Below are 72,089 nucleotides of genomic sequence, written 5' to 3' on the forward strand. Positions count from 1 at the left end.
CCATTATCCCTTCTTGGTTGACCACGTGACCCAAGAATTGGACTTCACGAATCCAAAAATCACATTTGGAGAACTTAGCATACAGCTTCTCCTTCTTCAGAACTTCCAACACTTCTCGCAAGTGTCTGCCATGCTTCTCCTGGCTTTTCGAGTAAATCAGAATGTCGTCTATAAACACTATCACGGATTTATCAAGGAACGGGTTACAAACCCTATTCATCAAATCCATGAACGCTGCTGGAGCATTGGTTAGTCCAAACGACATAACCAAGAACTCGTAGTGTCCATATCTAGTTCTGAATGCAGTCTTCTCGATATCTTGCTCTCTTACTTTTAGCTGATGATATCCTGACCTAAGATCGATCTTCGAGAAATAACTCGAACCTTGCAATTGATCAAACAGGTCATCAATCCTCGGCAACGGATATCTATTCTTTATTGTTGCCTTGTTCAGCTCTCTGTAATCGATGCACATTCTCATACTTCCATCTTTCTTCTTTACAAATAACACCGGAGCTCCCCAGGGCGATGAACTAGGTCTAATGAAACCGTTGTCCAATAACTCCTGAAGTTGCATCATTAGCTCCTTCATCTCCGTCGGTGCTAATCGATAAGGTGCTTTTGCAATTGGTGTCGTTCCTGGCAACAAGTCAATACGGAATTCCACTTGTCGATCAGGCGGTAATCCAGGAAGATCTTCGGGAAATACTTCCGGATAATCACACACCACTGGAATATTCTGCATCACCTTCTTTTCCTTCTTAGCATCAATCACGAATGCTAAAAACGATGTACACCCCTTGGTCAAACATTTTCTGGCTTTCATCAATGAAATGATTCCAGAATTCACTCTGCGTTTATCTCCATACACCATAAACGAATCTTTCCCAGGCGGGTTTACTTTGACTATTTTCTTCTTGCATAAAATTTCGGCGTCGTTGGCGCTAAGCCAATCCATTCCCAATACGATGTCGAAACCATTAAGTTCGATAGGCAATAATTCCTCGTGGAACTTATTCCCATTTAGATCAATTAAGATGTTTTTCATGCGATAGCTAACAGGTACAAACTTGCCACTAGCAACTTCGACTAATAAAGCATTATCTAGTCTAACAACAGGCAAAGCTAGCTTTCTACCAAATTCATGCGATATAAAGGAGTAGTTGGCTCCAGAATCAAATAAAATTTGGGCAGGCAATTCGTTAACGAGAAAGGTACCTGAAGCGACATCAGCTTCATCTTTAGCAGCTTCCAGTGTCATCTGGAATGCTCTCGCCTTTGGCTTTGGCGGAATGCTGGGTCTAGCTGCCTCCTTCTTCTTCGGGCAGTCTCTCGACATATGACCCTCCTCACCACAACCATAGCAAACTTTCTTTGTGAGGTTACACTCATTGGCATAGTGCCCTGGCTTTCCACACTTGTAGCATGAGTTCGCCACCTCACATCTTCCATGATGCTTCTTCTTACATTTGTCGCACCATTTCGCTTCACCTCCACCTCCCCTCGAACCAGACTTCGAGAACTTGTTTTTCTTGTTGGACCCTGAAGTTCCATCGAACTTCCTCTTTTCTCCAACATCCATTCTTTCCAGACCCTTTTCCTTCTGCTGGGCCTCCACATTCTTAGCTGCACGAACAACCGTTTTTAGAGTGGTTGCCATTTTGACTGTCGGACCAAAGTCAGCAGGCAGTCCGTTAGCAAACCTCTCAATCTTGGAGAGTTCCGTCGGCACTAGGTACGGAAACAACTTCATCTTCTCAGTAAATGCAGTAGCATAGTCATCTATGCTCATCTTCCCCTTCTTTAAGTTTTGAAACTCATTGTTCAGATCAATCAGATCTATCTCCGAACAATACTGCACCCTTAACTGTTCCAAGAACTCCTCCCATGACATTTTCAGGGCTTCTCCTCGTGGCATAGTATCTGCCAACAACTTCCACCAACTCAAGACCCCAGTCTTCAGTTGTCTAACCGCAAAGACGGTCTTCTGTTTGTTGCTACAGTCGCAACTTTCAAATACCATCTCCATTTCGGAGATCCAATCCATTATCTCAACAGGCTTTGGGCTCCCAGAAAGACTTGGCGGTTTGGCGCCCAAGAAATTCTTGTACATACGCCCATCCTTGTTGTTTCTCCTTTCCGGATCGTTCCTTCGTTCCTCTTGAGTCCCAACTTGACTCACCATGCGACTATTGTTCCCTTCCTCCGATTGCTCGGGAATCAATTCAGGTTCCTCAATAGGTATGACAGGTTCATCCCTATTATTATGCAACATTTGTCGCATCTCCTCCCTTTGTTCGGCTAGCATAGCCCGAATCATGGCTTGCACCGCAGCCATTGTTATTGGTTCTGGTGCTGCTGCTACAACAGGTATTTGCTCAATCACTGGCGGTTGATTCCTGTTTTCATCTGCGTTTCCAACGCCACTCCTTGTTCTCACCATTTTGATCTACACACCGAATACGGTGAAATTAGATCCTCATTCATGATAGATATTCAAATCATCCTTATCACTCCGAAACGTTTACATGCTAGTTCTAATAACGTAGGCATACGCTCAGAATCCTACACACATAAGGTTCCCAGATCCGGTCGGCAACAGACCGTATATCCGAACAAATAATATCATATATGGCAACATATAACATTTAGCACATAAAACATTTTAGGCAACTTTCCTAAAATAACTAGTGCTCGTGTCTAAAATCCCATAGACACACATCTCTTCATTCCATTTAGCATTCTAAGTTTAAGTCTAGAAATCCTACAAATTCCTAGTTCGCTTAAACTAATGCTCTGATACCAACTGTGACATCCCCAAAATCTCGGCCAGAAAAGACCGATTTTCATTTATGCTTTTAAATATTTTCAGAGTAAATCCTTTTGATTTGAAAGAGTTGCGGAATTTGTTCCCAAAACAAAACATGATAAAATAATATTTATCAAAGCATTTCATCAAGAGATGCATTTCATTATATAATCAAAACTCGGGATGTCATGTTCCGATACAGACCATAAAGCATAAACGATAAACATTACAAGTCATTCAACAAATATATACATATACAGACTTGTAAACAAAACAACAAGATGATCCATCCATCTTACGCCCTTGTGCCACTTCCTGTAATACAAATAAAACTGAGTGGGTCAGGCTTGGGAGCCTGGTGAGCATATAGGGTTTTCAACCCACAATAAATAAGTTATATTTAATTTCACCAACCAAACACTATCCCGATTACCCATTCCCGTTATCCTCACTTTACGTCCCTAAAACAACTATCTCAAGGGACCTAATCTAGGATTTTCATCGGGACGGACATCACTGCGAAGGGGTTTCCTCAACAATAGATATCCTAAAGGCAACCATGAGGGGGATAGAGTACACCGGTGAACACATCGTTCACAACACCTACAGGTTATGAACCTGCTAGCGTTCCACTGGACTGTCTAGAAAGAGTCCGTGGTCGTTATCCATACTCCGCTGAATAACTAGATCAACAACAACAACAACATCGAGGCCTCTCATCTGTTTATTACACACCAACTATCTACCCATGTTCTACCCAACATATTAGTAGATAAAAATATACATTTGTATACATAGTTTAAAGAAAACCTGTATAGCATGCTTGAATCAACACATATATCACATAACAGATGAGGCACACACACACATAACACATATCTCATAAAGAAATAAGCAGATCTGTAAGATAGAAGAGAGTGAATACTCATTCACACATAACACAACCAAATATATACACATAGCACATATTTTTATATAAAATACTTCGTATTATTGTATTAGAAGAAATAACTACACACTCACTTGATCAGAAGACGATCCGACAGCACTACGGCTTATAGAAGTAGTATTCCTCAGCAGATCTGGAAGATCTCCTCGAAAATCGAACTTCTCGCGGGTAGAGCTTCGACTCGGGAACCGCGCTTCTCGGGATCTTCGGGGTTTCGGGACTTGCCTCGGGGCTAGAGTATGATACCGGGGCTTCGGGGTAGCTTCGGCACGAAAAACGATGCAAAAGACTAGAGAGAAGAGAAGAAAATGAACAACAAATGAGGCTGCCTTCGGATCCTTTATATAGAGGCTGGAGCCTCGGAGTACGCGGGGCGTACAGGCGTACGCAGCGCGTACGCATCCGAAATCGTCATTGCATGCGTCATCCGAAGTGTCGACACTATCGGAGTTACGCGATAGCGTAACCTCGTACGCGGGGCGTACTCCGGATTACACCGGTGACACGGCTTCGGATAATGCCTCCGATTTTGAATTAAATAAAAATACAAAATGATTAATAAACTTCGGAAATTCATAACTTCTTCATACGAACTCCGTTTTCGACGTTCTTTATATCCACGCGAAGGTGAGACCATGCTCTACGACTTTCGTTTAGACTCCGTCGGCTAATTTTGACTTTATTTTTATTAATTATTTTTAATAGGCCGCGACAGAAACTTTCGTTATAAGTTCATAACTTCTTCGTTTGACGTCCGTTCTCGCCTAACTTTTTATCGCTTCGATACCAACAACGAGATCTTCGATTCTCATTTAGATTGCTTCGGCTAACAACCGCTCGATCTCAATTCGAGTATTTCAGGCTGTATACCGCTAAGCCGGAACTTCGATAAATCATAACTTCCTCATACGAAGTCAGATTTGGGCGTTCTATATATATATTCGGAAACCTTGTTTCGACTACTACAACATTATTCAAAGATATTAAGTTTATTTTACACTTAAATTTTGACGCTTATTTTTATTCTTAATTAATCAGACCACATAATTAAGCAATTAAGCACAAAACACATAATACTCAAATAATACATTCTTATTATTTCAAAACGGGTTACAAAGGTTAACCTAGACTATTATATTGCTAAAAACGGCAAGCCCGGAAACACAGGCGTTACAATTCTCTCCACCTTAGAATGATTCCGTCCCCGGAATCACACATCAACAAACAAATGCGGATAGCGACCCATCATGTCACTCTCCGTCTCCCAGGTGAGATTCGGCCCATTCGTGTGTTTCCATCGGACAAGCACTAACCCAACCATCTTGCGTCGCAATTTCTTAGTCTTTCGGTCAACAATTGCCTCTGGTTCTTCAATCAACCTTTTGTTCTCATCAATTCTCAATTCAGAAATTGGAATTATGTCGGGAACTTCTCCCGTGAACTTCCTCAAATAACACACATGAAAAGTGTTATGAATTCCATTCAGTTCTTCTGGTAGTTCGAGCTTGTAAGCTTGGTTCCCAATCCTCTGAAGAACTTTAAACGGTCCAATAAACCTTGGACTTAACTTTCCCCTTTTACCAAATCTTATAAGTCCCTTCCACGGCGAGACTTTAAGCAAAACCAAATCTCCAACTTCAAAAGTCATCGGTCTTCGCTTTTTGTCAGCATAGCTCTTTTGACGATCCTGAGCCGCTAACATTCTTTCCTTAATTATTTTCAACTTTTCAGCAGTTTGATGAACCAACTCCGGTCCCATAAACTGCTTTTCCCCAGCCTCAAGCCAACAAGACGGCGTACGACACTTCTGTCCATACAAAGCTTGGTAAGGTGCCATCTTAATGCTCGAGTGGAAACTATTATTATAGGAAAATTCTACCAACGGTAAATGTTCATCCCAATTACCTAGGAATTCCAGAGTACATGCTCTCAGCATATCTTCAAGTGTTTGTATCGTTCGTTCGCTCTGACCATCAGTCTGCGGATGGTAAGCTGTACTTAAACACAACTTGGTACCCAATTCCTCTTGTAGACTTTTCCAAAACCTCGATGTGAAACGGCTATCACGATCCGACACAATCGTTAACGGAACACCGTGAAGCCTCACAATTTCCTTCACGTAAGAATTCGCAAGCTTATCCATAGACCATTTCTCCCTGGCCGCTATGAAATGCGCACTCTTAGTGAATCGATCAACGACCACCCAAATCATGTCGTGACCATTCTTTGTTCTGGGCAGTTTAGTGACAAAATCCATAGCAATGTCTTCCCACTTACCCATAGGCACAGGCAAAGGTTCTAAACTCCCGTACGGTTTCTGATGTTGTGTCTTGACTCTCGCACAAGTCACACACTCGGCCACATACTTTGCAACATCAAGCTTCATCGTCGGCCACCAGTAGTAGGGTTTCAGGTCCCTATACATTTTAGTGCTACCCGGATGAATCGAGTACATGGTCTTGTGAGCTTCTTCCATCAGAAGATCTCTGACTCCTCCTGTCTTAGGTATCCAAATCCGATCTTGGAACACCTTCAGTCCATGACTGTTTACACCGAACACCAACGTTTTGCCCAAACGTTCCTCCTTTCTGTCATTCTTCTCAGAAGCTTCGCTCTGAGCTTTCTTTATACTTTCCAAAATAGTTGAGACAACTTCAATTCTCAACGCTCTTGGCCTTTTCCTTTCGGGATTGACTTTCCGACTGAGAGCATCAGCAACAACATTAGCTTTACCGGGGTGGTAAAGTATCTCGCAGTCATAGTCTTTAAGTAATTCTAGCCAGCGTCGTTGCCTCATATTCAATTCTTTCTGATTAAAGAGGTATTGGAGACTCTTATGATCAGTGAAAAGTTTGCACTTTGTGCCATAGAGGTAATGCCTCCATATTTTCAGAGCGAAAACTACCGCTGCCAACTCCAAATCATGAGTCGGGTAGTTCTTTTCATGCTCTTTCAGCTGTCGAGACGCATATGCTATCACCTTTTCTCTTTGGGTCAAAACACAACCCAATCCAACCCCAGACGCATCGCTATAGACAGCGAAGTCTTCAACTCCATCGGGTAGAGAAAGTATCGGTGCCTCGCATAGCTTCTCCTTTAGCTTCTCAAATGCTTCCTTATGCTTCTCACCCCAAGCATAAGTAGCTCCTTTGTGGGTCAAAGCTGACAATGGACTAGCGATCGAAGAAAAGCCTTGGATAAACCTTCGGTAATATCCGGCTAATCCTAAAAAGCTTCGAATCTCCGTGGGACTTTTCGGTTGTTCCCACTTCGTCACAGCTTCGATCTTTGCTGGATCAACCATTATCCCTTCTTGGTTGACCACGTGACCCAAGAATTGGACTTCACGAATCCAAAAATCACATTTGGAGAACTTAGCATACAGCTTCTCCTTCTTCAGAACTTCCAACACTTCTCGCAAGTGTCTGCCATGCTTCTCCTGGCTTTTCGAGTAAATCAGAATGTCGTCTATAAACACTATCACGGATTTATCAAGGAACGGGTTACAAACCCTATTCATCAAATCCATGAACGCTGCTGGAGCATTGGTTAGTCCAAACGACATAACCAAGAACTCGTAGTGTCCATATCTAGTTCTGAATGCAGTCTTCTCGATATCTTGCTCTCTTACTTTTAGCTGATGATATCCTGACCTAAGATCGATCTTCGAGAAATAACTCGAACCTTGCAATTGATCAAACAGGTCATCAATCCTCGGCAACGGATATCTATTCTTTATTGTTGCCTTGTTCAGCTCTCTGTAATCGATGCACATTCTCATACTTCCATCTTTCTTCTTTACAAATAACACCGGAGCTCCCCAGGGCGATGAACTAGGTCTAATGAAACCGTTGTCCAATAACTCCTGAAGTTGCATCATTAGCTCCTTCATCTCCGTCGGTGCTAATCGATAAGGTGCTTTTGCAATTGGTGTCGTTCCTGGCAACAAGTCAATACGGAATTCCACTTGTCGATCAGGCGGTAATCCAGGAAGATCTTCGGGAAATACTTCCGGATAATCACACACCACTGGAATATTCTGCATCACCTTCTTTTCCTTCTTAGCATCAATCACGAATGCTAAAAACGATGTACACCCCTTGGTCAAACATTTTCTGGCTTTCATCAATGAAATGATTCCAGAATTCACTCTGCGTTTATCTCCATACACCATAAACGAATCTTTCCCAGGCGGGTTTACTTTGACTATTTTCTTCTTGCATAAAATTTCGGCGTCGTTGGCGCTAAGCCAATCCATTCCCAATACGATGTCGAAACCATTAAGTTCGATAGGCAATAATTCCTCGTGGAACTTATTCCCATTTAGATCAATTAAGATGTTTTTCATGCGATAGCTAACAGGTACAAACTTGCCACTAGCAACTTCGACTAATAAAGCATTATCTAGTCTAACAACAGGCAAAGCTAGCTTTCTACCAAATTCATGCGATATAAAGGAGTAGTTGGCTCCAGAATCAAATAAAATTTGGGCAGGCAATTCGTTAACGAGAAAGGTACCTGAAGCGACATCAGCTTCATCTTTAGCAGCTTCCAGTGTCATCTGGAATGCTCTCGCCTTTGGCTTTGGCGGAATGCTGGGTCTAGCTGCCTCCTTCTTCTTCGGGCAGTCTCTCGACATATGACCCTCCTCACCACAACCATAGCAAACTTTCTTTGTGAGGTTACACTCATTGGCATAGTGCCCTGGCTTTCCACACTTGTAGCATGAGTTCGCCACCTCACATCTTCCATGATGCTTCTTCTTACATTTGTCGCACCATTTCGCTTCACCTCCACCTCCCCTCGAACCAGACTTCGAGAACTTGTTTTTCTTGTTGGACCCTGAAGTTCCATCGAACTTCCTCTTTTCTCCAACATCCATTCTTTCCAGACCCTTTTCCTTCTGCTGGGCCTCCACATTCTTAGCTGCACGAACAACCGTTTTTAGAGTGGTTGCCATTTTGACTGTCGGACCAAAGTCAGCAGGCAGTCCGTTAGCAAACCTCTCAATCTTGGAGAGTTCCGTCGGCACTAGGTACGGAAACAACTTCATCTTCTCAGTAAATGCAGTAGCATAGTCATCTATGCTCATCTTCCCCTTCTTTAAGTTTTGAAACTCATTGTTCAGATCAATCAGATCTATCTCCGAACAATACTGCACCCTTAACTGTTCCAAGAACTCCTCCCATGACATTTTCAGGGCTTCTCCTCGTGGCATAGTATCTGCCAACAACTTCCACCAACTCAAGACCCCAGTCTTCAGTTGTCTAACCGCAAAGACGGTCTTCTGTTTGTTGCTACAGTCGCAACTTTCAAATACCATCTCCATTTCGGAGATCCAATCCATTATCTCAACAGGCTTTGGGCTCCCAGAAAGACTTGGCGGTTTGGCGCCCAAGAAATTCTTGTACATACGCCCATCCTTGTTGTTTCTCCTTTCCGGATCGTTCCTTCGTTCCTCTTGAGTCCCAACTTGACTCACCATGCGACTATTGTTCCCTTCCTCCGATTGCTCGGGAATCAATTCAGGTTCCTCAATAGGTATGACAGGTTCATCCCTATTATTATGCAACATTTGTCGCATCTCCTCCCTTTGTTCGGCTAGCATAGCCCGAATCATGGCTTGCACCGCAGCCATTGTTATTGGTTCTGGTGCTGCTGCTACAACAGGTATTTGCTCAATCACTGGCGGTTGATTCCTGTTTTCATCTGCGTTTCCAACGCCACTCCTTGTTCTCACCATTTTGATCTACACACCGAATACGGTGAAATTAGATCCTCATTCATGATAGATATTCAAATCATCCTTATCACTCCGAAACGTTTACATGCTAGTTCTAATAACGTAGGCATACGCTCAGAATCCTACACACATAAGGTTCCCAGATCCGGTCGGCAACAGACCGTATATCCGAACAAATAATATCATATATGGCAACATATAACATTTAGCACATAAAACATTTTAGGCAACTTTCCTAAAATAACTAGTGCTCGTGTCTAAAATCCCACAGACACACATCTCTTCATTCCATTTAGCATTCTAAGTTTAAGTCTAGAAATCCTACAAATTCCTAGTTCGCTTAAACTAATGCTCTGATACCAACTGTGACATCCCCAAAATCTCGGCCAGAAAAGACCGATTTTCATTTATGCTTTTAAATATTTTCAGAGTAAATCCTTTTGATTTGAAAGAGTTGCGGAATTTGTTCCCAAAACAAAACATGATAAAATAATATTTATCAAAGCATTTCATCAAGAGATGCATTTCATTATATAATCAAAACTCGGGATGTCATGTTCCGATACAGACCATAAAGCATAAACGATAAACATTACAAGTCATTCAACAAATATATACATATACAGACTTGTAAACAAAACAACAAGATGATCCATCCATCTTACGCCCTTGTGCCACTTCCTGTAATACAAATAAAACTGAGTGGGTCAGGCTTGGGAGCCTGGTGAGCATATAGGGTTTTCAACCCACAATAAATAAGTTATATTTAATTTCACCAACCAAACACTATCCCGATTACCCATTCCCGTTATCCTCACTTTACGTCCCTAAAACAACTATCTCAAGGGACCTAATCTAGGATTTTCATCGGGACGGACATCACTGCGAAGGGGTTTCCTCAACAATAGATATCCTAAAGGCAACCATGAGGGGGATAGAGTACACCGGTGAACACATCGTTCACAACACCTACAGGTTATGAACCTGCTAGCGTTCCACTGGACTGTCTAGAAAGAGTCCGTGGTCGTTATCCATACTCCGCTGAATAACTAGATCAACAACAACAACAACATCGAGGCCTCTCATCTGTTTATTACACACCAACTATCTACCCATGTTCTACCCAACATATTAGTAGATAAAAATATACATTTGTATACATAGTTTAAAGAAAACCTGTATAGCATGCTTGAATCAACACATATATCACATAACAGATGAGGCACACACACACATAACACATATCTCATAAAGAAATAAGCAGATCTGTAAGATAGAAGAGAGTGAATACTCATTCACACATAACACAACCAAATATATACACATAGCACATATTTTTATATAAAATACTTCGTATTATTGTATTAGAAGAAATAACTACACACTCACTTGATCAGAAGACGATCCGACAGCACTACGGCTTATAGAAGTAGTATTCCTCAGCAGATCTGGAAGATCTCCTCGAAAATCGAACTTCTCGCGGGTAGAGCTTCGACTCGGGAACCGCGCTTCTCGGGATCTTCGGGGTTTCGGGACTTGCCTCGGGGCTAGAGTATGATACCGGGGCTTCGGGGTAGCTTCGGCACGAAAAACGATGCAAAAGACTAGAGAGAAGAGAAGAAAATGAACAACAAATGAGGCTGCCTTCGGATCCTTTATATAGAGGCTGGAGCCTCGGAGTACGCGGGGCGTACAGGCGTACGCAGCGCGTACGCATCCGAAATCGTCATTGCATGCGTCATCCGAAGTGTCGACACTATCGGAGTTACGCGATAGCGTAACCTCGTACGCGGGGCGTACTCCGGATTACACCGGTGACACGGCTTCGGATAATGCCTCCGATTTTGAATTAAATAAAAATACAAAATGATTAATAAACTTCGGAAATTCATAACTTCTTCATACGAACTCCGTTTTCGACGTTCTTTATATCCACGCGAAGGTGAGACCATGCTCTACGACTTTCGTTTAGACTCCGTCGGCTAATTTTGACTTTATTTTTATTAATTATTTTTAATAGGCCGCGACAGAAACTTTCGTTATAAGTTCATAACTTCTTCGTTTGACGTCCGTTCTCGCCTAACTTTTTATCGCTTCGATACCAACAACGAGATCTTCGATTCTCATTTAGATTGCTTCGGCTAACAACCGCTCGATCTCAATTCGAGTATTTCAGGCTGTATACCGCTAAGCCGGAACTTCGATAAATCATAACTTCCTCATACGAAGTCAGATTTGGGCGTTCTATATATATTCGGAAACCTTGTTTCGACTACTACAACATTAACCAAAGATATTAAGTTTATTTTACACTTAAATTTTGACGCTTATTTTTATTCTTAATTAATCAGACCACATAATTAAGCAATTAAGCACAAAACACATAATACTCAAATAATACATTCTTATTATTTCAAAACGGGTTACAAAGGTTAACCTAGACTATTATATTGCTAAAAACGGCAAGCCCGGAAACACAGGCGTTACATGTTGATACTTGATATAACTATGGGTAGGTGTGGAAGGTAGTATGGGCCCGTACTACCGAAAGCACAGGACCCATACGCGTACCAAGGAAGTCACAACCCATAGGGTTTGGTCAGGAGTTGGTTCCCGGGTTAGTGGGAAGTACCTGAGGTTTTTCGGTGTTTTCAGTATGGCGGTTACGCGGCATGCCGGGAGTGGATTCGGGTCAGGATCGGGAGCAGGAAAGGGCGGTCAGGGTGGGTCGGTGCCACCCATGGTCATCGGTCAGATGTGTACGGATGAGTTGGATGCTAGGATTCGCGAGATCCTGCATGATGAGGTTGCTGCTATGTTCTGGGCCGAGTTGCCGGAACTGTTTGGGTCGATCAAGACCGCCATGGTCGAGTATTTTGATGAGCGTTATGCGGCTCGAGCAGAGACAGCGGCCGCGGCAGCCGCAGCGGCTGTATCAGCGGCATGGGGAGGAGCCAGTCGGGGCTTCCAGTATCAGGACTTTGATAACACAAAGCCCCCTACTTTTGATGGAGTTCAGGATCCGATCAGTGCTATGAGATGGTTGTCGGATGTGGAGGATTGTTTCTTCACATGTTCATGCCCTGCAGATTAGAGGGTGCAGTGTGCTCTGAACCTATTAAGACTCGGGGCGAAGGATTGGTGGAGGTTGACCACGGGAGCTTATTCAGAGGCACAGCGGGCTGCAGTTTCTTGGGAGCAGTTTCGGGAGATGTTCTATGCCCGTTATGTTCCACGAGTGGAGAAGGAGAGGTTGGCTCGGGAGTTCTTGGAACTGGAGTAGAATTCGGAGTTGGTGACAGAGTCACTAGAATGTTCACTGAAAGGGCGATGTTTTGCCCTGAATTTGCATCGGAGCGGGCTCAGATGCTTCAATACGTGAGTATGCTCAAGGAGGATATCAGACAGCTTGTGGCTACGCAGAGGTGTGAGACCTTGCTAGAGTTGCAGGAGGCCGATCGGCGGCGTGAGTTGGAGGTTGAGTTGCAGTTGCGAGAGCAGAGGCAGAGCCCGGTGCAGTCGCAGCCGGTGCCGAAACGGTCCAAGACCGTTGATTCCAGGTTGGGAGGTCAGAGTAGCCGCACTTATGAGAAGTGTGGGAAGGTTCATACCGGAGGTTGTAGGTCCGGTGGTGCGTGCCGCAAGTGCGGAAAAGAGGGGCATTATGTGACAACCCGAAATTTCCATTCTGTACAAACTATATCACTTCAATAGAAGTTATAGTAGTACAGTTATTTTTCAGACTTTTTCGTGTAAGTTTGAGTAATACAGGGTTTACACTTCAGGAAATATCAGGAGAGTGGGTGCACTAGGGTTTTGTGCAACACTGTTATTCCAACACTCTATTATATTAGAGATCATTTCAGGAATAAAAATATTTTCTGCCAAAAATATCTCAGGACTATAAATAGAATTCTGAACCAAATTCATTCATTATTCGCATTTCCAACTAGAGAAAAGCCATTGTCTCTCTCACGGATCTTCGGGTTTTTATCCCAAATCGTGAGTACCTCTTTCTAGTAGTGTTAGAAAGCTTAATATGTGTTTATAACATGATTTAGAAGGCTAAATCACTAGATTTAGGAGTTTACTCCCCAAGGTGTTCTTGGGCGGTAAACTCCCGAAACAAAGCCTAGACCGACCCTTGTGTTATGCTACTGCCTTGGACTTGTATAGGAGTGTATTAGGGACATGAAATCAAGCAAGAATCACCCAAGTTTGGGAGTTTACGGCCCAAGAGTATCTTAGGCCGTGAACTCCAAATTCAAGCTCAAAATGGTGCTTTTAAGGCACCTAAAGCCTTGGACTTTTACCTAGACTTGTTCCCAATAAATCAAGGGCCTTAAACACATAAGAATGACCTTGAAAAGTGAGTTTATGGCCATGACATGGTTCATGGGCCGTAAACTCATTAAAGGGGCACCAAAGTGTGTCAGGAGTCTTCATATGCTTGGAATAAAAGCCTAGAACCTATACCACTTGTGCTTGAGGCTTGAAAACAACAAAAACCACATTTCAAGGGAGTTTACAACCGTAAACTCCAAAAGGAAATGTCCTTAGGGCCGTAAACTCCTAAATGGAGTGTTTCTATGCCTTAAACCCTTCCAAGAATATAACCACCAAGTTGGAATAATTCTAGGAATCATTTGGAACTTCAAAACACACAATACACCCATGGTTGGGAGTTTACGGCCGTAAACTCAAAAGTTTACAACCGTAAACTCCATGTGTGATGGTATGTGGGGAGTAAACTCATATATGGGGTCCTTTGGAACCCTAAACACAAGTGCCTTGTCCCACAATAGCTTAGATGCAATCCTTAGGGCTTAAAAACACTTATATAAAGTGTTTATTATGTCTAGGATGTCTTAACATTATCAATTAGTAATTTGAGACTAATTGAGTGCATATATGTGTGATTATATGTTCATTAGGATCGTAGTGTGTGTACAAGTCCTCACTTGACACCTAGCAATCCTATACCGTCCAGTTCATCCTAATCACCATCTACAGGTGAGTTCATACCCCTAATCAATGTTTTAAATGATTTTAATGCTTTAAAAGGGGGAATACAAGTAGAAACAAACACGTTATTAAATCATTGATATGTATTTTATCACTGTGTTTGTCATTTAACAGATTTCACATACTACAAAATGTGATGCATGAAATGGTTTTAAATCTTAAAAATACATTGTTATCAAATGTTTTACTTTTGAAATGTTTATTAAAATGACATCAAGTCATTGTTAATTATTGTTCAAAACCCATAAGATGTCTTACAAAACCATTTTACATTCTTGAACTAAACTATGCATATACACTTATATTCTTATATATATGTATTGATGTTATAGTTTACACCGTTCATTCAGTTTCCCACATCCTTGAGTAGTAAGAGTGTATAAACCTACTTGATCAATCAATTACATTTCGGTAAATTATCATAGGGATAATTTGAAGATATCAAACATTATTCCTATTACAAGGAAACACACCAGAGTCAGTTCATGCATGAGTCTATACTAGTACATTACCTGATACATGATTACACATACATATGCTTACCTGATACATGAATATGTTTACATATACTTACCTGTTTCATGAACACACTTACATGAATACCATACAGGAACACTTTTACATAGGTGCACTATCTTGTATTCACTTACCTGGATACTTGTACTTAGAACTACGAGGATGATTTATTAGTACTTTCTGTGTAAATTATCTTTCTTATCCCGGTTCAATGGGATATCTCGGCGGGACTTACCATTCCGAACCCCACTGATTAGCACCAGTGGTCGATGACCATCTACGGAGGTCTAAGGTTACTACTTATACTAGGTAGATTGATAACCGGGGCTAACCCCTCCACCCACCTGCTGCTGCTACAGAGGACAAGTGGACAATCTACGATTATTCATAAGGTTATACCTTTCGCTTATTGCGATGTTGTGTTACTCCTAGTACCCAACGATGACACTTACATTAATACTTTTTCTGGACAATCTTCGGATGTTCATTAGGTTACATATTTCGCTTAATGCGATGCTGTGTTAGTCCTAGTACCCAGTGACAACACTTATAGTAGTATATTTTCCTGTTTACTTTATTTTGTGATACTTTCACATAAACGATGAGTTAGACTAAGTACTTTAGTACTAAACAATTAAAGGAAAAACTATCACTTTACTTACAAAACATTCGGGTCTTGGTAGAAGACCACATTGTCATAAACAAAACATTCAGGTCTTGGTAGAAGACTACATTGTCATAACAAAACATTCGGGTCTTGGTAGAAGACTACATCTCAAACTGATAGAAAATAAGGGATTTTCTAGGGCTTTTCATACTTATATCATCATTTTCATTTAAAGGTTTGCATGACTTTTAAAACAGCTTTTCAAAGCAAGACAATGACACTTAAATACTTATGAATTCACCAGCTTTAAAGCTGATACTGTCTTTCAAAATAACTTGTATTCTCAGGTCATCAGTAGACAGGTACGGTGACCAGGTTTTGAGAAGACGGAGCAGACAAGTCTCGTCTTTTATTTTGGATTGTATATTTTTGGTGTCTTATTACAATGAAAGAACACACATGTATTAAAACTTTACTTATAATGCAATGGATGATGTTGTTGCTTGTTTACTATTTTACACTGTTGTGATACTGTACATGACGTCCTCCACCCCTGAACGTTTCCGCCGTTCGTGGTTTTGGGGTGTGACACATTACGCGAGGGATTGTAGGTAGTTAGCCCTGGTTCAGGATATGAGGATTTGTTATCATTGCCATCAGGATGGTCACTTGAGGGCCAGTTTTCCTCATCTTGTTGCCAGACCGGTGAGGGTTCCAGCACCGGCCACCTTGAGGATTATTGGCGGGGGTCAGCGTGCACCGGCCACCATTGGTCCTTTTGTATTTGCTTTTTTTTTTTTTCTAAAATCAGAAGGGTATGATTGGTCATCTTTTATTTTCATTTTTGTTTTAATTTTTTTCTCAAAATCCAAGTGTATATATTTTTTTATGACAAAAGATTAGGTGGAAGAAAAAACATGATATGACATGTCTTAGCATCTCTTTAGCATGCATCACCACTCCCCATAGCCTAATAGATTAACTAATGGACTTTGAAAATCAGATTTTGTATATGTAAAATTGGGTATTTTAGAAAACAAGTTAATATTTGATGCAAACCATATCTCTTTTCCCTAAAAATATTGTTGGATTTGCATTTACCAGACCGATCAATCATCAACAAAAAAAATCTTACACGTGCAACGCACGAGTCTCTTTACCAGTTTAATTAAAAGCAAAGTATTAATCATTTTCTCTTTTTTTTTTAAATTATTTTTTTTAATTATTAGTATTTAATATTGGTCTATTTTGATCAAATCGACCGGATCTTTGATGGTATAATTTACGGTATAATTTATATGATAGTTTTATATGTAATTTCTTATAAAGTTGAGTACAAATGCTTAAATGATTAGGTATAATTTAAATACCTTTGTCTCTGCTTGTGGTTTCAACTTTCAAGACCTTTTCTCCCCATTTTCTCCCCGTAAGGATATATAGAGTGGTATAGCTTGTTATGGGCAACGTGACTTGGCAAGGCCAAGTCATGCGTGAGTTGCATATGTACACCAACCCTAAGCTTCGTAAGTGTGAGGTCTCGTGCGTGTAGGTACAAAAGGTTACAAGGGAAAGAGAAGTTCCAATGGTCAAATGACCATTTTTTCTAGCCATTTGGAACAAAAAATACACTTTTTTAAACCATCTAAATTCAACCTATAAATACCAGTAAATCTCTACACTACAATACACAATTCTTTCAATTCTTTCTCTCTCTATACTACAACCATAAAATGAATCAAACACCTCTAACAATCCAAACACCCTACACATACCGCCACTTCATCCACCGACACATTCACACTCAACATAACACCTTGTCAATACCTAAATTTCGAATCACCACCAGGAGGGTTTATGAATATGCTCGTTACAACAAAGGGTTAATATCATTATAACTCATCAAACTATGTGCATTTATTACAATAGGTCCTTAATCACTTTTTATGTATTTAAGTTCCCTAAACTTGTCGTAACATGTTACTTGGACCATTTTACTTGGTTTTGAAGGTTAACAATAAAACTTGTCATCTTATAGGCAGATTTTTCGTTAAATTAATGCCACATGGTGTTGATATAATGCCCACGTGGATATCATATTTTATTAAACTTGTAAGTTAGGTTTTATATATTTAATATATCGCCAAACTCTCTTAGTTAATCCAATACACAACCACTCGTAGTTGTCGATACCAACAAATAAATACCCTAAATATTGCACACTAAAATAACATATAATGATAAATGGATTGAATCCATGAGGATTAGTTCAATTTGTAACCTAGTGAAAATCTCTTCGTTCAAATGATTGTGAATTGATAATAAAAGTAAAAATTGGGTTTTTAGTCGTTTGGTTACTTTAATGAAATTAAAGCTATACTAAGACCTGGAATTTGCAAGTAAACAAGTAAAAAGTTTGATTCAAATCAATGAGAGAAAGATGGTTGACAGTGAAATTTCATCACTTGAACATTTGGTTAAATAAATCATTAGAATCTCAAGGTTTAGTACTTGTGTTCAAAATTTAATTTGTGACTGAAGTTTCTTATGTATACCTACTTCATCTATATCAAAAATGCATTGCTTCACCACCCAAAATGCGAGATGCTCTAACTTAACAGGGAAATGACACAACTTTTTGAATACTAATCAAAATAGAGACATGCCTATCGGGGACTTGTAAGTGGTTCGGTAAGTCCACAATGCATCATAAAACCTCAAACTCCAATTCTTTCTTATTAGGTTAACTGTTTTCTCTAGAATGGACTTGGCTTCCAAATTCGAAATTTCTACTTGATCGTTCGTTTGAGTTGGTAGGCGGTACAGACACGGTGGGTCACATTATACTTATTCTAAAAAGCCTTCATCATTTTGTTACAAAAATGCATTCCTCGTCACTAGTAAGAGCCTTAGGCACACCATATCTCACAAAAAACGTTAGATTTCAAAAAGTCGATAACCGTTTTGGCGTCGTCCGATCTTGTGGCTTTGGTTTTAACCCACTTAGAAACATAGTCAACGACGAGTAAGATGTAGACGTTGCCAAATGAGATAGGAAATGGTCCTATAAAATCAATCCCCCATATGTAAAAAAAACATCACAAACGAGGACCGGATTTTATGGCATTTGGTTTTTTTGAGAAATATTCTCCATCCTTTGCCAGTTTTCACAACTTTTACAAAACAAATAACAATCGCGGGACATGATTGGCCAAAATAAGCCACATTCAAGAACTTCTCTCAAAGTTCAGTTATGACTGAGTGTCCCGTACAAGCAAGTTCATGAACAAATTATAAAATGGATTGATGCTCTTGTTGGGGTATACATTTCCTAATGATTTGATAAGGATAATGTTTCCTCAAATAAGGCTCATCCCACACATAGTAGTTTGAATAACTTTTTAATTTGTCTTTCTGAGCACGTGTGAATGTGTCGGGACACCTTATGACCAGAAATTTAACGATGTCGACATACAAAGGAATAGATTGAGTTAGGGAAAAGAGATACTCATCTGGAAACTTGTTCTGCAATTGTAGAGTTTCATTTGATATGATCCAGTTGGAAAATTAATTTTATTAATTTCCAAAAATGGATTTTCTCCATTTTTAGCACAATTTTTGGACTCTAAATATAATCAAAACGAGTTATTGATTATATATTCGTGTTTTCCTCCATGATATCTTCGTTTTGATATATCACACGTCCAAAACGGATTAAAAATGAATGAGAAATTACTTGTCAAAGTAGGGCAATTGGAAGAGAAAATAAAGGAGTTAAGTCGGTCTTAAAACCCATCCCACATTGGTGGGAGAATGAAAAGGAAATTGGTTTATAACTACAAAGACTAGCTACATTTGTAAGACTTATTAGAACCAATGCTCTCTCTTGCGTGCGCATGCAGGGGGTGCAAGTGCGAGCCAAATTGGCTTCGCGCCACTAAAGTTGTGTGTGAGCTCGTGTCATGCGGGCACGAATGCACCACCGGTCGACCAGAAAAGTTCAAGAACATTTTTTTTCCTTTTTGTTAAGTTACAAAAAAGAATTAAGAGCAATTAATCATAGATTTCGGTTTTGATTTCTTGATTAATTTTCTTATTTAAATGTGACAGTTACGTTTTCATTTTAATTACATCGGTTGCATTAGGTAGTATATATACAACGCCTATGTGACTGATTCAATACACCAGATGAAGCGAAATCACTCTCTTCATCTCTTACGCTTCTGCTTCATCTTTTCTCTCTTGCTGCAACCAAGGTATAATTTTGGCCAAGTGAGGGTTCGGGAAATCTAGAAGAATTTCTTTCTACTGTTGTATCTTGGGAAACAAACACCCATATATGGCGAATTTTTTTTTAAGGAAACTGTGTTAAACACATGTCTCAGCCAAGAATTTTAGGTTTTGTTCTTTCGTACAGTTTTTGGGTTATATTTTCCTAACATTCTTAAAACAAATTGTTGGTGCGAAATGAACTTGGAAAAAAAAATTGTTTCTGTTTCATCTTATAGTGCTTATAAAAAGGATTTTTTTTCTCCCTCACACTTGCAGAATCTGTTTTCAGAAATCGTTTTCTAAGACATTTTCTGTTTTTTCTGCTTTTCTGTTTACATGTATGTAACTATTTAAGTTTATTGCATCCATAATCTATTATTGTTTTCAGAAACTGTTTTCTAAAACAGTTTTAAGATTCTTTCTTTTATTTCATAGCTTTTCAGAACCTATTTTCTGGAAATAGACAATACTTAACAGTTTAGTTGTTATTGAATTTTAATCTTGAACAGTTTTACATTTGCTTCCTTTTGTTGCATGACTACTAGTGAAGGTTCCCAACCACCAAAGCCTAATGGTACTCCTAATGCTCAAGGAGCTCCAATGATGAGCATGCCAGTCAATCACGCTAAGAAACCTAAGAAGTTCTTTGGACTGAACTTTATAAGGTGGTAGCAAAGGATGTTTTTCTATCTTACCACATTGAATCTTGCTAGATTCTTAACTGAAGAGGCTCCTCGAATGCCTGAAGGAGAAGGAAATGTGCAAGCTTTAACTACTATTGATGCTTGGAAACATTCTGATTTCTTGTGTAGGGATTATGTTCTTAATGGCCTTTTTGATTCACTTTATAATGTTTATTGTGTAACAAAGACAACCAAAGAACTATGGGAATCATTGGACAAAAAGTATAAAACTGAAGACGTCGGGACAAAGAAATTTGTGGTTGCCCGATTTCTTGACTATAAAATGGTGGATGACAAAACTGTTATGTCCCAAGTCCAAGAACTACAAGTCCTCTTACATGACATGCATATCGAGGTATGGGGTTTAATGAGCCTTTTTCTATTGCTTCCATGATTGAGAAGCTACCCCGTAGTTGGGTTGATTTCAAGAACTACTTGATTCATAAGAGAAAGGAGATGTCCATTGAGGACCTTTTTGTTCGCCTTTGAATTGAAGAGGAGCATAAGATAGCTCAAAAGAGTAGTTATACCCCTATTTCTGAGAAAGCTAGTGTGGTGGAGCATGGTAAAACTTATGGGAAGAACAAATATGGAAAGGGAAAACTCCAAAAGAAAGGCAAGCGTTCAAACTTAGGAGCAAAAGGTGGAACTTTTAAGAAAAAGTTTCAAGGAAACTGCCATAACTGTGACCAAAGGGGTCATCGGGCTGCAAATTGCAAGCTTCCAAAGAAGGCTAAGGAGGCAAATGTTCTGGAGAAGATAACCAAAGATGTGTCTAACATCAATCTTGCAGCGGTCATTTATGAAGTTAATCTTGTGGAGTCCAATCCAAGGGAGTGGTGTATTGATACGGGAGCTACCTGTCATGTTTGCTAGAATAGAGAATGGTTCAGAAACTTCAAGGTTGTGGATAACGCTGACAAGCTGTTCATGGGAAACTCGGCCACTTCTGATATCCAAAGTGTTGGAAAGATTGTGTTGAAGATGACTTTGGTAAGAGAGCTAACTTTGAATGATGTGTTGTATGTACCCGAAATTCGTAAGAATCTTGTGTCGGGTTAGTTGTTAAACAAGCATGGTTTTCACTTGGTGTTTGAGTCAGATAATTTTGTGTTAACCAAAAATGGTGTGTATGTGGGTAAGGGTTATGCTGATAGGGGTATGTTTAAACTTTATGTAATGGCTCTTAAGCCAAGTGACAATGATAATGAAATGAATAACTCTTCTACTTACTTGCTTGAGTCTTCAAATATATGGCATGCTAAATTAGGACATGCTAATTTTGATACTGTTCGTCTTTTAATTAAAATCAATCGCATACCACACTTTCACATTGACTCAAAATACAAATGCAACACTTATGTTGAATCAAAATTAACACGACAATCTTTCAAGTCCATTCAAAGGACAACCGAACCACTTGGATTAATTCACACCGATGTGTGTGACATGAAATCAATTCCATCTAAAGGTGGAAATAAGTACTTTATCACTTTTATTGATGATCACACTAAATTATGCTATGTCTATTTATTTAAAAGTAAAAATGAGGCTATAGAGAAGTTTGAAGTGTATAAAAGTGAAGTGTAGAATCAACTTAATAAGAAAATTAAAGTACTAAGAAGTGACTGTGGAGGTGAATATGTATCACCGTTTGAGGAATTTTTTGCAACTCATGGTATCATACATGAGCTTATTGCACCTTATTCACCACAACAAAATGGCATGGCAGAAAGGAAAAATTAGACCTTAAAGGAAATGATGAATGCCATGTTGTTAAGTTCTGGGTTGCCACCCTCAATGTGGAGGGAAGCTATACTTTTAGCTAACTACCTTTTAAATAAGGTCCCACGAAAGAAATCAGATAAAACACCATACGAGTTATGGTCAGGTATAAAACCATCCTACAAATACCTTCGAGTGTAGGGGTGCCTTGCAAAGTTCGTGGTACATGCACCTAAGGTGGTTAATATAGGACCCAAGACTGTTGAGTGCATATTTGTTGGATATACACAAAACAATAGTGTGTATCCATTTCTTGTGCATGACTAAAAAATTCCAGAAATCCACAGAGGCACAATAATGGAGTCAAGAAATGCATCGTTCTTTGAGAATGTGTTTCCATGTCTTCATAAGTTTGAGACAAATGCTTCAAAGTTAATTGAGCACAATGATTCCTCTTATGAAGAAGAAATAGAGGAAGAAACAGAGCCTCATAGAAGTAAAAGGGCACGAGTGGAGAAGTCATTTGGAGATGATTTCTACACTTACATGGTTGAAAAAGAGCCTCAAACTTTCAAAGAGGCAGTCACCTCTTCTGAAGGACCTCAATGGAAAGACCCAATGTAAAGCCCGAAAACGGATCTACCAATGATCAAAGACGAATAACATAAGCAAAAGATGAAACAATACGCAAATAACAAACGAACCAAGCTTGCATACGCCTTAAAGCAATAAAACGTCAGATACAACTTGGAGAAAACACGAAGGCATCAACAACATTTAAAGTCTGACACAACGCCCTATTTATAGACGTGACTTACAACCGCATGGAGTTTACGGCCGTAAACACATAACAACCGTAAACTTAGACAAAATCGGTTCTTCCTACACAATCACTACCACTGACTAGTATGCCTAGACCAAACCATTATACAAGGTCTTTGAATCTCCCCCTTGGTTTGGACTAGCTCGAACCCATTTCTTTGTTGACAATCATCACGTCCATCTGGCCCATCGCTCCATTCCACATTCTCTTTCTTAAAATCTCCGCGTTGAGAGTTGTGAATCGCTGCAGTTGAGCCTCGAGAGTCTCTCCAGGCCCATAGATAAACATGTTGAAACGTTGCCTCAACATATCTTGGCGACTCTCTCGCATGTCTTCATTTCCCTCATATACTTCAATAAGGGCTCCCCATAGTGCTTTAGCAGAAGTATACTCTCTGAATCCTTGAGCAATGTCTGGAGATAAGGCCATAGTCAAAATGGCCAATGCCTTTTCTTGTTCTTCTACACTCTCAAAATCTTCATCAGTGTAGTTTTCAATTTTCTTGTCAACCACCTGCCCCCCAACTGTAGTGGTGATTCTGACTGGATCCTTTATAACACATTTCCAAATCTTGAAGTACTTCATCTTTATATATTTCTCAATTCTATATTTCCACTCGGGGAAACCATCAACGGACATGAGTCTTGGAATGCGAGTGGTTGTTCCCATCACAGCATCGAGTTCTTGATATTGATTAGGATTTTGTGATTCCGTTTTTAAATTAAAGTTAATTAATTATTAAGTAAACTTAATTTTCAATTAAAAAAAATTAATTAATTTACTGCTTACTGTGAATTCCGAAAATTACTTAACTAAGATTCAAGACAAGTTTACTGCCGAGAAATGTTTACGGCCGTAAACTCCTAGTTTACGGCCCGTGAACCTTTTGAATTATGAAATAGAAAAATTTAAGATGCAATTTATCTAAAATCGATTATCAGGTAATCGATTTACGGCCAATGATTTTCTATTAAAAACTCTAGTTTACGGCCAAAGATTTTCTGTTAAAAACTCGAGTTTACGGCCAATGATTTTCTGTTAAAAAGTTTAAGTTTATTTTTTTTTGAGAATTTAAATGCAATGAAATATGATTATTAAAGCCTTAAATCAGGAACTCGATTTTCTGGAGAAGAAAATTGTTTGCGGTGTTTGAGCCTTGAATAGCTTGCGGCCGTGAACTTGGTGTTTACGGCTGTAAGCTCGGACCGTGAACTTCTGAACACACAAAATTCGACTGGAATAAACCCTTCTTTCGCTGTGAATATCGTTTTGAGCAAAATCGTAACTGTAGGATGTCTTTGACACTGGTCTTACTCTGATACCAATTGTAAAGCCCAAAAACAGATCTACCAATGATCAAAGATGAATAACAGAAGCAAAAGATGAAACAATAAGCAAATAACAAACGAACCAAGCTTGCATACGCCTTAAAGCAATAAAACGTCAGATACAACTTGGAGAAAACACGAAGGCATCAACAACCTTTAAAGTCTGACACAACGCCCTATTTATAGACCTGACTTACAACCGCATGGAGTTTACGGCCGTAAGGAGTTTACAGACGTAAACACATAACAACTGTAAACTTAGACAAAATCGGTTCTTCCTACACAATCACTACCACTGACTAGTATGCCTAGACCAAACCATTATACAGGGTCTTTCACCCAATTAAAAGCAAACTGGATTCCATCTTTCAATACCATACACTGAAGCTAGTGTATTTACCTCAAGGTTGCAAACCACTAGGCTATAAATGGATTTTCAAGAAGAAAATGAAAGCGGATGGAACCATTAACAAGTACAAGGAAAGACTAGTAATAAAAGTCTATAGATAGAAAAGTGGCCTTGATTACTTTGATATGTACTCTCCTGTCACACGTATTACATCCATTAGATTGGTACTTGCAATCTCTTCTATAAGAAATCTTGAAGTACATCAAATGGATGTTAAAACAGCTTTTCTAAACGAGGATTTAGAAGAAGAAATCTACATGGAACAACCAAAAGGGTATGTTACCTCAGGACAAGAATCAAAGGTTTGTAAACTAGTGAAGTCCTTATATGGGTTGAAACAAGCCCCAAAATAATGGCATCGAAAGTTTGACCATGTGATGTTGGAAAATGGATACAAGATTAATGAATGTGACAAGTGTGTTTATGCTAAAAACACAAGTAAGGGTTATGTTATCTTGTGCCTTTATGGTGATGATGTGCTTATTGTTGGTAGCAACGATAAAATGGTTCAATCAACAAAGGACATGCTAAAGGCAAGATTCGACATGAAAGATATGGGTTTGGAAAACGCCATTCTTAGTGTGAATATCACAAGGACATCAAATGGACTTACTTTAAATCAAACCCATTATGTGGATAAAATTCTTGGGATTTTCAACTCCGGTGATACTACTGTAGCTAGGACACTAATTGATACAAGTCATCGTCTAAGTAACAATAGAGGTGAAGGAGTTGCATAATTCGAATATGTAAGAATTATTGGTATTCTAATGTACCTTATGAGTTGCACCAAACCTAACTTAGCCTTTGCACTAAGCAGACTAAGTAGATATACCAGTAATCCGAGTGATGAACATTGGAAGAGTATTAAAAGATTATTACAATACTTAAGGTGCACTCATAATTATGGGTTGCACTATACAAGATATCCCGAGGTGATAGAAGGGTATAGTGATGCAAATTGGATATCTGACATTAAAGACTCCAATTCAACCAACGGGTTTTTGTTCACACTTGGAGGTGGAGCTATATCATGTAAATCTTCAAAACAAACAATTATAGCTAGATCCACCATGGAATCTGAATTTATAGCACTTGATAAAAATGGAGAAGAAGCTGAATGGCTACGACAATTTTTAAAAGATATACCAGGATGGACTAAACCAGTTTCTGCAATCTCAATCCATTGCGATAGTTAATCGGCAATTAGATGGGCACAAAGTGCTATGTATAATGGTAAGTCTTGACACATCCGTCGAAGACATAACACCATTCGACAACTACTCTCAACTGCAGTTATCTCAATTGAATAAATAAGGTCCAAGGATAACATTGCAGATCCGCTAACCAGAGGGTTAAACAGGGAGTTAGTTGCAAAATTGTCAAAAGGAATGGGATTAAAACCCATGAACGGATAAGTTATTGCGAAGGAAAACCCAACCTAGTTGACTGGAGATCCAAGCTCTAGGTTCAATGGGACAACCTACTTGCATATAACATATGTGGATCACTGTAGGGGTCAACCCCAACCCATTCCTATAAATAAAAGTGATGTAGGTTAAGCTTATAGTAGTTGGTGATAATATGGAAATCATTAAGCTTTCGCTTTTAATGATTATGATATAATCACCTATGTGAGACAGAAGTGGGGTCGCTTCAAAGGGAATTGAATGGGCAAGTTCCTAATAGATCTTACATAACCCGACAAGTATCCATGACCAAAACAGACACATCAATGAGAACCTAACTAGGTCAGGGAGAATCATGTGAGACATGTGTTGATTACTTACACAAATGGCAGAACAGTTCAAGGACATCGAGTCTACTGGTCTTCATTTAAAATATATATGTATCTTAAGGGAAGGTTCAAAGGGTCAAACCTACCTATCATGTGCATGTTTCAACTGCTGGATTTTACCAAAAGCAGCTTGGAATTACGGATGCTGGAGCAATTTTCATTCTTGTGGGGGATTGTTGGAAAATTAATTTTATTAATTTCCAAAAATGGATTTTCTCCATTTTTATCACAAATTTTGGACTCTAAATATAATCAAAACGAGTTATTGATTATATATTCATGTTCTCCTCCATGATATCTTCGTTTTGAGATATCACACGTCCAAAGCGGATTAAAAATAAATGAGAAATTAATTTTCAAAGTAGGACAATTGGAAGAGAAAATAAAGGAGTTAAGTGGGTTTTAAAAATCATCCCACATATTAGAACCAATGCTCTCTCTTGCACACGCATGCAGGGGGTCCAAGTGCGAGCCAAATTGGCTTCGACCAACTAAACTTGTGTGAGAACATGCGTCCCGCGGGCACGAATGCACCACCGGTCGACCAGAAAATTTCAAGGACCTTTTTTGCCTTTTGGTTAGTAGTTACAAAAACGAATTAAGAGCAATTAATCATATATTTTGGTTTTGATTTCTTGATTAATTTTCTTATTTAATTGTGACAGTTACATTTTCATTTTAATTACATCAGTTACATTAGGTAGTATATATACAATGTCTATGTGACTGATTCAATACGCCGGATGAAACGAAATCACTCTCTTCCTCTCTTACGCTTTTGCTTCATCTTTTCTCTCTTGCTGCAACCAAGATATAATCCAGACCAAGTAAGGGTTCAATAAATCTAGAAGAATTGCTTTCTACTGTTGTATCCTGGGAAAAAAAACACCCATATAGGGCGAATTTGTTTTAAGGAAACTGTGTTAAACACAGGCCTCAGTTAAGAATTTTAGGGTTTTGTTCTTTCGTACACTTTTTGGGTTATATTTTCCTAACAGGTCGGACTTAGATGGTATGTAACAAGATTTTCACATCCACTCTTATCCCGAATCTCCAAATCAAATTCTTGTAGTAAGAGGATCCACCAGACGAGTCTTGGTTTCACATCTTTCTTCGCCATCAAGTACTTTGAGAGCCATATGATCCGAATACACAATGACTTGAGTACCAAGGAGGTATTGTCTAAAATTATTGTTATAACATTGTCATGGGCGTCTTAAATAACTAAAATATCACTACTCAAATGCACCAAAAGAATATCACATGGAAGTAGGGTCGAATCCACAGGGACACAACCTAAAAGGCAGTGCCTCTTTGTGTAAAGGGGTATTTTTGTTTATTAATTAAAACTATAATAGCAGTGAAATAAATTAAAAAAAAAAATCAGTAATAAAAAGCGAATTTTCCTATCATGCAATCAATGATAACCTGGTTATTTAAGATGCGTTCTTTCTTAGCTGGTAATGAAAACTACTAAAAAGCTTTATTAAGTTCTCTTTTACCTATATAATTAACCAAAACAAGCTCTTCAGTAAATCCTAAATTTTTACTAATTTAATTAAACAAACTCTTAATCAAATCAGAAAAGCAACATTATGATTCGGGTAAATTCCTAGCAATATTCAATATTTCTCACAAGCTCGGAAACAGAAAAATATGAAATTTCAGTTTATATCATAATTAAATCCCAACACGGAACCAATCTTATACTTGTTACTTATTTCCAGTTTATCAAAACAATTACGTATTTCAACAACTAATAAACTTGAATGATTTAATCCTAAAGCAGGTGATCAGGCTAAAAAGAACTAAAATCAAACATTCATTAAGATCAAAACTGAAATTACTAGATAGAATCACAAATCAAAAACCAGATCTAATGATTGATTACATGAAAAGTACTAATCTCTGTAGAACGGAAAATCTATGGTTTAGCCAGACATGGCTAAAATCCGATCAAAACTAATGAAAAGAAAGATTAAACTACTAAATCTTTCTAAACTAAATTATTGAGATGATCCACAACCTTCAGATCTTCAGAAAGCAATGAAAGAGTGTAGAAAATCGCCTTCAAAATCCGTTTTCGTCGTCTGTAAACGTCTAGGGTTTTAACTGATTAGATAGGGAACCTTTATATACGAGCCAACAACAAAATACATGATTTTTCAAAAAATGTGATCGTGCTTTTGAAAAAATGTGATGGCATTTTTCCTTCGAAGTCCCGAAAATTTCGGTTTTTCACGTTTAATGAAGTACAATGCTACTTTGGACACTTTTCTCAAAAACACGATCATGGTTTGCAAAAACACGATCTTATTTTGTCTTCAAGGTCCCACAACTCGATTTTTTGGCCTGGAAAATTTGCGAAGGTAAAGCACGATCATATAAGGAAAAAGCACGATCGCATTTTTCCTAAGACACACGTTTCGACATGAATTCTTCCATTTTAGTAAATCCAATCCAGGTTCTAGCTTCCTCAGGTGTTTTGGCTCCATTAAGCTCCAAATATCCATCCAAGCTGCTTCCAAGGTACCGCTCCACTTGAAATATCTTAAAATGACACAAAACATAAGCATTATAGGAATTTTGACGAAATACATGAGTTGGACATTATTTAAACTAATACACACACAAATGCATAAAATATGATGCAAAATGCTACCATAAAATATGCTTAAAATGGCAACTATCAAATCTCCTCAAGCTTAAACCTTACTTGCCCTCAAGTAATAAAAAGATTAAACATTATAAACAAAATGGAAAAAACATAGATGACCTAAAAAGAACTTAGAATAAAAACTAAAATAAAATAAAATTAAAGAAAATAAAAATTTAAACTTTAAAAACTAAAATTAATTCACACTTTTTGTCATATGATCAGACTTCACATCGACAAAGCTCCAATAGAATCACTTACTAGACGACAATAACAATACCTTCCATCTTTCACAAACTACAAGAAAAGACCCTTTTACGATGCGCAAACCACGACACTCATTGATTTATGTTACACAAAAGAGAGTGACATTAAAAAAGTGTCGTCTCTTCAAAAAATTTAAGAATTTATGTCATGCATTATTGCATGCCCTTAGATTAGTGTCTCATGTAAAAAAAACACGGAGGGCACTTTATCTAAAATGTGCAACCTCTGTGAATGCCGCTTTATGTTTTACTCAAAATGCGCGTTCTTGAAATGGGGAAATGAAATTCATTTTAAATTCTTAAATTTTTTAATACCCCACTTCAAGATCCCTTTCATTATCTTCTTCTTTCTCTCTGCAAACCCTAATCATGATACCATCTCTGCTATACACCTCCAACAACTCATAACCGTATTCAACATATGCAACCTATGCCTAATCAAGAATGAAGATCTCACCTCGCCCCCCCTTACCGATAACATCAGGTCCGATGACCTTAGAACTTTCTAGAGATCCTCTCAACCATATGCCACTTGTCGTTCTTCTGCTCATGTTCTCTGATCCTCTCTTTGCTTATCTGCAATAACCTTTCTTCTTCAACCTCAACTTTCACCTCCTTTTTCTTCAACCCAAGCAAGTCCGCCTTGAAAACCTATGCCTTTGACGTCTCATTCTAGTCGATTCTGGCGTTGGCGATTGCTACTGTTTCATGTGATGGTTCGGGAAGGTTGTTGAGAGTACTGGAAAGGCCCTGGAAAGGGTCCCAGATGTCGAGGGAGAAGGGATCGAATACATTGCTCCTCCTCTTGCTAAATCTTTTTTCTTCCAGGCTTAATTTTTCTCCATTTGATTTATGATCGAAGGAACAAACTTCCGATTCTTGTTAAATCCATTTTCTTAATTTCTTAAATAAAATTTGTTTGGTTCAGGAGATTGGCTATTCAGTTGCTTCATGGCACCCTCACATCTTGCTTTGGATGTATTGTATCTTTATCAGTTGGAGTCTCAGACATCCACCAACTATTAGCGGTGCACCAGGTGCACATAGTTCTCCCCCTTCATTTATTTCAGTATTGTTGCTGCTCTTTTTAGTTTTTTCAATCAAATAAGGATGTAAATTATGTTTGTTTGGTTGGAATGATGCAGCATGGCTGGTAAGCAAGTCTATGAAGTGCCTCCCGACAGTCTAGGCGGTTCTTCTTTTTGTATAGTTGTATATAATAGAGGCATGGACATCTAAAAGGTAAATGATGTGTGCTTAGAACTTTTATTGGTATAATAATTACTTGTATCTTTCATAATATATGATTGTGACCTTTTAGAGATTTTGTTTTCATCTTTCAGGTTCCTTGCACATGCAAAAGTTAAATCTGTGAAATTAAAGGAAGAAGCCGAGTAGAGGATGAAAAAAAAGGATAGTTGGTTTTCATTTGGATGGTCTGTTACTGACTTGTCTCCTTTTCTTCTGGTTTATGTAACCATTTTTATATTTAGTTTTTTCATATGATCATTTATTATTATCCATTGACATCCTATTTTCCTTTAATTCTGGAATGGCTCTAAACAAGATGCTCTTGAGGGATCTCAAACTAACAATGGATTGAGCAAAGATGAATGGCAGACGATTAATAATTTATTGAGTTTTCAACTTGATGAAGAGGTGGAAAAATAGGGAGGAAAAGATATTCAAAATATGACACAACGTATGATACTTGTATCCATTGGTCAGGCTGCTGCAAGGATTATTAATATAAATGAAACTGAAATTGTGAGTAGTAGATTTGAACAACTTTAAGTCTCTGCCAAGTTTAAACATAAAAGTATATATTGTAATCTCACTTTGAAGTACTATGGAGTTTCTGCCCCTGAAGGTTCACTTACTCAGGTCTGTTAACGTTTCCTTTGGGTCCATTTACATTTTTATTTATATCTGAGTCACCATTTAGATTTCTGCTTTGAATGTTCTTCTATTTGTAGAGTGTCGATCTGCAATAAGAAGGCAAATGCATTGGGTGCTAGTTTTGTGTATTTACCTGCTGGAGAGAACCTAGAGTCGAGGGCTTCAGCAACAATATCTCCTTGCCATGTCACGACATTTTATTCCTTTATATTTCAAATAACTAGAATCCTTTTAATGGTACAATTTATTCAGTTTTCTTACAGTAATTGTAATTTGGTGATGGCTTGTTATTGTCTTGAACATTATTTTTATATTTACTATGTCTTTTATTTGACTCGTTTTATGGCTGATTTATAGGTCTTGATGGATAACTGTAATCGCTTTCTGGAATTTATGAAGAGGAGCAGTTCTGCTAGCCCTACAATTTCTTTTGAAACAACAACTGCTTTGCAGGTTCAGTTTGACGAGATTTAATAATTTCATCTATATAAACTAATATCTCTCTATTTTATAAAACAATTACAGAATAAGATAGAAAGGGCGACTCGTCGAGCTCAAGAGCAATTTCAAACAATTTTAGAGGAGCAAAGCAGGTTCACTTACATGATAAGATAGAAATATTTTTGAACACATTTATTGTTCATTTGGATTTGCTAATTTTTTGTATTTCTTTCTTTCATTGCAGATTTGCTCTTGATATTGACCTTGATGCTCCAAAAATCAGAGTTCCTATAAGATTAAGTTCCTCGTCAGAGTATAACAGTCATTTTCTTTTGGATTTTTGTCATTTTACATTGCAAACAGAGGTATGTTTTAATTACTCTTTGGGATATTTGTTGTTCACTCAATGTGATTTGAAGATAAAAACACCTTTTGTTGCAGGAGGACCAGCCTGATGATAAAGGACAAGCCTTGTATACCCGTTTTAATATTTTTGGAAGGGATATAGCTGCCTTCTTTACCGATGGTAGCTCTGAGATTATCGAATCTATGAATAATAGTAGTCAGCTTTCTGCATATCCTGGCATGGACATCCAAAAGGTAAATGATGTGTGCTTAGAACTTTTCTTTCTTGCCTACAGAGTATAGAGTTAAATAGCAATATCACCTTCTCAATGCCTTATGGTTAGTTATGGTGCTAATTTATATCTTTTGGGTGATATTGTGCCACTTTTTTAAGGCTTTAGAGTCTTCCAGTACGTTGGTTGTAAAGTTCCAGAACGAGAAGTAGAAAGCAAGTTGGCTTAGAGGACTTGTACAAGCAGCCTACTGAGCTTCTGTATGATGCTAAGTTTTTCATATTTGATCCATTTTAATTTCATCTTGTTTAGCTACAAGTTATTATGCTTAATGTACATGGTGTAGGATACTCCATCAGTTGATATGCTTGCAAAACAAGGCGAGGGTGTTGGTGATATTGTTGCAGAGACTTCTGAACCTGGTTCTACTGAAACGAATGCAACTGATCTTGCTCTTCATGGAGCTTTGTTGGAAATAAAGACCACAATATATGGGAAGGTTAGCTGTAGTTATTATCTTAGCATACATTGTTCAACCTGTATAACAAATATATGAAAACATTTTTCAACCTTGCAGATGGAGACTGAGGAGCATGAAGTTGTAGAAGAAAGGTTTGTAAATTAAAAAGATGATCACTTTTTCTGCATGTAGCTTGTGATTGTTGTACTTATAACTATATCTTGTAGTTGCATGTTGAATCTTGTGAAGGGGATCTAACAGTGAAAATGAATTTACACTTGTTGAAAGTCAAAGATGAACTTCAAGATTCTTCATCAGGTCTATATTATCTGGCTTTATCCGTAAGTTATTGTCCTTGAAACAAGTTTTTCTCCAAAAAAGTATAACATATGTATGTATAAACTTCTTATATTATATGCTTTTGAATGGAAGAAACAACAACATACTTTGATTTACTTATGTGATATATCATCCTACTTCCATTTTGCTCTATTACATCATTGTACATATAGTATGTATCATACAAAAAATGGTTCTGATTTGGGTGGTATGAGTATGACTGAACTTTTATTTGATCGTGTGCTGTGTGATGTTCCATGCAGTGGAGATGGTACTCACTCTAAGTCCCCTGATATTTGGAGAAAATGGTAAATGCCTTTTCTACCCCTCATCCATTAACTCTTGTATTGGCTGAATGGGTAATTATGCCTGTTTGGATAAAATGACCATTTTACCCTTACTTTCCATTCCAATAAAACCTTTTTAAAAACTATTCATCAATTTTAAGAAGGCAAAACTGGTAAAAGGTTGGTCTCTATGAAAGGAATTCTCTGGGACATTAAGACTGGAGAATGGAAGCAACAGTTTGAGTTTCATGCAGGTATTGTTTCTTTCTATTTGTTTTATAATTTTTACTTTTTGTTTTAACTTTTTTTAAAAGTGTTTAATTTTTTTAGTGCATCTCCTACTCTTGGTGCATAGTGATTGTTAATTATATATTCCTTAAATTGTTAATCAATTTTTATACAAGTATGGGCTGTATTGAAGCTTGGATTCTTGGAAAAATGTATGTTACTACATGTGTATTAAACTTTAATATTTTATAACATAGATTGATGATGCTTGAAGCCTTTCTAAATACTAATGTGTTGATGATGAAATAGGTATCATGTGGAAACAGAAGCATAACAATAAGAAGTAGAAACAAGAAGGTGTTCCTTAATAGCAATGTAGTATTAGGTTATATAGTTAGGGAAAACCTCTTAATAAGAATGTACAATCGGGTTCCCTTAATACCAATGTATTACAATTTTTGACATGATGTTATGGATGAAATTGATTGTTTTGGTACATATATATATATATATATATATATATATATATATATATATATATATATATATATATATATATATATGTTTCCATATTCTTGTATTATGCGTAAATGAGTATCGTGAAGACGCGTCGTAAATGTATATCGTAAATGGTTGCTGAAGTTTATGACACGCAAATGCGTGTCATCTTCATTTATGACAGGGGCTTTAATGATATGCAATGCGTGTCCTAAACGTGCGTCGTAAGGTTACGACAGGCAAATGTGTGTCGTCTTCCTTTATGACAGGGGCTTCCTTGATACGCATTGCGCGTCGTAAATGTGCGTCGCCTATAGACGACGCGCAAAAGCGTGTCGTCTCTCATTATGACAGGACCTTCCTTGACACGCATTTGTGCGTCGTTTGAGCGTTTTACGACGCGCATTGCGCGTCGTAAAAGGCTGTTTTTCTAGTAGTGACAGACTCCAAAATTCAGGAAAAAACATGACGGTGTGAACCAATAAAGAAACTATAACTTTTATTTAAAGTTTATACCTTAATTAATCTTGCTTACAAAAATAACATATTTTAGAGTTTCATTTCCTTTCTACTTGTAGCTCAAAAACCAAAATTAACCCTCCTTAAGGACCCTGTCACGGCTAAATCAAATTTCGTCGAAACAGGCAACCCTCCCGTAGGGCCAGAGCTCTTTGCTTTCATTTTTTTTTTGAGAGTGCCATATACCATACCACACAGTTCGTCAGTTGTGCCATATTTGCCTTTGAGGCGGCTCTTAATTTGATTGAACTTGCATCTTTTTGTATCTTTTGCCTTCGGTTTTACTCTTCAATCATCTTTGTTGTTTTTTTTTAATTTTCAGTTGGGTACCGGATTTGACAGTTCTTACCCTTTCGAGCTCGGACATGACAGTTTTGCAAATTTCTTCATTTTTTTGTTGGCTATGTGAATACGATATATAGATCTTTACCACGAAGGGTAACACATGTCAACAAATAAGGCCATGTTCTGTGGGTTCCAGACTAGTCCAACAATGTTCTTTCTTAGAATTATCAGGATTAGTTCTAAAATTGTTTTATTTTTACCTACACAATGTTTCGATATACAATTCATTTTATTTTTTACAGTTGGCGTCTTAGTGTTGTTTCGCAACCCCTAATTATGAGAACTATTATTGAACTTATCACTGTTCATCCTGTCACTTCAGACTTTCATTTTCCATCTTTACAGAGATATCGAATGCAGAAAAATAGAAAATAAAAATCTATTTGGTTTTTTATAAATGCAGAAAAATAGAAAATAAAAATATTTTTGGACTTTTCTCACAATTTTTTATGCAAATGCAATGTAGAAAAGAAAAACAAAAATTTTAACTGAAAAACTGAAAATTTTAAAATTTCTAACAAAAATGCAAAAATTTACTACTAAACCCCTCCCTAAGTTTAAAATGAAGCATTGTCCTCAGTGCTTAGAGAGGAATGAAAACTCAATAAAACATATAAAAACAAAAGGTTGCATCGAGGAAACAATGTACCTGATATGTTATCACACATGACTTGACCGTCGAGGTTGTAGCTAACAACTGTAGGTAGTGGTGACAACACGTATAGATCTATACATAACTCTCCCCCTCACTTAAGATTTAACAGTTATAAGCTAGGGGTCTGCTTAGTATTTCACTTAGTGTGATGAAAATTTCTCGTGTAAACCATTGAGCGAGTAGTCATGAACGATTGTAGCCTTAACTTTAAAGGTCAAGTTACCAGACCAAAGTTTAACACTGTATAATTATTATATATATTTTATAATCAACGGACATAACTACTGCATAAGTTATGTGGGTAGAGTAATGACAATGAATAACTTTTATCCCTAGTTATGAGATCATAGTAACAACAATGCATAACCAATATCCAAGTTATGTGAGCAGAGTAACGATAGAGTAATTTCTCAATTTATATAAAAGAGATAGTTTAATGACACTTACATAACGATATAAATTTATATAAACGATAAATAATATTTTAAGTATGTATTCTCCCCTGAAAACTTTAAAATGTTTTAAAATGGGGCAGTGAACTTACTCTTCGTGCTTTAAAAATCGTGTAACGCCTAGATCTTGAGGTACTTTATATTCTTAATTTTTTTTTGGCATTTTAGGGTTTCCATAGCATGGTGGAGACACCACCACGACATGCGATGCAAGTTGGAACGCGTGTTTCAATTATGCCGCCACAACACGGTAGTATATGGCCACGATCGCCAGATGGTTGATGGAAAACCGTATTTTTTTTTAAATGGCCACGACCAACCATCAACTTTTATGGAAAATATAGGATTTTCCCGGGATAACTCGGCTATTCATAACAAGGATTGTTTTTTTACATGTGACAAACGGATATTCATATTCATTCCACGTCTCCTTGGATTGTACGTGCCTTGTATGAATCTGGAAGTCATGGAAGGAATGGTTTTTCACACGCTTTTCATAAGAAAATATAGGATTTTCTTGAGGAACACTTTTCAAAAGGATTCAAGAAAACATTTTCCATCAAAACTAAATGCTTATGAACTCACCAGCTTTATGCTGATATTCTTTCAAAACTGCTTGTATTCTCAAGGAATTAGTAAACAGGTACTTCCAGGACTTTTGGAGAAGTCGGCGCGTTAGAGTCACGTCTTTCTATTCTACTTTTGATAAGAGCAAAACATTTGTATTAAGACAGTGTAAACCTTTTTCATAAATGAATTCAATGTTTGGTTGTGTTTACTATGCTTGCTATGATACAACTGTTGTGATACTACGCATGACGTCATCCACCCCCGAACGTTTCCGTTGTTCCGGTATGGGGGTGTGACACCGATTACCCGTTCCTGTTATCCTTACTTTCTGTCCCTAAAGCATCTAAATTAAGGGACCTAGCCTATAGATTTTCATCGGGATGGACAACACTACTTAGGGGATTCCTTAGCAATATATGTCAAAAAGGAAACCATGAGGGGATGGAGTACAACTGGTGAATACATAGTTCAAAAACACCTATAGGTTGCGAGCCTGCCAACGTTCTACTGGACTATCTAGAATAGCCCTTGGTCGTCATCTATACTCTGCTAGATGATTGAATCAGCTTAAACATCGAGGCCTCTCATCATTTGTTTCATCATCTATATCATCTACCCATCATAATTATAGGTATAAAATACATATACATTTTAAATCGAATAAAACATGTATATTTTATTCATCCAACATAGATATCAAGAACACAGATAATATGCACACATAGCACATAATTTATATTAAATACTTCATATCTATGTGTAAGATGAAAGTAATAATGCACTCACTTGTTAAAGTGATGACTCCAAACTCGGGCAGTGTTATGCTTCTAACAATTATATTTTCCTTCGACGAAACCTAGTATCATTATCACTAGGTTTTAGGCTAATATGTATTGTGACTAATTATTATTCAAAATTTATAGTTAACTCAAGGTCTACGTCATTATCTATCAAGTAAGGCTCAGCTAGGCAGGACAGTTAGGAGGCAGGACCATTTCGGCATATAGCTTTTATTAAATCCAACAACCAAGCGCAACGTGACCATTCTAGACAACTCTCTTGTAAGTAGATCAATCAGTATAATGAATTTGAATCATTGATAAATCTTGTTTTAGGTTTATAATAATGATAATGAACTTAAACATAAGTTATACTTAAAGTGGGGTAAACATAACTCACTTACAAGAAGGTTTTAGCTAGGAGTCGGGCTCTGCAGGGGCATAACTTCTGAATTGAGAGCTCTTCTTCTCGAAGCCTTCTGGCGCTCCGGGTTTCGCCTCTAACACTTAGGAAGTGCTAGGGAATGGGAGGGGCTAAGGAGGGTATTTAAGAGAGAAAGAATGGTTTTGGTGTGAAGAAAATGGAAGATTTGTGCCTTTATTTATAGGCTGGGAAAATGGATTACGATGGGCATAATATCGATGGATGATGGGCGTACTCGGTACGTGGGGCATACCAAGCATGGTACGTTGGGTGTACGGGACACTTGTCATGATGCGGTGACAATGCTTGGGGAGGAAGCAACGGTCCTGATTCAGCCATGTGTCACCTCCGAAGTTAATTAAGAAAATTAATAATTTTCTAAAATCCGTAACTTTCACATACGAGCTCCATTTTTGACATTATTTATATCCACGCATAGGTAGCGGCATGATCTACAACTTTCGTTTAGAATCCGTCAGCTAATTTTGAGTTTATCTTTTTAAGTTATATTTTAATAGGCTTAGATAGATAAAGTCCGTTAAAAATTCATACATTTGTCATCCAACGTCCGTTTTCGTCTGTCATTATATCGTCGAGCTCCTATTAACGAGATCTTCGATTCCCATTTAGATTGTTTCGGCTAAAAATCGATCGATCTAAAATTTGATTTCCGGGCTGCATACTGTTATGCCAGTTCTTAGAAAAATCATAACTTCATCTAACGAAGTCAGATTTAGACATTCTCTATACGCACGCTCTTGGTTTAATGTATACTACGACTTTCGTTTAGATCGCTAAGGCTAAAAAGTATTTTATCGCAAACTCACTTTTTATGACACACAGCGTCGTGTCGGTTTTGTCACAAAACTTCGTCGGGTCATAACTCCTTCGTTAAAAATCAGATTTCAGTGTTCCTTATATCCCCAAAATCCTTGTTACGACTACTTCAACTTTCTGTAAGGATATTGGGTGAAATCTTCATTCTATTTTTGACGCGTATTTTATTATTATTTTTTTATATCGTTATAAGCATGTATATTGCTCATAAATCACATAATGCTCAAATAATTCTTCTTCATTACTTCAAAATAGGTTACAGTTGTTGACCCTAACTATTACACCATTATAATAATGTTTAGCCTTGAAAAACGACCATTACAATTCTCTCCTCCTGAGGATGATTCCGTCCCTGAATCATGCATCAGCAAAAAGATATGGATAGCGACTCATCATGGCACTCTCTATTTCCCAGGTGAGGTTCAGCCCATTCTAATGTTTCCATCACACAAGCACTAGTTCGACCATCTTACGTCGCAACTTCTTTGTCTTATGGTCAACAATTGCTTCAGGATCTTCGATTAACCTCTTATTTTCATCTATCCTTAACTTAGAAAGTAGAATTATATCGGTAACTTCTCCCGTAAACTTCCTCAAATAACACACATGGAAAGTTTTTTGAATACCATCTAGTTCTTCTGGCAATTCCAGCTTGTAAGCTTAGTTCCCAATCGTCTAAAGAACCTTGAATGGTCCAATAAACCCTGGAATCAACTTTCTTCTCTTTCCAAATCTTATAAGTCACTTTAAGCAATACCGAATCTCCAACTTCAAATGTCATTGGTCGTTGCTTCTTGTTAGCATAGCTCTTTTGGCGATCCTAAGCTGCCAGCATCCTTTCTCTAATCACTTTTATTTTTTTAGCAGTCTGATGGTCTACTTCAGGGCCCATAACTGCTTTTCTCCAGCCTCAATCCAACAAAATGGCGCACGACATTTTTGTCCGTACAAGGCTTGATAAGGTGCCATCTTAATGCTTGAATGGTAACTGTTGTTGTAGGAAAAATCTACCAGGGTAAATGCTAATCCCAGTTACCTTGAAATTCTTGGGTACATGCTCTCAACATATCCTCCATTATTCGAATTTTTCTTTCGCTCTGTCCATCAGTCTGTGGATGGTAGGATGTACTTAAACACAACTTTGTAACCTTTTCTTCTTGTAGACTCTTCCAAAATCTTGATGTGAAACGACTGTCATGATCTGATACGATTGTTAAGGAAACACCGTGAAGTCATGCTATCTCCTTCACATAAGCATTTTCAAGCTTATCCATAAAGCATCTCTCACTGGATGCTATGAAGTATGCGCTTTTCATGAAACGATCAACAACTACCCAAATCATGTCATGACCGTTCTTCGTTCTGGGTAGTTTAGTCACAAAATCCATGGTGATGTCTTCCCATTTACCCATGTAAAGGTTCTAAACTCTCATACGGTTTCTGATGTTGTGATTTAACTCTCACACATTCTACACAATCTACCACATACTTTGCAACATTGAGCTTCATTTTCAACCATTAGTTGTAGGGTTTCAGATCCCTATACATTTTAGTGATACCGGGATGAATCAGATACATGGTCTTGTGAGCTTCTTCCAATATAAGATCTCATATTCCTCCCATCTTAGGCACCCAAATCCTATCTTGGAATACCTTCAATTCTTGACTATTTGTACCGAATACCAACGTTTTGCCTAAACGTTCTTCTTTTTGGTCATTTTTCTCCAAAGCTTTTTCTTGAGCTTTCTTAATGCTTTCCACAATTGTTGAGAAAACTTCTATTCTTAACGCTCTTGGCCTCTTTCTTTCAAGGTTTACCTTTCGACTTAGAGCATCAGGTACAACATTTTCTTTACCAAGGTGGTAAAGTATCTCGCAGTCATAATCCTTGAGTAACTATAGCTAGCGTCATTGCCTCATATTCAATTCCTTTTGATCAAAGAGATATTGGAGACTTTTATGATTAGTGAAGAGTTTTCACTTTGTGCCATACAAATAATGCCTCCATATCTTTAATGCTAATACTACCGTTGCCAACTCCATATCATGAGTGGGGTAGTTCTTCTCATGCTCTTTCAATTGTCAAGATGCATATGCTATCACTTTATCTCTCTGTATCAGAACACACATTAAACCAACTCCAGATGCATCGCTATAGACTGCGAAGTATTTAACTCCGTCAGGTAAAGAAAGAATCGGTGCTTCTCACAACTTCTTATTTAATTTCTTGAATGCTTCTTCATGTTTCTCGCTCTATGTATATGTAGCTCCTTTATGGGTCAAAGCTGTTAATGGAGCAACTATCAAAGAAAATCCTTGGATAGACCTTGAGTAATGTCCAGTTAATCCCTAAAAGTTGCGGATCTTAGTGGGACTTTTTGGTCGTTCCTATTTCGTCACAGGTTCAATCTTTGTTAGGTGAACCGTTATTACCTCTTGGTTAACCACATGACCCAGGAAGTGGACTTCTCGAATTCAAAAATCACATTTTGAGAACTTTGCATACAAATTCTCCTTCTTCAACACTTCCAATACTTCTCTCAAGTGTTTTCCATGCTCTTACTGGCTCTTTGAGTAAATCAGAATGTCGTCTATGAGCACTATTACGGATTTATCGAGGAATTGTTTACAAAACCTGTTCATCAAATCCATAAATGTTGCTGGAGCATTGGTTAGTCCAAACGATATAACCAAAAGCTCATAGTGTCTGTATCTTATTCTGAACGCGGTCTTCCCAATATCTTGCTCTCTCACCTTCAGCTGATGATATCCTGAACTAAGATCGATCTTTGAGAAATAGCTCGAACCTAGCAGCTGATCGAACAGGTTGTCAATCCTTGGTAATTGATACTTGTTTTTCATGTTTGCCTTGTTCATCTCTATATAGTCTATGCACATCCTCATGCTTCCATCTTTCTTCGTTACGAATAACACCAAATCTCCCCAGAGTGATGAACTAAGTCTAATGAAACTGTTGTCCAACAACTCCTGAAGTTGCATCATAAGCTCCTTCATCTCTGTCGGTGTTAAACGGTATGGTGTTTTCACTATTGGTGTCGATCCTGGAAGCAGGTCTATTCAAAACTCTACTTGTCTATCAGGGGGCAATCCAAGAAGATCTTCAGGAAATACTTCCGGATAGTCACACACCACTGGTATTCTTTGTCTCTCTTTCTTCTCCTTCTTTGCATCGATCACAAATGCCAAGTATGATGTGCATCCTTTAGAAAAAAACATTTTCTGGCTTTCATCCGGTAAATGATTCCAGAATTCACTCTACGTTTGTCCCCATACACCATAAACGACTCTTTTCCAGGTGGGTTTACTCTCACCATTTTCTTCCTGCATAGTATCTCAACATCGTTCGCACTAATCCAATCCATTCCCAGGACGATGTTGAAACGGTTCAACTCAACGGGTAACAACTCCTTATGGAATTTATTCTCGTTTAAGTCGATGATGATGTTTTTAATGCAATCGCTAACAAGTATGAATTTTCCACTGGCAACTTCTACAACTAGAGCACTATCAAGTTTATCTATAGGCAATGCTAATCTTCCACCAAATTTATGCCATACAAAGGAGTAATTTTCTCCAGAGTCAAACAATACATTGGCGGGCAATCCATTTACAAGAAAGGTACATGAAGCGACATCTGCTGCATCCTTTGCTACATCTAGGTTCATCTTGAATGATCTTACCTTTAGCCTCGGCGAAACATTAAGCCTTGCTGCCTATTTCTTCTTCGAGCAGTCCCTTGAGATATGACCTTCTTCGTTACATCCATAACACACCCTCTTTCTGGATGTACACTCATTGGCGTAATGCCCAATTTTTCCACACTTGTAACAAGTCACCTCCCCGTCACATTTTCCAAAAGGCTTCTTTTTGCACTTCTCACACCATCTTGCTTCATCTCCTCCTCCACCAATTTTCTTACAACCAGACTTCGAGAATTTTCTTTTCTTGTTGGACCTTGATGATCCATCAAACTTCCTTTTCTCTCTTACCTCAACTCTCTCCAGACCCTTCTCCCTTATCTGGGTATCAAAATTATTAGCTGCCCAGATGGCAGTTTTCAAGGTTGTTGCTTATTTGACCATCGGTCCAAAGTCTGTTGGTAATCCAATGGAAAACTCATTCACCTTGTAGAGTTCAGTTGGAACTAAATAAGAAACAAACTTCATTTTCTCCATAAAACTTGCAGAATACTCGGTGACGCTCATTCTTCCCTTCTTTAGGTTATGAAACTCATTGTTGATCTCCAGTAGATCCTGCTCAAAGCAGTAGTACAATTTTAGTTGCACCAAAAAGGCTTCCTGATACATCTTGATAGCTTCTCCCATGGGCATGGTATCAGCTAGTAGCTTCCACAACTTTCAAGCATCATCTCCGACTCGGAGATCAAATCCATGACTTCCACCTGTGTTGGGCTTCCAGAAAGACTCAATGGTTTGGATGCCATGAAATCCTTGTACTTGCACCCACATCCATCATTTCCTCCATTGGGGTGGTTTCTTCTAACCATTTGTGGCTCAGCTTGAATGACAAATTGAAAATAGTTTCCTTTATCTGATTGTTCAATGTTCAGCTCAGGTTGTCCAATGGGTATAGTAGGTTCATCCCTTTTATCCTGCAACATTTGTCTCATCTCCTCTCTTTGTTCGGCCATCATAGCCCGAATCATTGCTTGCACTTCTGACATCGTGATTGGTTCAGGTCCATATACTACTTTTGGTGCACGCTCAGTCACATGTCGCTGATTAGCATTAGCATTTCCATTAGTTTTTCCAAATCCGCATCGGGTTCTCTCCATGTCGATATATACACCAAAGTAGGTGAATTTATGTCTTTATTTATGATAGACGTTTAATCCTCCTTGTTTCTCCGAAAAGTTACATTCCAGTTCTAATATCGTAGTCGAACGTTTAGAAATCTGAACACATAAAGTTTCCAGATCTGATCGACCATAGACCATAGATCCAATTAAATAATAACATAAATCATTTAGCACATAAAATCAATTTAGGCATCCTTCCTAAAATAAGCTAGTGCTTGTGTCTCTTTAGGTATATTTCCTAAATATAGCAGACACACATTAGATAATCATTGCTTAACATTCTATGTTTATGTCAAGAAATCTTACAAATTCCTAGTTCGCAAAAACTAATGCTCTGATACCAACTGTGACATCCCCAATTTCACGGCCAGAAAAGACTGATATGTTTATGATTTATTTAAAAATCAGTATCCTTTTTATGAATAGTGTTGTGGAATTTGGTCCCAAAAATATGAAAGGTAAATTATCAAAGCATTTCCAAAGAAATGTGTTTTCATTATATTAAAAACGCTTGGGTTGTCATTGTCAATACAATACATAAGCATAAACATAAATAGTACAGGTCTTACAACATCTATTATTCTAATGGCCTATAATCCATTGATCTCTCATCAGATCATCACTCTAGTGCTCTATTTCCACTACCTGTAATACATGAAAATGAGTGGGTCAGGCTTGGGAACCTGGTGAGCACATAGGTTTTTCAACCCACAATAATTAAGTTTATTAATTTCATCAAATCAAGCAACCCGATTACCCGTTCCCATTATCCTCACTTTATGTCCCTAAATCATCTAAATTAAGGGACCTAGCCTATGGATTTTCATCGGGATGGACAACACTGCTTAGGGAATTCCTTAGCAATATATGTCAAAAAGGAAACCATGAGGGGGATGGAGTACACCTGGTGAACACGTAGTTCAAAAACACCTATAGGTTGTGAGCCTGTCAGCATTCCACAGACTATCTACAATAGCCCATGGTCGCCATCTATACTCTGCTAGATGATTGAATCAGCTTAAACATCGAGGCCTCTTATCATTTATTTCATCATCTATATCATCTATCCATCCTTACCCATCATAATTATAGGTATAAAATACATTCACACTTTAAATCGAATAAAACATGTATATTTTGTTCATCCAACATAGATATCAAGAACACAGATAATATGCACACATAGCACATAATTTATATTAAATACTTCATATTTATGTGTAAGTTGAAAGTAACAATGCACTTACTTATTAAAGTGATGACTCCAAACTCGGGCAGTGTTACGCTTCTAACAATTTTATTTTCCTTCGATGAAACCTAGTAACATTATCACTAGGTTTTAGGCTAATATGTATTGTGACTAATTATTATTCTAAATTTATAGTTAACTCAAGGTCTACGTCATTATCTATCAAGTAAGGATCAGCTAGGCAGGACAGTTGGGAGGCAGGACCATTTCGGCATATTGCTTTTATGAAATCCAACAAACAAGCACAACGTGACCATTCTAGACACCTCTCCCGTAAGTAGATCAATCAGTATAACGACTTTGAATCACTGATAAATCTTGTTTATAGGCTGGTAATAACGATAATGAACTTAAGCATAAGTTATACTTAAAGTAGGGTAAGCATAACTTACTTACAAGGGGGTTTTAGCTAGGAGTCGGGCTCTGTAGGGGCAAAACTTCTGAGTCGAGAGCTCTTCTTCTCGGAGCCTTCTGGCGCTCCAGGTTTCACCTCTAACACTTGGGAAGTGCTAGGGAATGGGAGGGGCTAAGGAGGGTATTTGGAGAGAAAGAATTGTTTTGGTGTGAAGAAAATGGAAGATTTGCATCTCTATTTATAGGCTGGGAAAATGGATTACGTTGGGTGTAATATCGACGTACGTTGGGTATACTCGGTACGCGGGGCTTACCAAGCATGGTACACTGGGTGTATGGGACACGTGTCGCTATCCGATGGCAAGGCGTGGGGAGGAAGCAACGGTCCTGATTCAGCCACGCTTTCACCTCCAAAGTTAATTAAGAAAATTAATTAGTTTCTAAAATACATAAATTTCGCATACAAACTCTGTTTTTGACGTTTCTATATCCACACATAGGTAGCTACGTGATCTACAACTTTCGTTTAGACTCCGTCGGCTAATTTTGACTTTATTTTTTTAAGTTATATTTGAACATGCTTAAACAGATAAAGTTCGTTAAAAATTCATAACTTTGTCATTCGACTACCGTTTTCATATGTCTTTATATCGTTGAGCTCATATTAACGACATCTTCGATTCTCGTTTAGATTGTGTCGGCTAAAAATCGATCGATCTAAAATTTGATTTCCGGGCTGCATACTGTTATGTCAAATCTTAGAAAAATCATAACTTCCTCTAACGAAGTCAGATTTGGACGGTCTCTATATGCACACTCTTGGTTTAACGTATACTATGAATTTCGTTTATATCACTAAGGCTAAAAAATATTTTATCACAAACTCACTTTTTACGTCACACATCGTGCCAGTTTTGTCGCAATACTTCGTCGGGTCATAACTTCTTTGTTATAAATCGGATGTCAACGTTCCTTATATCTCCGAAATTCTTGTTACGACTACTTCAACTTTCTTTAAGGATATTGGGTCAAATATTCATTCTATTTTTGACACATATTTTATTATTATTTTGTTATATCGTTATAAGCACGTATATTGCAGAAAAATCACATAATACTCAAATAATTCTTCTTCATTACTTCAAAATATGTTACAATTGTTGACCTTAAATATTACATCATTATAATAATGCTTAGCCTAGAAACATGGGCATTACTTGGTATAACTATATAGGTGGTGCATAACATCGGTATTTCTGGTAGTGAGAGTAGTAGCAGTTGAGTATTGACTAAGAGGTGAGTCTTCTCACTATGCTTATGGGTCGAATGCACCCATGTCGGCCCACTGGATTGTGTAATGTAGGATACTAGATGTCTTTGTGACTCTTGTATGTTTGGGTTAAAATAAACCCATTGTTGGGCCCATATTGTATGCTTGGTTTGATAGAAACCCCAGGGTTGGGCCCATTATTATATGATCAGGGTGAAACATAACACCGGGTTAGGCCCCAGGGTGGGGCCCATAATTATATGTTGGGTTGGAATATAACCCAGGGCTGGGCCCAACTATATTTATGGTATGTGGTGCTTTTGGGAACCCACTAAGCTTTGTGCTTACAATTTATTGTTTATGGTTTCAGGTACTTTCGGTATGAAATGGAAGGGCCCGATGTGATCGCACAATATCCCCCGCCCCCCATTGATTTTGTATTTATAACTATTTTTACTCTGATGATTTTTTATATATTGTATCGTGGTTGATTTGAGACACCTGATGTAGGGTATTAATGATTTATAAAAAAAATATTATTGTTTTTGAGATGTTACAAGTTGGTATCAGAGCCTTGTTTTGATGGATTCGGGTACACTTTCGGGTGTATCAGAAATCAAACTGAGGAATTGACAATCTTTTCAAAAGAAAAATGAAGTTTCTAAAAGGATTTTTACAAAGAAGAAAAGGAGTGTGATGCGTGCAAACAACCAAGCTCAAGTAAGTGTTTCCCAAAATACACATACCCATATGTTATGATTATTATGCCTGATATGTGAAGTACATGCTAGAGTAAGGCTAAGGGTACCTTCAGGAACCATATGTTAGAACTGAATGATTTTTTGATGCCTTATAGCCTAGGAGGATTGAATGGTATGTGTTGCTTGGAATTGATATCGACTCAGTTTAATTGCTAAGTGTATGCTTCAAAAATTGTATATGATTGGGTTATGTAGCCATAGAATGACTGGGTTAGCCTCATTTCCTGATCCTTGTTTGGTTATGGACTTAGGATTGAATCATATTCAACATTCTATGTGATCCCATTTTGTGTACAATTTGCATACATAAGGAAACCAATAGTGTTGGTTGAGATTCTCAGTATTGAAGGGCGGTCGAATTGAGAATTCCTAGGAGATCCTCGGAAATGCCATAGTGGGATATGTATGATGTTCATCATAGTGATGGTGTGTGTAGTTTTAGTAGGTTGACTTAGAGGATTCGGGATGGTTCTTAGGGAAAGTACAGATAGGTGTGGAAGGTAGTATTAGGCTCGTACTACTGAAAGCACAAGATTTGTACTTAAGTCAAGGACGGTCTCTGAGATTCTAAGGGGCCCTGTAGGGAGGAAGTTCCCTCAAGTTTATGCAGACTGTTTATATGGTTGTATTGCAGTTGAGTATGGTGACCGCTCGGAGCTTCTGAGTCTGGTTCTAGCTCTGGTGTCAAACCGATGGGTCTAGTTATGCACATATTTTAATTGATCATGTTTAGGGACTTTCTTAGTCAATGGTATGACTACTCATGTTTTTTTTCGATTCGGGTGCTACCCGATCCTTTAAATCTCTTGCACTTAGCAAGAAATTTAGTGATGCTCCCAGGATTTTAGATTATACATTGGGGGTAGAGATTGATGATCGTTGAGAAAGTGCTTCTAGGGTTTAACGATGTTGTGTTATGTACTTGTTCAACGAGAGATATTCTGTTAATTTGGTGTCGATTCCTCTGTGAGGGTTGAATGTTATTATAGGGATGGATCGGTTAGGTCCCAATGGGGACATGATTGCCTATGAGAACCAGTTTGTGAGAGTTCGAACCCCAAGTAGGGAGAACTGATTATTTAGGGCAGGGGTGTTCAGCGAGAACATACTCTTTGCTCAGCCGCGAAGGCTAGGAGATATCTTCAATAGGGGTGTTCTGGATTTTTGGTCTGTGTGGCGGATACTCGAGTTAGGGGCATGGAGACCGTGAGTGATGTGTCCGTCGTTTGGGATATTCCTGATGTATTTCTTGAGGATTTTCATGGAGTTCCTCCCGAGAGGCAGGTTGAGTTCCGGATATTTAGTTCCTGGTGCGCCCCTCGATAGCCAAAGCACCATATCCCTTAGCACCATTGGGAGATGCAGGAGTTGTCTACGCAGCTTCAGGAGTTGTTGGACAATTGGTTTATCATACCAAGTAGTTCGCCATGAGGAGCACCGATCCTATTCATGAAAAAGAATGATGGTGCACATAAGATGTGCATTGACTACCGGAAGTTGAATAAGCTGACGGTGAAGAACCGTTACCCACTTCCGATGCTTGATGACCTATTTGAACAGCTTCAGGGTACATCTTGGTTCTCCAAGATTAATTTGTGGTCAGGTTACCACCAGATGAGGGTCATAGACGAGAATGGGTAGAAGACGACCTTAAGGACTCGTTATGGTCATTACGAGCTCGTGGTGATGCCATTTGGACTCACCAACGCACCAGCAGTGTTTATGGATCTCATAAACCGGGTATGCAGATCGATGCGGCATCGGTCAGTGAATGTGTTTATTGATAATATTTTGGTCTACTCCAAGTCCTAGGAGCAGCACAAGGATTATTTATAGGAGGTATTGGAGACTTTAAGGAGGGAGAGGCTATATGCAAAATTCTCCAAGTGTGAGTTTTGGTTGCGCGAGGTGCAATTCTTGGGGCACGTCAATCAGAATGGTATTTGGTCGATCCGGCCAAGATTGAGGCCATGATACAGTTGGAGATTCGGAGAACAATATCAAAGATTCGAAGCTTATATGGTATCACCGGTTATTATCGGAGATTTATCCATGATTTCTCCAAGATTGATGTTTTATTGACCTACTTGACGAAGAAGAATGTTACCTTTCGATGGGGGCCTTATCAACAGGCAGTCTTTGATACGTTGAGATAGAGATTATGTGAGGTATTGATCCACATCCTTCCCGGGGCATTCCCTTGTTGAACGTTGGGCATTCGAGGCCAGGTGTCCTCATCTGGTGCCAAGCCATGGTGAGGAAGCAGTGCCTCATATCGCGCCACATGTCACTTGTTGGTTACTCCAAAATCTAATTATATTCTAAAATCCGTAACTTTTGCATACGATATATGTATTTAACGTTCTGTATATCCACGTGTAGGTATCAATGGGATCTAAAACTTTTATTTAGACTCTGTCGGCTAATTTTGACTTTATTTTTAAATTATATTTTAACAGACTTAGATAGTTAAAATCCGTTATAAATTCATAACTTTTTCATCCGACGTCCATTTTCGACTGTCTTTATATCATTGAGCTCATATTAATGAGATCTTCAATCCTCATTTAGGTTGTGTCGGCTAAAAATCAATCAATCTAAATTCGATTTTCGGGTTGTGCACTGCTATGTCAAATCTTAGAAAAATCATGATTTCCTCATACAAAGTCAGATTTGGACGTTCTTTTTTGCGCACACTCTTGGTTTAACGTATACTATGAATTTAATTTAGATCACTAAGGCTAAAAAGTATTTAATCACAAACTCACTTTTTATGTCATACAGCGTCGCGCCGGTTTTGTCGCGAAACTTCGACAGGTCATAACTTCTTCATTATAACTTGAATTTCAGCGTTCTTTATATGTACGGAACCCTTGTGACATATACTATAACTTGATTAAGATGATTAATTCTAAATAATCTTCTATCAAAATGTCATTTTTTTAACGCTCATTGTCTCTAATATGACTAGCCCGAATCTGCGGGCGTTACATGGAGACCTATTGAGGTTAACTTTGACCTATATGTACGGAACCCTTGTGACATATACTATAACTTGGTTAAGATTATGTATTCTAAATTATTTTCTATCAAAATGTCTTTTTTTCTGACGCTCATTGTTTCTAATATGACTAGCCCGAATATGCGGGCGTTACATGGAGACCTATTGAGGTTGACTTTCACCATGGTTAACTTTAGGTTAATTTACCGGTTTTAAGTTGTAAACTGAGAGTGTACTCTTTATTGTTGTTAGGTGGCATGTAGGACTGGTATTCGTTGTATGAGAACTGTTGTGTTTAGCTGCTACTTGCAAGGTGAATCTTCTCATTATCTTTACCTATATGGAAGTGTATGCATACTGACCATGTGGGTCTTATTTGTTGATTGTTGTTATATGTGAAACCGAGTTGTTGTTAACTGTTGGATTGCTATGAGTCCATGGGACTACTAATAGTTCTCAAGGTTTCCGATAACCCGTGAGGTGTGCCGTTAATCCACAAGGCGTGTTGTTAGCCCATTAGGATTGTTGATAATCCCCAGGGTTGCTGATAACCCATGATTGTTTATTTTGTTGTGTTGTATGTGATATTTTAGGAAACTCACTAAGCTTCGTGCTTACTGTAAAGGTTCAAAAATCACAATAATTTAAACTTTTCAAAACAACCCATAATCATAAAATGTTTACAAAATCATTTTTTCCAAAGTGTGTAACGATATCAGAGCATCCCAAAATCATAAGGCCATAAAACAGGAGGATGTGTATGGTCACGCCTTCGCGTTTTCGCGATCATCAGAAGTACGTGAAATAAGAAATTAAACCTAAAGCCCAAGCTTAGTGAGTTCCCCCAAAGTACCATCACATAAACATAACAAACAATAACATGCATAAATGAGCCTTCTGAAGGGTTTTGAGCATTCTAACACTCCTAAGGTGTACATGAAACCCTAAATATCTTGGATCTATGTTTTCTCTATTATACATGTAAATATCAATTTTCTAAGGTATTGTTCTAACTAGCATAATATGAAGTACATATAATATAAATTCTACTAGAATTACATACCTCTTTGTTGTAGCTTGATTCCATGGAGCTTAAGAGCCTAGTGCCTTAAGTGTGACACCTCAAATGGTTCACACAACATCACCAACATATTGGAATAACTTGAGAGAAAAGGTTCCTATGCTCAAATCGGCTAGCCCTCATGTGTACACACCCTAGTGCCAATTTCTTGAGCCATGGGGTCCTTATATATGGTGGCTATTAGGGTTACACCATGTAACTCATGTCTTTCCATATTCTTCATGCTCCATGGGTTAAAACCTCCATGGAGTATCCATGGGTTTAGCCCAACATGAAGAACTATGCATCATAAGCCCACATATATAAGAATAAATGATTTACACAATCAATCCCCATATATTTAATTAGTCTCCTTTTGATCACAAAATTAATTCCAAATTAATTCTTGATCAATACTAATTAAATAATATGATTTCATATTAATATATTAGAACTTATAATATATTAACAAATCATAAATATCCTTTTCTCACAAAAGTCTATCCAAATTGTTCTGATGCCATGCAACCCAAACGGACCATGTCAATCGGGTCAAGTACATACCAATTATAGTTATGGACTTAGACACTAATCCAACAGTCTCCCACTTGGATAAGTCTAAAACTATTAATGCGTATGACTTCAAAATCCGACTAGCAATCGTAGCTCTTAAAAGTTGTTGAACTCTGAACAAATCAATGACGCGTCCATTAGATAAGGGATCATATATTCCTCCATTCTAGATATCATATGGACTGAGACATGGATTATAATCATTCTCTCTGTCCATTTTTTATTTCCCGATTTCCGGATTATGACGACCAACGAACCCAAAGCATGATCGCCTTAACCCAATTAAGCATAACGTGTCTACAAATACATAACAGATAAACATATAACCAGTCAACAGGCAGATCTACAGATCACTACCGCATGCTAACATCTTAAATACCAGGATGCCAATCTAATAGATTTATATAGCATAATAACGTACTATCATATTGTTGGATTAGGTATCTGACCCCATAACTATAATTGGTATGTACTTGATTTGATAGTAACATGGTCCTTTTGGGTTTCCTTCACCATAGCAACTTGACAGGATGACTTTTGGAGAAAAAGGTTAATAAGTGATTTATTAATATATTATAAGAATAAAATATTAATTAGAAATCATATTATTCAATTAGTATTTAATCAGAAATTAATTTGATATTAATTTTGGGATTAAAGGAACTAGCTGAAAGTACGGGGACTGGTTTTGCAAATCAATGATAGTTGCAAAGTTAGGCTGATGGACTCCTTTAGAAAGGAGTGGATGAAATCTATAGGAGGCCCTATAGAATTTCGTCCAAGGCTTCTAGTGCGGAGGTCAATGAACTTCTTAATGCCTAAGCAATAAAATTAGGGTTTCCACCTAGAACCCCTAGCAACCTCAACTATATAAACAACCCCCTGGCATGTAATGTTCGGCCTTAAGCTTTAAGAAGAAACCTTAGCTGATTTTCATAGTGCTTTCCCACCTCTTTCTTCTAATCCCATGCTATTGGTGTTTGTGACTCCATTAGAGGTGCAAACCTTGAGGCACTTAAGCTTTCAAGAGTCAAGATCATCCAAGGAACACTTGTTATTACTATATAACAAGAAAGGTAATCTTCTTACCCTAGTTTTCATATAGATTTCGCAAATTGTATGCAAGTATTAGGGTTGTTGCTTTGGAATTTTGATTTTCATGTATAACTAGAGAAAAACTTAGATCCAACGCAATTAGGGTTGCATTATCACATAGTAATGTTGTTATGCTCAAAACCCATCAGTGGTATCAGAGACTAGGATGTTGTTATGTTATACTTGATGCAATAGTGATCTGTCCAAATCGAATGCAAATCTCAATTTGCATTATGTCTAATAAACTCGACGAGTTCTATGATGAACTCGACAAGTTGGATGAACTCGACGATTCCATGCCCCGAATCGACGAGTTGGCTCGTCTGTTAGCTGATTTTTCGATTTTGCAAATCCATTTTAGATTAGGATAATTACCATAATTCGTTTTTATCACCTTAAATTGAATTTGTTGAATGGTAATCTGATTTCCTTATCAAAATAGACGGATTTGGTTAAATTTTAAGATAATGACATGTAACACCCTATATCTGGTATATCTTTAAACCCTCAAGAATTTCATTTTAGCATAATTGGCCCTTTAAGTACGTTGGGCGTAGTTAAGTGTACGCTTAGCGTACTACGCATGAATAGCCGCAGAGTAACTAGAGGTACGCTGGTCGTACGTGCCAGGGGTCCAAAACCCTAATTTTCGGACATGAGACCTATTTAAGCGACCTTAAGTCCCTTGGACTTAACCCTAGAGAGCCTCCACTGCCTTAGAACGTCCTTACACTCCAGAGAAACTTGTAAGACCATTTTGAGCTCTAAAAAAGCACATTTGTGGCCCTTTTAGTGATTATTCCAAGAAGAAGAGGCGGTTAAGCAAGCTTGGAACGATTTGGTGCTTCAAGATCCTGCATCATAGTCATCTTGCAAAGCTTTTGGAGGTAAAAAGCTTGGATCCTTCATCTTAAATCTCTGGCTTTAATTAGGGTTTTCTTCTTAGTCTCTTTTGGTGGACTTTGGACCTCCATTTGTGAGTTGAGCAACTCCAGATGGTGAGAAAGACAGATCTGAGGCCGCTTGGTCCTTTAGAACCATAAAAACTGAGTCCTGATGGGAGTATTGGCCTCATGCATGGGTTAATGACCTTGGAAAGGTCTTAATGGAGGTGTTGGGTGTTTATGAGGAATGCAAAGGCATAAAGTTGCCAACTTTATGCCTTAGGACGTCTTATCAAATATAGATCTAGCTTTTGGACATAAAGGAAACGAGTATTTAGCAATTAATAGAGAAAGTGATTTTACTGGTTCTACACTGGGCGTAACCCAGTGTACACCGCGTGTAGTCCCAAGACCCCAGTACGCTACGCGTACCAGGATGGTATGCCAAGCGTACGCATCACAGTTGGGCCGAATCTGTTTTGGGCCTTTGAGCCTTGGTCCTCACTTTGGTTATTGGGTTGGATTGCATTTTGTGAATTATGGGCCATATCATTCGTTGTGGACCATAGTTATATTGATTGGGCCTAATTGGGCCAAGTGGCCCATTAAGGATTTTGGACTTGGACTTTGGGTCCATTGTCAAGGGATGGATAATTGGGCCTTATGGAAGGGTTGGGAGTTTGGGTCTCCCTTGGTTAACCAAAGTCCTAACATTATCTAATAATATTATTTAGCACCGGAGTTTGCAGACTGTTAGGAGAGCAACTTTTATATTTAGCAGACAGATGTGAGTCTCCTCACCGTACCAATGGGTCGAAGGCACCAAGGCCCATTAACTGTTACGTATATGCTATTTGGACTATTTGATTTGGAATGTGCAAGTTGTTTCTGTGTATTATGTATGGAAGACATCGGGGTATTCCTAAGGCACTTAGTTGTAAGACCTTGGAGGGTTTCCTTGGCTTCCTAGGTCAAAGACCTCGGGGGAAGAGATGGCAAAAAAAACCCGTACCCGATGGGTACCCGAAACTCTAACCTGAGTTGACTGGGTAAATCCTCGAGTTGACCGGGGACGGGGACGAGGATGGGTATTACCCAAATATAAAAAGCACGGATGGGGATGGGGATGGTTCTACCTGTCGGGTACCCATACCCGTACCCGAAACCGGCCCCGATGGGTACCCGATATATATATATATATATATATATATATATATATATATATATATATATATATCATGGTTGCAGAAATCGGGATTAATCGTGGATTAATCGTTTGACGTTCTCCAACCGTCGAGGATTAGGGCATTAATCGGAAATTTAGGATTAATCGGGTTTTGCGGGATTAATCGGCCTTGGCGGGATTAATCGGTCAACAAAAGTCAAAAAGGTTAAAAAAAGTCAAAAAAAGGTCAAAAAAATTTGAAAAAATTTAAAAAGAAAATTCAAAAAACAAACTTTTTTTTTACTCCAAAATTTTCAAATTTTCAAAATTTCAAGTATTATACTAAAATGTTCATATTTTCGTATTTCCAATTTTCTAAATTACAATTTTTCTTATTTTCTGATTTTGAAGTACTTGTTTTTCTTAAGATATATTAATATTTAATTAATATTAATATTTTATTAATAATCTATGGTCTCCGATTAATCCTCGATTAATCCCCGCCAAGACCGATTAATCCCTTAACACCAGTCGACCGTTGAGCTACCGTCAAGCGATTTTTACAACCTTGATATATATATATATATATATATATATATATATATATATATATATATATATATATATATATATATATATATATATATATATATATAGTATTACTTATGTTTTTATTTTTAATAATGCATAAGCAAATTTTCAGTAGAGAAAGTAAGGTTTTTTAACAATCAAACGTACAGTTTTAAGAAGAATTTTGTCTTTTTTTTGCAAAAAAAAAATGATCTTATTTGTAACCTTGAATGTTATTGTTCGTGTTTGAAGACATTCAGTGATTATAGTGTTTAATATAGTTCTGTTAGTTTTTGTTTTGTTGGTTCATATATAATTATGAGTTATTTTTCATAAAAGTTCAAAACTTTGTAACGGGGAAAAATCCCCGATTACCCATTGGGGATAGGGATGGGGATAGATTTTTGATCCCCGAAGGGGATGGGGTCGGGTATAGGGATGGGGATGGGGATTCGGGTATGGGGATGGGGATCACAAAACCTGGTATACCCGTACCCATTTCCATACCTACTCGAGGGGTTCCCGAGGCACTTAGGTGTAAGACCTTGGAGGGTTTCCTTGGCTTCCTAAGTTAAAGACCCCAGAGGGTTCCTGAGGCATTGGGCTAATACCATGTAGGGGTTCCCATGGCACCCAGAGTAAGGCTCGTAGGGTTTCCAGGGCTTCCTTATGTGTTGTTTTGAATGGCTATTGTGTTCTGTATAGTTGTTTAGCTAGCATGATATGTTGTGCGTGTTTGTGTGTGGGTGTGCTCTGGGGAACTCACTAAGCTTCCAAGCTAACCGTTTGTGGATTTGTTTCAGGTACAACTGAGCCCAAGGGCAAGGGCAAGTGATGGTGCGACGTGCACTCTATCTCTCTTTTTCACTAACATGTTTGGGACACTCTGATGATTATATTTAAACAAAGTTGTAATGAATGTGGATTTGAAAACAATTATTTTGGAATTTCAGGGTTTATGCAAGCGTGGTTACTAATTAAAAATAAAAATTTTCTTTGTAAAAATTTGGGTTGTTAAATGACAAAATTATGTGATTAATTTAATTATTTAAAATTTGATCTAGTAATTTTGAAAATTTTCATATTGCACCCTTTAAATTTTGGAATTAAAAGTTTAATTTTGAAATATTAAATTCTAAAACCCTAGTATGTAAAAAGTTTAATTTATATATATATATATATATATATATATATATATATATATATATATATATATATATATATATAAGATGAGTCAGTCTTACCGTTATTAGGCCTCATTGATGAAGTCGATCTATAAAAGGGGTATAAGGAAATTGCCTATAAAATGGCGGTTGAATGGGTGCTCGCTCTCACCCACCGCTTCCTTGACTGGTGGAGGGTCGTTAGCCGAACGGGTATGATAAAACATTAATTTTGTCATTAATAAGTATAATGATCTATATAAGGTAACTAAATGTTTTTTTTTATAAATTCCCAATCTTAGTTACTTTAGGAAAATACGAATTTGATGCTAATCCATAAAATTGCACATTGCACTTTGCCAAGTCATTAGTGGAGCATGTGTGGTTAACCGGCACACTAACTTGGACTAACAAAGGGTGGCAATGGTTAGCTCGTAAATTATCATTGATCAATGGAGAGTGTGTGGTTAACCGGTACATTGATTAGGTGGTAAATGACATCCAGAGTCCCAAGCTACTTTACATGGTTATTCACACCTTGTTTGTGATCCTCGGTATCCCAGTCACAAACTTGAAGGGCATAATCGAGATTAAATATGTCATTGAAGAGTTCAATGAATCTTAAAGATCTAGGAATTTCATTTAATAAAACCTAATTTATTTAAATTTCGTTTTTTGTGGTGGAATTGGTAATCCTCATGTACCTACCTTCAAATAATTTACAATTGGATTACGACATCCATTTTCTAAATTATGAATTATTGTGTTAGATCCTAGCCTTAATATTTCATTTGGGTGTTATATTAAAGATTTCCTATCTAATCAAAAACTTGTCTTTTTTAATTTTTTTAGATGCCTAGCCCAAACAACACTCCTGGCTCAACCTCGAACAACAACAACTCCTTGAGCCCACTCTCGCTCCTGAACATTTGTGGGAGGGTCACATTTGACGAATCCAATTTCAATGATTGGATCAAAAACATCAGAATGACCCTACGTTACGAGGATAAGGAACATATTCTCCACAAGGAACTCATCAAGATAGATGAAGCCACTTCTACTCTCGAAGAAATGGCTGAGTATAGGGCCAAATGCAAGGAAGTGACCAAAGTGTCGTGAATTATGGTGGCCACTATGACTCCTGAGCTGCAGGGGTTCTATGAGGATTTTTGGCCTTACGAGATGTTCCAAGACTTGATGGAAAAGTACCATGAAATAGCATGTCAAGAGAGATACGAAATTGTCAGCTAACTCATAACAACCAACATGAAGGATGGAGAGTCCATCATGACCCACTTGCAAAGGATGCAAAGGTATGTGGATCGTTTGCTCAAGTTGAATGCCAACTTTGATGAAGAGTTGGCTATAGACATTGTCTTGCACACTTTGCCTCCCTGCTATGATCAGTTCAATATGAATTATTATCTTAGCAAAGAGGAAGTCACCTAGAACAAACTTCAAGGTTTGTGAAGAACTACTGAAAGTGGATTAAAAGGAAAAGTTGTTGAATCCACTCCTGTTGCTACCCCTGTCCTGGCTATTCGCCATGCAAAGGGGGAAAAGAGGAAAGCTCTCTTGAAGAACTAGAAGGGAAAGTCTCATGATGGATCTTCTTCTAGTGGATCCAAAGCTAAAACCGGTTCTGCCCCTCCCTCCTCCGATCCAAAAAGAAGAATGTGCTTCTACTACCATGATAAGGGGCATTGGAAGAGAAGCTGCCTGAAATACTTGCAGGACATCAAGGATGGGAAGATAAAGCCCACCTTTACAAGTATTTATACGATTCTGTCACACCCCAAATCCAAGAATGGCAGAAACGTTCTGGGGCGGAGGACGTCATGTACAGTATCACAACACATAAATATAGTAAATAAGCAAACAACATCATCCATTGCAATAATAATGTATTTTAATACAAGTGTGTTCTGTACGGCTTATAAGACACCAAAAATATGAATCAAAATAAAAGATGAGTCTTGTATGTGCTCCATCTTCTAAAAAGTTGGCCTCGGTACCTGTGTACTGATGACCTGAGAATATAAATTATTTTGAAAGAGTTTATCAGCATTAAATCTGGTGAATTCATAAGTATTTAGTGTCATAATTTGTAGGAAAATTTTTGTAAGAGTTTGAATGTAAAAGTATATAAAATTTTTGTAGAAATTGTTTGTATCTCCAAGAAAATCCTATATATTACATTAAAAGCAGCCTTCTACCAAGGCATTAAGTGTACTGTATATTTGTTCATTGTAAAAGTGAGTATTTTTCCCAAACGTGACTATCATTAGTAAAAATATAGTTTTACATTACCCTTCATGTGAGGAGGTCACAAGGTAGATGTAATGGGAAAATAATGAAGTACTATAGTATAATAATATTATAACTACTATTGTACTAACTACCTTAATCCAATTGTTAATTAAGGTATAATGTGATGTAATTGTAACCATACTTGATTGACCTAGTGAGACACGACGCTCGAAGACGTCGAGATGTTATGACATTCATCACCCAAAGACCTGCAGGTCCCACTATAGCTAGCAGCAAGGTGTAGGACGGTCAGTCCAGTATAGATCTATACACGAATTCACGATCTCCCTTCAGGAGACTCTGGATACAAGACGAGTCATGACAGAGATGCCATGCCCCGAAGTAGTGCCTCACATTTATGATATAGTGTGTATGTAGTGTATGTACTAGTGTAGTGTATGTCTCCCCTAATTCTCATCATAGTAAGTTCTCTAGTATAGTATATAATGTGTATGAATAGTATGTACTAGTGTATGTTCTCTCTGTCTAGTGATTAGTATGTTCTCTCTGAATCTCATTACAGTATGTTCAATTATGTAGTATAGTGTATGTATGATTTATAGTGTGTATTGACTCATGTATGAATTGACTCTTTGTATGTTTCTTTGTACAAGAAATAGTAAGTAGTATACCTCTAAACTATACCTATTATAGTTTACTATAAATGTTGTTTGTATAACTGAGTGTATTGAAATAAGACAATAAGCTTTTATGTCTATACATATATACAGGATATATAACTAAGGATCAAACGACACTCGGACAAATAATAGGGCACTCTAAGTCCACAACCAAACAAGGAACAGGAAATAGAGTGTATTATCAGTCCTAAGTCCTTCAAACCTTACTTATATAACTATGTATGTATTGGACATGATTTGACAATATAAGAGTTTAAAGAATTGAAAGTAAAGATTTGGAAACTAAAACTAAGTTTTATAATGAGGTTAACATATAAAAGGGTTTGATAATCATTTTCAAGTAGTTTTGTTGACAAAACAGTTTAAAGCATAGTGAATCCATTTGTATGTTAGTTATTAATCACATGTGATTGATATAATAACTAGTATGATTCAACTTGTATTCCCCCCATAAAAGCATTTAAAAACATTTAAAAGGTTAATTAAGGGGTATGAACTCACCTGTAGTAAGTGGGTATTATGGAATTGTTGGACAAGGTGCTAGGCGTCAAGTGAAGACTTAAACACACACAATGATCCTATTAACATATAAGGACATATGTACACATCTAATTAGTGATTATAACACTAATTAAGTAAGTATAAACACCCTAAAGTGTGAAAAACACTTTGGTTTAAGGGTTAGAAGGCCATTGGGTTGCATCAAAGGGGATGGAAAGCATTGCTATTGAGTTCATAGCCCAAGGACCACTCCACATGGAGTTTACGGCCCAAAGACCACTCCCCATGGAGTTTACGGCCTAGAGTTTACGGCCCTAGTGGGTTTACGGCTATAAACCAATGGCAAACTCCTTAAACTCGAAGTTTAGGGTCCCTAGTTCAATGGTGAAGGGTTCTAGCCCAAGTTCTAAGCATTATGAAGGAAGTTAGGGCAACATTGCACCCCTTCATGGAGTTTACGACCTTGGGAGATGCCTTGGCCGTAAACTCTCATCCATTCCAGATTTTATGATGTTTCTAAGGTGTAAACAAGTTCATTCAAGCACACAACAAGCTAGGACAAGAGTACTTACAATCTAGAAGCTTATTTGGGTGTTTAAGGTCCAAGAACACTAGTGTGTGTTCTTGGTGTTTTGAAGAACACTTGAAGATCTAAGAAAAAGTGAAGAATTTATGGATGAAATGATGTATAACAACTAGATGAAGGGTTATCACAACAAATCAAGGGTAGAAACACTTACATTTTTGGAAGATTGGAAGACAGAGGTTATGATACTTGAGAGAGAAAGTGGGAGTTCTTGAGTTAGGAAGTGAAGAATGAGAGAAATGGGGAGTAAACTCATGCTATATGCATGAGTTTACGGCCAGAAGGAGTTCACGGCCCAAACCCCATTTGTTTGGCTGTGAACACCTAACCAAGGTGTTGGTTGATTTGTTGATGCCCCATAGTCCTAGAATATACTTCCTTTTATTCGTTTATTTGAAGAACAAATATTAAAATCATTCAAACGGACTTTAACCTGCCAAAAATTAGTAGAGAAGTATTTGACTTTTATTTGAAGTTCTTGACTGTAGGGTTTGTACGAATGGAAATTTCAGGTTGTCACATATTCTATCTAATAACTCATCACATGCTAGTTCTTGGGTCCTTGATACAGGATGTGGTTTTCACATTTGCTCTGATTTGCAGGGGCTAAGAAGAAGTAGGGATGTAGAGCATGTGAAGATGAACCAGATAATGGGCAATAGGAAGTTTTCTCATGTTACCAAGATCGGAGTTTACTTTTTAGTGCTTAGTAGTGGGTTAGGTTTAGATTTGAATGATTGTTGCTACTTATCAGAGATGATGAAGAATATTATTTCTTTCCATGGTGTGTACAGACATGGATTTAGGTATTCATTTAATAATGAAAGTGGTTCTATAAATGCTTATTATAATGGTACTTTTTATTTTGAAGCATTTCCTTGTAATGGTCTATATGAAATAGTGATGGTTGTAGATAATTTAGGAAATAACAAGGTTACAGAAAACGCTTGAAATAGGCTCGGCGGTGCACTGAAGTCAAGGGATTAATCGGCTAGGCGGGGATTAATCGGAGACCATTAAATATTAAAAAAATTATTAATTATAAAATTAATCCTAAGAATATAACATTAGTAAATATAGTAATATCAATAAAAAAATATTAAAAATGTATTAAATAGAATACTATAACATGAATTTATGATTACAAAAAAAACACTCATTTGATCCTTAATACATCACATCTAAATAACCAACTACTGCATTGTGAATGTTGAGGGGATAAGAACAGTTTCATAAGCTTTCTTTCTTGTTCTCCCTCAAAGCTTTACTGATCTTCAAACCAACTTCAGGATAGGAAAAGTTGCAATTCGAATTCTGTTCTTGCTCCTGAAGTTCATCAAGCATATATTCAAAGAAAGAAACATAACATTGTAAACACCTTGGTACGGTTTAAAATGTAGATGAAATATATATAAGTATAAAGTAATTGTCATATACCTTCAAGACCTATTGCAGTATCAATATTTCATTTGAAAAGTCTAACAATAATCCTTGAAAAGAATTGTATGGATTATAACCATTCTTGGGTTTGTATGAGACACCAAAATAGAATAACATATGAAACAACTAATGTAACACCAGTCAAAATAAAATCAAAGATAATTCCCATAAATATAACAAAAACATATTATAATCAATGTACTTTAATCTTTAATGAAGTTTTCATTCAATACTACAAGTTTATACGATTCCAAAAATATATAGAACGTCTAAATCTGACTTCGCATGAAGAAGTTTTGATAATTTCTATCACAATACCCTTTATATCAAGTGAAATTTAATATAGACTTACAAATAGCTATTTGAGTCTAAAATAAAGTTGTAGTTCTTGGAAATACCTACGCGTGGATATAAAGAACGCAAAAAACGGAGCTCGTATGCAAAAGTTATGACCTTTGGAAGATACATCTGTCTGAGAGTAAGACGCGTGTTAGAAAACCCTAATCTGACTGAACTCATGACGTGACCTTGAAAACTCACGACATGAAGAGTCAAATCACCACTTTTCAGGCCTAGACTACAGAAGGCAAGTCTACGTATAAGACTCACGATGTGAAGACTCAAATCACCATTTTTCAGGCCTAGAATGTAGAAGGCAAGTCTACGGGATGATCATGATCAAACTCACGACGTGAGCCATACATGCTCATGATGTGAGAGTCGAGATTTCAGACTTTAAATAGAAGGTGAAGCCTTCCGGATTTGGTTGCTATTTCTCAACTTCTCTCCTCTCTTAAACTCTCTCTAACCACTCTTCAATACCCTGAAGCCCCGGTAACACCCCTAGCATACGACGCAAGTCCCGACGCCCCGAATCTCCCAAGAAACTAACTTATTTCCAGTCGCAGTGTTGCCCGCATGAAGCTCGTTTCTTCACCAGAAACCCATAGTTACATCAAGAAAGATCATTCCTAGAAACGAAACGTTGCCCGATTCACCACTTATCAAGTGAGTTCACAACCCTACACTTTTCCAAACTCTTTAAATGTTTTATAGGGGGGGGGGGGGGGGGAATACAAGTATAACACAAGGAAACTTGTGTTACAAACTACTGTTTATGTTTTTCTTATACTATACGTATTCATTACATGTAGATACCAACTACGATAAATAAACACTATTATCAAACCTGTAATCTTTTAAAAAGTTGTTAGTAACAAGGTTTCATTATACAAATAATATGCATATAAACTAAGATAGATATAGTTGTATGGAAATTACAGGTTAGTTCATTTAGAAGGAAAATGATATGAAAACAAGCATATGAATTGTGATTAGTATAATTTATGAGTCAATCCACTCTTTCTATCGTACATAGTTATAAATAAAATTTTTATTTTTAGTTACTAAAAGATTTTTCAACATATTACTCGTGAACTTGTTGTTAGCAAATTATGTGAGACAACGACTTTGTTTAGTATCAAACGAAAGTCCCCCACTTATAGTTAGAGTCTTTTGGAGGGAGAGCGTAAGTTTGTGTATAGATGTATATAGGACTGACAATCCCACGCCTTGACTGTTAACTGCAGTTGGAACGGAAGTTCTGGGGTGACAAATGTCATTAACTATCAGGATAACAGTCATATTATTATGGTTATTAGAACTCGCACGCGGAAACAATGACTCCTGCACGTAGTAATACGCAACTCAATCAAACTCAAGGGATAATAACTATATGATTACTATGTATTTACATCAGGTTTCTATATGGTTTTTATTTGATAGACAGTGGAATGTGTGACTTTTGCCTCATTTCCTATTCCTTGTTTGGTTCTGGACCTAGGGCAGAATCACTCAATCGACTGCTAATGTGATTACGTAGTGGATATGTTTGGGTTATATAAAATGAAGATTCGATAGATAGTGAAATGTGTAACTTCCTCCTCATTCCCTGTTCCTCGTTTGGTTGTGGGATTACGACAGATCCACCCATTCGACTGTCTGTTCGATCTTTGATTTTATATAACTCGTATGCACTAGGTAATCATGGTAGGAACTAGTATTGGTCACTTTACGTATGCGAATTCAAAGTGTCATATATCACTCTTTAAACGTAAGGAAACATATATATTTTGGTCTCAAGGCTTAAGACTACATTTCATGTTATTAAGAAAATAGAGGATTTTCTGTTGTAATACACGAACATTTTCAAGGAACAAAGAACTTACTTTCTAAAACAATATAATTATGAAGTCACCAACTTAAATGTTGATACACTTTCCATATCACTTGTATTCCCAGGAAACTAGTAAGAAGGTACTCGTTCAAGTTTCAAGAATATGGAGCATAGTTGCTTAAAGTCTTTATTTTTGTTATCTACTTTTGAAATCAATCACTCTGGTTTATGTAAAAGATGTAAACACTTTATTATCAATACAATGGTTGTTGTTGCTTTGATTACCATTTTACATTTGTTATGATACTGTATATGACGTCCTCCGCCCCCGAATGTTTCCGTCGTTCAGGTTTGGGGGTGTGACAGATTGGTATCAGAGCATTGTTTATAGTGAACTAAGTATATCAACTTATAAAAAGATATACAACTATAAATAAAATGGGACCGAAGTTCTCTGAATAAAAGTATATTTTAAAAATATAACAATACCTTATAAAAGTATACACAGATGCTTATACATATATACACACTAGAATAAGTATCACAAGAGGAACATAACAGAAGTATTTAAAGGTTGGACACTACGGTCAAACCAGGACAGTTATGTAATCATATATGGGATCAATATAGCCTGATCAACTATATTCATTTGAGATGTGACCGACATGTGTTTGGGAGTGATGTGGTGTTCCAACAGTCTTAAAAACTTACCTAACTCTATTCAAGGGATTTCTAGATCCAAACATAAAGTTAAAATACTATAGGAGTATTTTATGATACTATAAGACAACGACAAGTTTAAAACATAATAAGTTGATTACATTAAAATACTATAGGATTATGTTAGGCACTGTAAATAACTTATGTGAGAATTTAAAACACCCTTCTGGTAGGTCTATAATTTCGGAGTGTATACTTCGAAGGTTTTATAGACTTAGAATTTGTGATCTATGCTTCACTTCCCGTTCCTTGTTTGGTTGTGGCTTTGGAGTAGGATCACTTATTCGAAGGTCTATTTAATCTTAAATTATATACAACTTGTATAAATTGCGTAATTATAGGAGGAACCATTAAGGATCACCCCATAATGTCACACTTAATCTCATAGTTTCTTTAGACACTTCCATTCTCGTACGACAAACCCTGATAGATGTAACCACTTCACCATAGCAGTCAGTAGAGAAGACAAGGAAGATCAAAAAGAGATTCGTAAGGAAGATTCCGAGAAGGAAATAGACGAGGATCAAAGAAATAGAGAAATCCCTAAGGGCCTTTAACCTATCGAGAGCAGATATGAGAAGCTAGCTCAAACATTCAGATTCAAACCCTCAATTATGAAGTAATGGGGATCAGTGTCAAAACCTGAAGCATGACAGAACGGAGAATCAACATGCCTAAGAAGATCAAGGACCCCACATATGTACTAGAAGATAACAAATCATTACCACCAAGAATAGGACAGAGAAATAGAGGAAACCACTCGTGAGACATATGAAGTGGTAAAGAACCTGATGGGTCATAGTAATAACTAATAATTGGTATAAACTAGTGATTTGGTGATTACACTAGTCACTCTATGTGTTAGGCTTAATGCTTTTTATAAAAGCTAGTCACTCTATGTTTATTTTTATAAAAACATCCATTATGAATTGTTTACGAAACACTTTCGAATCATGATACATTCAAAGCTAAGATATCCTAGTTCTTATGACATTCGATTTATAACCACTACCAATATCTTACCAACCATTCATCTTTTGAACTATATGGCAGAAAGATGCCTCCTCGTGGATATAGCAGGCGTAAAAATAATGCGTCAACAAATCCACCTCCGCCTCCACCACAATTTGATCCTGTTGCATTTCAGGCTGTCATAATTGTCATTGTGGCAGCTGTCATGACTCAAATTCATGCGAATGGTGCCAGTGGGGCGGGAAGTGGTACTAACAACTTTAACTTCGAAAATAGCCACAAACACTCTAAGGAGTGTACATACAAAGACTTCATGAACTGCAAACCCAAATCCTTTAGTGGAAGCGGGGGAGTCATTACTCTGATGCAATGGTTTGAAAAAGAAGAATCTATTTGAGATCTGTACGTGCCCGGAAGGAAGAAAAGTTAAGTTTGCTGCCTGCACCTTCTCTGATAGGGCCCTTACATGGTGGAACGGCCATGTCAAGTCATTAACACTCACAGTGGTGAATTCAATAGGCTGGGAGGGTGATGAGATTAAAACTTAATCTTGAAGATCGATTAGATCTCAAACAGGTAAAATAAAGATTAAACAGCAAGAACACGAAAACAATAAACAACTCAAGAATGAATCAAACGTGTCGAATGATTATAAAACAACCTTCAGAAGAGCTCGATCAAGAACATCAACTGTAGAGGGTTAAAAGGTTTACAGGAACGATGAAGAAAATCAAAGTTATCGTAATTCTCTATCTTGTATTCTAGATCTTCACTTCTTACTTGGGCCAGCAGCAGCAGCCGGTACCTTCTTCTTTACAGTCTGAAACAGACAAGAGATAAGAGCAAGTATCGTTTGTCTAAATCTGATGTACCATTGAATCATATCGTTGAAGTATTTGATATCATCCGCTGCATTCTCTTTACACCGATGGATGATCCCCAGCACATGCTCAAGACAAGCAGTGGTATAAAGATGTTTATCCGCTAAGGCAAAGAGACATTTCTGTCCTTCTGCTCTAGTAAACATGACCGAATTACGCCTTGGGTCAATCTTTCCCATCTTCATCTGGTTCAGATCACTGGCCGAGCCAACAGGAGATATCTTCGGTTTCTTCTTGAAGACAGTGGCTACCTCCTGATCCATCAAGGCGACCTCCATGATATAGCATACTAACATCCTTTTGAGATGGTCTATAATCGGACCATATTCAGCTTCATTCATCAAGAGGATGTTATGCAGAACAATCCAGTCATGGGGGTTGAGGTTCGGTAGATCTGCTAAGGATATAAGATGTTCGGTTCTTGCAGACCCTCAAATCACTCTGAACCGAACGTTGATGAATCTACCTTCGGTATATGGCTTCAAAACCCGAACATTAACGATCTTCTGAGCGCTCCATGTTTGGTACTGTGGTTGAGCGGCCTTCAGATAGAACTCGATTAATTCCCGATCAACCTCCGGATGAGGATGAGGGACTTCAAAAATGTTGGAGAAGGCGTGGAAGATAAACGCCTTTCGGGTTAAGGGCATGTCGAACTGCGAGTCGAGAGAGTTGTAGCAGTCGAAGGAGATCACCGGTTCGAGCCAAAGGATGCTCGGAGTATCGATAGCCTCCTTAATCATTCTCTCTCGAGTCCAAGCAGGGAAAAGAGTCTTCCTACTCTCGAGGAGATCGTAGGCTTCTTTTTGTCTGCATTCAACTTCTTCAGCTTCTCGTGCCACACGAATGTTGTCATTATCAACATTGCGACTATTTTTGCGTTTCAGCAAGTCAGCAATGGTTTCTTGATCATCTTCATCTTCTTCCTCAGCTATCTTCTTTCCTTTATCCTTCACACCCGAACCCGAAGTTTGACCAGTAGGAGGAGGTTCGGTTGTGTGAGCAGCTTTTGAGGAAGGAGGTGGTTTCGATCCGGACTTCACTTCTCCCCCTTGTTTCGAAGTGGACACGAAACTAGGTAGCCCTTCTAGTTTACTGAGTAGGTCCAGGGCAGGAGCAAGTTTTTCTGCAAGGGTTCGCCTCACAGAGTGGTTGAGAATCGAATCGTGTGCTTCCAGGATATTGGATATGGCAGAGCGTACATCCGAAACACATGTCTTGATGACCTCCCGTTCGAATCGAAGAGCGTCAAGTTGTTGCTGAGAGTTGGAAAGCTGAGCGCTCTTGACCTTGAGGGCGGTGGTTTTGCTTGCAAGGGCATCCATCAACGAGTTTTCTGCAGCGAGATCCTCGTGGAGTTTAGAGAGGCGCTCGTCAATGGAGGCACGAAGGGCCGAGTTGTCGTCACTAATTGATTAGCAAAGGGTAGCGAACGACTTCAACTCCGTTGAGACGAACGTGGCCAATTGTTGAACGATTGGTTCCAACGTTGTCTTTGTGGCATCGGCGCTCTCCTGTAAGGACTTTAACAGGGAAGAGGCGTCAGAGAATAGTTTATCGACTTTTTCGGTCACAGCCTCACATGCTTTCGTCGAGGCGTCAATGGCGGCAGTGGCTGAAGCGACTGAAGCTTGCTGAGCCCGGGAAAAGGCATCAACGATCTTCTGAAGAGCAGCTTCAGAGAGAGAGGATTGAGAATTGGAGGATGAAGCAATAAGCAGGTCAACCTTCTCATGCAACTCCTTAAGATGTTTCTTCGTTACTGGAGCTTCCTCATCATTGTCGCTTTGGACCTGAAACGGACTGAAATAGACCGAATCAAATTGCATGTTCTCCCCGCCAAGGAAAGGGTTATCTCCGTCAGAGGCATGACCAGGAGATGGGGGTAATGGTGAAGCTGGAGGTGTAGTGGTGTGATTAGGTTCAGGTTGAGTGTGAGTTGGGGTAGGTTCGGTTGGTGTTTGAGTGGGAGTAGGTTCGGGTGGTTGTTGGGTTTCGGTTGTGTGTATGGGTTCGGTTACTGGTGGTGGTTCGGTTGCATCGGTATGAACCCCCGTATCAGATACGTTGGTTGTAACCTTTGCAGTAGCAGTTGTTGCATCGGTGAAAATGGGTGGTGGTATAGGGAAAGAGGTTTTAGGAATGTTGGTAGTGGGGATTATGGTGGGAATGGAAGTGGGAATTGTTTGAGTAGGAGAGGGGATTGGTGAGTTATGGATTTCCATGTCAGGAGTAGGTGATCTGGGTGGGGTGCTTCCTCTTGGAGGGGTGTTGCCTCTTTGAGAGCTGTCCGAATCCGAACTCTCACCCTCCGACTCGTCGGAAGAAGAAGCGATAATGAGCTTTCGCTTTGGTTTTGTCTTCCGCCTCTTCTGCTGCGGGGACTGAGCAGGTTTAGTAGCCTTCCTCTTTTTGGGAGAAGGGCCTTTAGCCCCTTTTGCCACTTGCTTTCCTTTTTCTGCCTTTTTGCCTCTTGAAACAGGCTTATCGGCATCATGTATAGACTTGAGCATCTCCTGTGTGAGCTCCCTCGGTCCAGACTGCTTGAACTCCTTGATAGTCCGGATGATCCGGCTGTCAGATGGAACATCGCCGTACATGGTCTCCGGAATAGAGCCAATGAATGAGAACTTTGATGCATCTGAGACGATAATCTTCGTGGTATGAAAAGTACCGATCGAAGACATCGATGCACCGGCAGCAGTGGGGACATCAAATTTATCCATCGCCCATTTTGTGATGAGAGCCCAAAACCTTGCATATGACACCTCAGAATGTCGTGAAGAAGAAGAGAGGCTTTGGATAAGTTGTTGCCAGAGAACCAACCCATAATCGACGTTGATCCCGTTGTAGACACCGTACATGATCGACAGGAAGAGTCGACTAGAGCCATCGGATCCTGAGCTCCGTTCAGATAAACCTTTAAAAAGAACAGTGAACATACCGTTCCACTGTGGCGGCAAGCAAGACTTTTTAAATTTCGCGACGGAGGTGAGCACCTCCGTGTACCCCATGTTGTAAAACATACTGTAGATATGGCCAATCGGAATCGTCTCCGGATTAACCCTAGAAGGGTCAGCAGCAAACCCTAGCAATGCGCCAAATCGTTGCTTTGAAATCGAGGTCTTGTGATCAGAAACCTCGAAGAAAACCCTATCGACTGCTTTATCGTAATGTGCAGTCGCATACACCTGCGAGAGGAGCTCCATAGGCACAGATTCAACCTTAGAAAGTGCAGGAGCGATCGGCGAGTACTTCAGGCACTCAATAATCGGGAACATGTAGGAATCGTACGCCTGAGGGGTTAAATCGATCACCAAACACTGTTGAGGGCGAATGGGAAGGATGTGGGAAGTAGCGTGAACTGACGATGATTCTGCCATTGTTGAAGTTGGAAAAAAGAAGATGAACAGTAAGGGTTTAAGGGAATTTTTGCTCTCTTGGGAATTCGGATGCAGTAAAGAGGTAAATGGGAGAGGAGACTGCCTTTTATAGTGGGTGTAAGGAGAGAGAAAAATCTATTCAAATCTTCTATCGAAATACGAAAGGTTTTTCCGGAATGACAGATGCGTGACAGTTAAGGTATGCGATGATCACGCATGAAAGAGAGTGTCAGATTCCTTGTAACACGCCGCCCAACAAGCGCCATTGCAGAAGAAACCGTTTCAAATTCACACACGCCTGTTTGTGTCAGAGAGGAACCGCTTCATCTTCGCACACGCGTCCATAACGTCAATTAAAGAATGGGCGTTTCAAATTTGCATGCGTCCCTTTTTACCGCCGTTTGAAATTCAATCCGTTTATCTCCCGCCTGAGTCAGCAACCCTTCATCTTATCTTTTGAATGGCATCTTTTGAATAAATCTCCCACGTGGATTATTTTTGACCACAACTTGTAAATAACCTCCAATTCAGTAAAACAGCCTGTAATTATTAGTACCAGAATTTTGGAAAATCAAATATTTTCGTGCTAAGAGTGTAAAAAGAAAAGAAATAAAGCAACTCTTTTTAGGAATAAATGTGATGTCAATAATGACACGAAACAAATGATCCCGAGCACAAATCTCTTCCTTCAAGGTCAAGAGAGACCTTAAAGTGTTGATATGGTTTCCCGTTGAATGACGATCAAACACTTATTAAGAAATGTTGAAAGGCTACTTTTAATTAAGCTACTTAAGGGTGGCTTTCGCTTTGATGCAACAATTCTAATCTTGAAATAAGAAATAAAGTGAACAAAGTACTTGTGAGACCGGTGTAGTCTGTTGAACAAGTAGGTAGGAATTAATTTTAAAGTGGCTTGGAAAATATGAAATCTCAACACAAAAAAAAAAAAAAAAAAAAAAAAAAAAAAAAAAAACTAGATTCCAAGGGAAGAAATGTTATGGGGTTTAACAATTTCATAGGAATCACACAAAATAAATTTTGAGATTTCATCAAGGTACATCCGTCAATTTTTTGGTGAAAACTTGAGCAAATTAATTGTTCACCGTCAATTCAGATTTGTTGTTGAATTTTGGGTTTCACTCAGCTCGTAGTGGCACGAACCTAAGATCATAAACACAGTTGTTGTGTAACCATAAACCTCAGTGGTAATTTCTGAGAGTCTCAAGGGTTGCGTTGATGAAACGAATGTAATGGAGAAAGTAATGGAGATGGTGTGAGAAATCAAATTACCTCTGCTATAAACGAAGGACCAAGCAGAAAACTCTTATCTCATGTGAGAAGAGAGTTAGGTAGCTCTTGATTAGAATAAATGTGATAGCCTAATTGGGAACACAAGGTTTGTGTATACCAAGTCATTAAGGATGTTATTCAAAATCTGATGAGACTTTGGTCGCATACAGCAGCATGCTTCTAGGGACACTTAAGTAATTTATTAAAAAAAATTCTCATAATCAAACGAACACTCATATAAGATGAAAGACTAAAAACTAAATAAAAAACAAAATATTTTTGGAATT

At 38.0% G+C, this 72,089-nt stretch overlaps 2 protein-coding genes and 1 pseudogene across 2 annotated transcripts; 2 read left to right on the forward strand and 1 right to left on the reverse strand.

Moving 5' to 3' along the window:
• Positions 1-20,596: 20,596 nt before the first annotated feature.
• Positions 20,597-22,950, forward strand: LOC145050320 (uncharacterized). Its single transcript, XM_078998590.1, has 4 exons — positions 20,597-20,963; positions 21,098-21,396; positions 21,478-21,658; positions 22,664-22,950. Exons 1-4 carry the CDS (start codon positions 20,597-20,599, stop codon positions 22,948-22,950), a joined length of 1,134 nt encoding a protein of 377 aa, XP_078854716.1.
• A 2,706-nt stretch (positions 22,951-25,656) lies between these two features.
• LOC145050321 (secreted RxLR effector protein 161 pseudogene) lies at positions 25,657-26,085 on the forward strand (annotated as a pseudogene).
• Positions 26,086-35,513: 9,428 nt separating this feature from the next.
• Positions 35,514-42,603, reverse strand: LOC145050323 (uncharacterized). Its single transcript, XM_078998592.1, has 2 exons — positions 42,250-42,603; positions 35,514-35,579 (listed from the first exon to the last, which is right to left on the reverse strand). The coding sequence occupies exons 1-2, from the start codon at positions 42,601-42,603 to the stop codon at positions 35,514-35,516; spliced, it is 420 nt and encodes a 139-aa protein (XP_078854718.1).
• Positions 42,604-72,089: the final 29,486 nt, after the last annotated feature.

Source organism: Lactuca serriola, chromosome 5 (assembly GCF_051521515.1).
Source record: "Lactuca serriola cultivar US96UC23 chromosome 5, Lser_US96UC23_V15, whole genome shotgun sequence".
NCBI classification, from domain to species: Eukaryota; Viridiplantae; Streptophyta; class Magnoliopsida; order Asterales; family Asteraceae; genus Lactuca; species Lactuca serriola.

What these genes read in the sequence shown, in the direction of transcription:
- LOC145050323 (XM_078998592.1), bottom strand. Translation starts at nt 42,603, where the DNA reads ATGAACCTAGATGTAGCAAAGGATGCAGCAGATGTCGCTTCATGTACC. An exon ending in TACTATGCAGGAAGAAAATG is followed by an intron (nt 35,580 to 42,249) that starts GTGAGAGTAAAC and finishes AAAACCAAATAG; the next exon opens with ATTTTTATTTTCTATTTTTC.
- LOC145050320 (XM_078998590.1), top strand. Translation starts at nt 20,597, where the DNA reads ATGTTTTTCTATCTTACCACATTGAATCTTGCTAGATTCTTAACTGAA. An exon ending in CATGCATATCGAGGTATGGG is followed by an intron (nt 20,964 to 21,097) that starts GTTTAATGAGCC and finishes TTTGAATTGAAG; the next exon opens with AGGAGCATAAGATAGCTCAA. An exon ending in TCGTAAGAATCTTGTGTCGG is followed by an intron (nt 21,659 to 22,663) that starts GTTAGTTGTTAA and finishes AAAAAATTCCAG; the next exon opens with AAATCCACAGAGGCACAATA.